Source organism: Salmo trutta, chromosome 34 (genome assembly GCF_901001165.1).
Source record: "Salmo trutta chromosome 34, fSalTru1.1, whole genome shotgun sequence".
Taxonomy (NCBI): Eukaryota; Metazoa; Chordata; class Actinopteri; order Salmoniformes; family Salmonidae; genus Salmo; species Salmo trutta.
This window is the reverse complement of record NC_042990.1, coordinates 76,276-148,364: the sequence shown is the minus strand read 5'-3', so window position 1 is coordinate 148,364 and position 72,089 is coordinate 76,276. Positions and strand designations below refer to the sequence as shown.

General features: G+C 43.2%; 2 protein-coding genes across 7 annotated transcripts; both read left to right on the top strand.

Annotated features, from left to right (window-relative positions):
- Window positions 1-33,853: 33,853 nt before the first annotated feature.
- Window positions 33,854-48,130, top strand: hcn3 (hyperpolarization activated cyclic nucleotide-gated potassium channel 3). 2 transcript variants are annotated; one of them, XM_029731183.1, is made up of 8 exons: window positions 33,854-35,016; window positions 41,874-42,078; window positions 43,404-43,604; window positions 44,213-44,374; window positions 44,614-44,832; window positions 45,183-45,329; window positions 47,034-47,274; window positions 47,634-48,130. In XM_029731183.1, the coding sequence occupies exons 1-8, from the start codon at window positions 34,490-34,492 to the stop codon at window positions 47,834-47,836; spliced, it is 1,905 nt and encodes a 634-aa protein (XP_029587043.1). In that variant the 5' UTR covers window positions 33,854-34,489; the 3' UTR covers window positions 47,837-48,130. The 2 variants fall into 2 exon arrangements, with proteins under 2 accessions (XP_029587043.1, XP_029587042.1); XM_029731182.1 differs by having other exon boundaries at window positions 33,855-35,016; window positions 43,380-43,604.
- A 9,097-nt stretch (window positions 48,131-57,227) lies between these two features.
- On the top strand, window positions 57,228-65,943 carry ndufv1 (NADH:ubiquinone oxidoreductase core subunit V1). Of its 5 annotated transcripts, none has more exons than XM_029731181.1 (11): window positions 57,228-57,326; window positions 57,995-58,147; window positions 58,260-58,342; window positions 58,554-58,724; window positions 58,966-59,149; window positions 59,595-59,784; window positions 61,608-61,820; window positions 62,148-62,314; window positions 62,578-62,659; window positions 62,822-62,967; window positions 65,650-65,943. In XM_029731181.1, the coding sequence occupies exons 2-11, from the start codon at window positions 58,037-58,039 to the stop codon at window positions 65,725-65,727; spliced, it is 1,425 nt and encodes a 474-aa protein (XP_029587041.1). In that variant the 5' UTR covers window positions 57,228-57,326; window positions 57,995-58,036; the 3' UTR covers window positions 65,728-65,943. The 5 variants fall into 5 exon arrangements, with proteins under 5 accessions (XP_029587041.1, XP_029587039.1, XP_029587038.1 ...); XM_029731179.1 differs by having other exon boundaries at window positions 57,236-57,326; window positions 58,029-58,147; window positions 65,650-65,904; XM_029731178.1 differs by lacking the exon at window positions 57,228-57,326 and adding an exon at window positions 57,339-57,356 and having other exon boundaries at window positions 65,650-65,904.
- The last annotated feature ends 6,146 nt before the right edge of the window (window positions 65,944-72,089 follow it).

Here is a 72,089-nt window from a genome sequence, read left to right as displayed (position 1 = left end):
CAGCATAGCAGCTGCGCTGGTCCCAGCTAGCAAAGCCGGTGCCACTGAAGTAGAAGTCTTTGTCGCAGGCACATCCTTCAGCACAGTTGATGGTGTCAGAGAGGCCGGGACATGGAGTTGCACAGATTTGGTAGTGGCTGTTGGCATGAAAGGAGAATGCTTGTTTAGTCCCTTCATATGAACATTATATTTAATTATGACTGAATATTAGGTTATCCGAATGTGAAAAAATAAAGTTATGTTGGATTGAGAGTCAACCTGGACTCTGGTGTAAAAGTAACATAGCAAATGAAAATCCGGGATACTCAAATTAGTATGATATGTTAATTTTGGTATGTTATGTATTCATTTGTGAAAAGGGCAAGACAAAGCCTATTCCCCCTCAGGAGACTGAAAAGATTTGGCATTGGTTCTCAGATCCTCAAAAGGTTCTACAGCTGCTCCATCGAGAGCATCCTGACTGGTTGCATCACTGCCTGGTATGGCAACTGCTCGGCCTCAGTCCGCAAGGCACTACAGAGGGTAGTGCGTACAGCCCAGTACATCACTGGGGCCAAGCTTCCTGACATCCAAGACCTCTATACCAGGTGGTGTCAGAGGAAGGCCCTAAAAATTGTCAAAGACTCCAACCATAGTCATAGAATGTTCTCTGTGCTACTGCACAGCAAGCGTACCGTAGCGCCAAATCTAGGTCCAAAAGGCTTCATGACAGCTTATACCCCCAAGCCATAAGATTCCTGAACAGCTAATCAAAGGGCTACCCAGACCCCTCTTTTACGCTGCTGCTAATCTCTGTTTATTATCTATGCATAGTCACTTTAACTCTACCTACATGTACATATTACCTCAATTACCTCAACTAACCGGTGCCCCCGCACATTGACTCTGTACTGGTACCCCCTGTGTATAGCCTAGCTATTATCATTTTACTGCTTCTGTTTAATTATTTGTTACTTTTATTTTCAATTTTTTACTTAACACTTTTTTTTCTTAACTTTTAAAGCATTGTTGGTTAAGGGCTTGTAAGTAAGCATTTCACTACAGCTATTGTATTCGGCGCATGTGACAAATACAAATTGGATTTGATCATCATCCATTTAGTATGATATGTTACAAATTACAATTCACATGACGTTACGAATTGCAATTCGTACTATATGTTACGAATTTGCAATATGTATGACATGTTCTGAATTCCAATTTGGGGGGCCAGCACAGGAAAAAAAAAAAAAAGTATGATATGTATGAAATTGTATGAAATGTATGCATTCACTACTGTAAGTCGCTCTGGATAAGAGCGTCTGCTAAATGTAAATGTAAAGTAAGATAGGTGGCTAAAGTTAGCTAGGTGGCTAATGTTAGCTAGGTCGCTAAAGTTAGCTAGGCTAGGGTTTAGGGGTTAAGGTTAGGGGATGGGTAAGCTAACATGCTAAGTAGTTTCAAAGTAGCTCAAAAGTAGTAAGTAGCCATACCAAACGTAACATATCATACTAATTTGAGCATCCCGGAATTTATTTTAGTAAGTTATGTCTATTCTATGAGACCAGCCTGAGAGAGTTTGGTCTAGCATCAGTACAAACCCTAAACTACTTATGGCAAAAGGTTGGTGATTTCCAGCTTTCGATCTTTACACCAAAGTCCTGACAGTCTAACATGTAAGGAGCAACACCGTGGTAAGGAGCGACATTGTGGCAAAGCATATTACCATCTCCCTCAGCCATTCAGATGTCACAGTGGAAGTCTCTGAAGTAAGAGGGGGGGTCTATCTTATGGTGCAGGCGGCAAAGGGTCCTTTAGGATCCGTGACGATACCACAGTCAGCACCAAACACTCCTTTCTTCTTAGTGTTACACTTGGGGCAGAAGTCTCCGCTGCAGCAGTCTTCACAAACCACCCCAAGCACGCTGACCTTCCAGGCAGCCCCAAAAGAGTTTGTCTTTGGCCGTCTGTCCACCAGTAAGCAGGAACTCATCATTCTTGTTACCATTACAATTAAAGTTCTTGTCTCTGTAATTGCCAGGGATGGTGGTGGTGGCGTACACAAAGTCTGTCAATATGACATCATTCGTGCCGTCCAAATAGAACTGCACAATTGTATAGGCTCAGTGGGAGGTTAGTCAAGACGACGTTCACCTGGGGAAGACGTGTTTGATTAAAGAGAGATTATCGTTCAAAACAGATTTTCACCTCATTCTCGCTCACTTCTGGTCTGCATTTAAACTCACCAAAAAATGTGTATGGATGTGTCTTTCATCGATATGGATGTAGCATTCATGACAATTTATTTTGTATTTTTATTATCATTAAAGTGGAACTGACAGCTTTTTAGCAACATGAAATGTTATTGAAATCTGTTCCATATACACCCCCAGGAAGAATATGACAAGCAAGCACTTTAGATTATGGTTTTCACAAATTCATACAATGTTTGGGACTGACCTATAGTAAGGCAATTGTGAAAAGTCAATAGCAATATAGAGTGAGTGGGAAAGCAGCCGTGCATTTGGACAATTAATAGACACTGCAGTGAATAAAACCTATTAAAACATCTGTCTCGTCCAGGACCAGCATCTACACAGACCGGTGCGCCATAGCAAATCAGAGCTACTGTAGGCCTATATGCAAATAAGGCATTTGTGACTTGTTTCAGGAAAATAGGTATATGTCGCACGTCACTTCTTCACAGGAGGTCCATTTGAACGTAAAGTTTTTTTACATTTTATTTATACGTTTTTGGGCATAAATGCCTTCTGGAACATTTGACCTTTCATGATGTGCCTTAATAAAATAACTTGTATGCCATCTGTAAATATGACTAAAATGGTTAAATAAAGAACCTAGTTTGTTTAGCCACAGAAAAGGGAGCTACCAACCCGCTAGCCATGATTTGCTAAGATAATGTGTGGGCTGGACATGCCGAGAGATGATTTTGGATTGGTCTGCATTGTACCATGCTTCTGTCTATTTGAGCTGGTCAGTAAGTGTAGGTAACCCTGTCTAAAGTGGCTTTAAAAATATATATATATTTCGTAGTAGAACTGCATAAGTGTTTGATACAGTTAAAGGCGGAAGTTTACAAACACAGCCAAATACATTTAAACTCAGTTTTTCACAATACCTGACATTTAATCCTAGTAAAAATTCCCTATTTTAGGTCAGTTAGGATCACCAGTTTATTTTAAGAATGTGAAATGTCAGAATTATAGTAGAGAGAATGATTTATTTCAGCTTTTATTTCTTTCATCACATTCCCAGTGGGTCAGAAGTTTACATACACTCAAATAGTATTTGGTAGCATAGCCTTTACATTGTTTAACTTGGGTCAAATGTTTCGGGTAGCTATCTACAAACTTCACACAATAAGTTGGGTGAATTTTGGCCCATTCCTCCTGACATAGCTGGTGTAACTGAGTCAGCTTTGTAGGCCTCCTTGCTCGCACACACTTTTTCAGTTCTGCCCACAAATGTTCTATATGATTGAGGTCAGTGCTTTGTGATGGCCACTTCAATACCTCGACTTTGTTGTCCTTAAGCCATTTTGCCACAACTTTGGAAGTATGCTTGGGGTCATTGTCGATTTGGAAGACCTATTTGCGACCAAGCTTTAACTTCCTGACTGATGTCTTGAGATGTTGCTTCAATATATCCACATAATTTTCCTGCCTCATGATGCCATCTATTTTGTGAAGTGCACCAGTCCCTCCTGCAGCAAAGCATCCTGTCACGTCCTGACCAGTAAAGGGGCTGTTTGTTATTGTAGTTTGGTCAGGGTGTGGCAGGGGGTGTTTGTTTAGGGTGTTTTGGGGTTGTTTGGGTTATGTTCTATGTGAGTGTATTTCTATGTTATTTCTAGTTGGTCTATTTCTATGTGGTGTTTATTGGGTTACCTTCAATTGGAGGCAGCTGCTTCTCGTTGCCTCTGATTGAAGGTCCTATTTATAGGGGTGTTTGTTCTATGGGAGTTTGTGGGTAGTTATTTCCTGGTTTAGTGTTTGTTGCACCTGACGGGACTGTTTGGAGTCGTTTGTTTTGTATACGTGTTTATTTTGTTTTTCCTTCATCAAATAAAAAAAAGAAGATGAGTATACATTTTCCCGCTGCGTTTTGGTCCACTCCTTACGACAATCATGACAGAACTACCTACCACCAACGGACCAAGCAGCGGAGGAAGGAGCAGCAGCAGAGCTATAAGGAATCATGGACATGGGAGCAGATACTAGCGGGAGAAGGACTATGGAGGAAGGCTGGAGAGGACCGGGAACGTTATGTGGGTACACGACTGGCAAGGAAGTCTGAGAGGCAGCCCCAATAATTTTTTTTGGGGGTGGCACACGGGAAGATTGGCTAGGTCCGGCAATAGACCTGAGCCAACTTCCCATGCTTATTATGGGGAGCAACGGGTCATGAGAGCACCGGTGTATGCGGAAGTGCGCACAATCTCGCCCATGCACACGCACCGTCCGGTGCGAGCAATCCCAGCTCTTCGCAAGTGCCGTGCTGGAGTGGGCATCCAGACGGGTAGGAGTATGCCTGCACAGCACATCTGGCCACCAGTGCGCCTCCTAGGCCCAGGCTACCTTACGCCTGCTCTACGCACGGCAGCCATCAGGCCTCTGCACAGCCCAGTTCGCCCTGTGCCAGCACTCCGCTCGTGCAGGGTTACTGTTACCATCCAGCCAGGACGGGTTGTGCAGGCGATGCGCTCCAGACCGCCGGTGCCTACTCATGACCCAGTGTATCCAGTTCCCGCTCCTCGCACTAGCCTTGAGGTGCGTGTTTCCAGTCTGGCACCTCCAAAGCCAGCACCACACACCAGGCCTCCAGTGCGTCAGCCCAGTCCAGTACGTCCTGTTCCCGCTCCTCACACTAGCCTTGGGGTGCGTGTCTCCAGTCTGGTACCTCCAGTACCAGCCCCACGCACTAGGCCTCCAGTGCGTCAGCCCAGTACAGTTCGTCCTGCTCCTGCTCCTGCTCCTCGCACTAGCCCTGTGGTGCGTGTCCCTAGTCTGGCACCTCCAAAGCCAGCCCCACACATCAGGCCTTCAGTGCACAGTCTGCGTCCAGAGCTTCCGACGACAGTTCCCTGTCCAGAGCTTCCGGTGACAGTTCCCCGTCCAGAGCTTCCGGTGACAGTTCCCCGTCCACAGCTTCCGGTGACAGTTCCCCGTCCAGAGCTTCCGGCGACAGTTCCCCGTCCAGAGCTTCCGGCGACAGTGCCCCGTCCAGAGCTTCCGGCGACAGTGCCCCGTCTAGAGATGGCCCACAGTTCGGAGCCAGCAGAGACGGCCCACAGTCCGGAGCCAGCAGAGACGGCCCACAGTCCGGAGCCAGCAGAGACGGCCCACAGTCCGGAGCCAGCAGAGACGGCCCACAGTCCGGAGCCAGCAGAGACGGCCCACAGTCCGGAGCCAGCAGAGACGGCCCACAGTCCGGAGCCAGCAGAGACGGCCCACAGTCCGGAGCCAGCAGAGACGGCCCACAGTCCGGAGCTCCCAGAGTCGCCCTCCAGTCCGGAGCTCCCAGAGTCGCCCTCCAGTCCGGAGCTCCCAGAGTCGCCCTCCAGTCCGGAGCTCCCAGAGTCGCCCTCCAGTCCGGAGCTCCCAGAGTCGCCCTCCAGTCCGGAGCTCCCAGAGTCGCCCTCCAGTCCGGAGCTCCCAGAGTCTCCCTCCAGTCCGGAGCTCCCAGAGTCTCCCTCCAGTCCGGAGCTCCCAGAGTCTCCCTCCAGTCCGGAGCTCCCAGAGTCTCCCTCCAGTCCGGAGCTCCCAGAGTCTCCCTCCAGTCCGGAGCTCCCAGAGTCTCCCTCCAGTCCGGAGCTCCCAGAGTCTCCCTCCAGTCCGGAGCTCCCAGAGTCGCCCTCCAGTCCGGAGCTCTCCAGCGACGCGCCTCAGCCCGAGGTCTCCAGCGACGCGCCTCAGCCCGAGGTCTCCAGCGACGCGCCTCAGCCCGAGGTCTCCAGCGACGCGCCTCAGCCCGAGGTCTCCAGCGACGCGCCTCAGCCCGAGGTCTCCAGCGACGCGCCTCAGCCCGAGGTCTCCAGCGACGCGCCTCAGCCCGAGGTCTCCAGCGACGCGCCTCAGCCCGAGGTCTCCAGCGACGCGCCTCAGCCCGAGGTCTCCAGCGACGCGCCTCAGCCCGAGGTCTCCAGCGACGCGCCTCAGCCCGAGGTCTCCAGCGACGCGCCTCAGCCCGAGGTCTCCAGCGACGCGTCTCAGCCCGAGGTCTTCAGCGATGCGCCTTATTCCGGAGACTTTGGGAGGGGTAAATTATAATAAGCAGTTAGCGGAGGTGGACAGGTTAGGTTGGGGAGTAAGGCCGGAGCCTGAGCCACCTCCGTAGTAGGAGGTTGGGGAGGGGGGGGGTGTAGCACAAGAACCGTCGGTGACGGTGGCCACCCTCCCTTCCCTCCCTTTAGTTAGGGGATTATTTTTGTGTTGGGGTTTATTTATTTTTTATTTTTTTGTTGTTTAAGGTGCATCCGGGGTCTGCAACTTTGGGGGGGGGTACTGTCACGTCCTGACCAGTAAAGGGGCTGTTTGTTATAGTAGTTTGGTCAGGGCGTTGCAGGGGGTGTTTGTTTAGGGTGTTTTGGGGTTGTTTGGGTTATGTTCTATGTGAGTGTATTTCTATGTTATTTCTAGTTGGTCTATTTCTATGTGGTGTTTATTGGGTTACCTTCAATTGGAGGCAGCTGCTTCTCGTTGCCTCTGATTGAAGGTCCTATTTCTAGGGGTGTTTGTTCTATGGGGGTTTGTGGGTAGTTATTTCCTGGTTTAGTGTTTGTTGCACCTGACGGGACTGTTTGGAGTCGTTTGTTTTGTATACGTGTTTATTTTGTTTTTCCTTCTTCAAATAAAAAAAAGAAGATGAGTATACATTTTCCCGCTGCGTTTTGGTCCACTCCTTACGACAATCATGACACATCCCCACAACATGATGCTGCCACCCCCGTGCACCACGTTTGGGATGGTGTTCTTCGGCTTGCAAGCATCCCCCTTTTTCCACCAAACATAAAGATGGTCATTATGGCCAAACAGTTCTATTTTTGTTTCATCAGACCAGAGGACATTTCTCCAAAAAGTATGATCTTTGTCCTCATGTGCAGTTGCAAACCATAGTCTGGCTTTTTTGTGGCGGTTTTGGAGCAGTGGCTTCTTCCTTGCTGAGTGGCTTTTCAGGTTGTCGATATAGGACTTGTTTTACTGTGGATATAGATCATTTTATACCTGTTTCCTTTAGCATCTTCACAAGGTCCTTTGCTGTTGTTCTGGGATTGATTTGTACTTTTCGCACCAAAACACGTTCATCTCTAGGAGACAGAACGGGTCTCCTTCCTGAGCGGTATGACGGCAGCGTGGTCCCATGGTGTTTATATTTGCGTACTATTGTTTGCACAGATGAATGTGGTACCTTCAGGCATTTGGAAATTTCTCCCAAGGATGAACCAGACTTGTGGAGGTCTACAATTATTTTCCTGATGTCTTGGCTGATTTCTTTTGATTTTCCCATGATGTCAAGCAAAGAGGCACTGAGTTTGAAGGTAGGCCTTGAAATACATCAACAGGTACACCTCCAATTGACTCAAATTATGTCAATTAGCCTATCAGAAGCTTCTAAAGCCATGACATCATTTTTTTTAATATTCCAAGCTGTTTAAAGCCACAGTCAATTTAGTGTATGTAAACTTCTGACCCACTGGAATTGTACTACAGTGAATTATTATACAATAAATGATCATTATAAATAATCTGTCTGTAAACAATTGTTGGAAAAATGACTTGTTATGCACTAAGTAGATGTCCTAACCGACTTGCCAAAACTATAGTTTGTTAACAAGAAATTTGTGGAGTGGTTGAAAAACTAGTTTTAATGACTCCTAAGTGTACGTAAACTTCTGACTTCAACTGTAGTTAAGGAGATGCAGAAAACACCTGTCTCCGGATTACATCTTCAAACTACGGGCAACCATGGCATCCGTGACAGAGAGGGAGAAGCGTCCATCCATGTATATGGGTAAGATAGTCTACACTGCGTGCACAATTATTAGGCAAGTGAGTATTCTGATCTTATCATTGTTTCTATTCACATTTTCGAACTCCAAACCAAATAAACTTGAATGCTTATTGGATTTAATCATTTTCAGGTGATATGTATATGTGTAATGAGGGAGGGTGTGGCGAAAGTGAATAACACCTTATATCAAGGTGTGCATAATTATTAGGCGGCCTCATTACCTCAGGTAAAATGGGCCAAAAAAGAAATTTAACTGACACTGAAAAGCCAAAAATGTAAAAGGCCTTTCAGATGGATGCGACACTCTTTAAATAGCTAAACTATTGAGGTGTGACCACCGGACATTCAAACATTTTGTTGCGAATAGTCAACTGGGGCGCAAAAACGCATGGGGAAGAAAAGGCGCAAATTAACTGCAAAAGACTTGAGAACAATTAAACGTCAAACTACCAGGAACCCATTATCCTCCAGTGCCACCGTATTCCAGAACTGCAACCTACCTGGAGTGTTCAGAAGTACAAGATGTCAAGTGCTCAGAGACATGGCCAAGGTCAAGAAGACTGAAACAAGACCACCACTGAATAAGATTCACAAGTTGAAGCGTCAAGATTGGGCAAAGAAATACCTGAAGTCAGATTTTTCAAAGGTTTTATGGACAGATGAAATGAAAGTGACTCTTGATGGACCAAATGGATGGGCCTGTGGCTGGATCAGTAATGGACACAGGGCACCACTTTGAGTCAGGTGCCTGCAAGGTGAAGGAGGGGTACTGGTATGGGCTGCTATCATTGAGGATGAGGTAGTTGGACCTTTTCGGGTTGAAGATGGACTGAAACTCAACTCCCAAACCTACCGCCAGTTTTTGGAAGATTCTTTCGTCAAACAGTGGTACAAGAAGAAGTCCTCAGCATTCTAGAAGGCCATGATCTTTATGCAGGACAATGCGCCATCACATGCATCCAAGTACTCCACTGCTTGGCTAGCCAGCAAGGGCCTCAAAGATGCCTGAATAATGACCTGGCCCCCTTCCTCACCTGACTTAAATCCTATTGAGAACTTGTGGGCCCTTCTCAAACGTGAGATTTACAGTGGTGGAAGACAATAGACCTTTTTGAACAGCATTTGGTAGGCTGTGGTTGCTGCTTCAGCGAAAATTGATCGTGAAGAGATCAAGAAACTGACAGACTCCATGGATGGAAGGCCCTTGGCAGTTATTGAAAATAAGGGTGGATATATTGGTCACTGAATATTTTTGAAAGGCCAAAAATGTTATATAATTGTCATTTTGTGTTACTTATCTGTTACACTTACTCTAAAAATTGAGAATAAACAAGTGAGTTGAGAGAAATTATTTTTGTAATTTAGTTGCCTAATAATTGTGCACACTAATAGTTGCCTAATAATTGTGCACACTTATATATTTCCCTGAGAAAGACAAAACTCACTTTTCCTTTGTTAAACATTCAGGTTTGAGGCTCAATAACATTTTGGATTGACTGAGAGCATTGTGTTTGTTCAACAATAAAATGAATCCCGAGGAATACAATTTGCCTAATAATTGTGCACGCAGTGTAGGTAGCTACATTTTCAGATATTACACATTTCTCATTTTGTCAGAAAGTCGTTTTCATTTCAAATTAAAGTGTACTGTTAGCTAGCTAACATTACGTGTATCATCTGTGTAGTAGTAATACTATTAGTATCTCCGAGCCATTAGCTTGCTAGTTATAGCCTAATGTTAGCTAGCTAACATTGAACCTGGTTGGTCAGCTACTTGCAGATTCATGCAGGGTAGTAATGTCATGAGTTGGGATTATGGTTCATTGTAGCTACATGTCTTAACAAAAGACTCCACTATGCAGTAACCATTTCAATAGAATGTTAATGATGTCACTGCGACAACTGTTGAAAGATGTATATGGTAAATTTGCTCTGGCTATCTACTCCGATTTTAGAGCACTCTCGTCTGAGTGTGCCAGAGCGCAGAATAACTGACAAAATTACGAATGTTCAACACCTGTTGAATATGGCCTGTGTCAGTAAACGTTGATAAAAAAACATAAATTGTTGCCAGCAGCACAGTTGCAGTCACCAACGCTCTGGTTAACTTTAAAACAGCTTAACCAGCTTTGCTAGGGCGAGTAAAATGGTCAGAGTGAGCTGTTCTCTCATTTGGGTATGGAAGTAGCTAGCAAGTTAGCCAGTTAGCTTGGGTGCTTGACTGCTGTTGTTAGGACAGAACGCTCGGATCAACCCTTAAAGAGATGGGTGGGGCTAAAGCTTAAGAGGGTGTGAACAATGCTGAATGGGTGTAGACAAAGAAGAGCTCTCCAATTGGTGTACTAAAACATTCAAAGGCCATTTTCTCAAAAGTGAGGTTACAAGTTTTCAAAGTGAGGTTATCAACTTTCAAACCCACTGCTCCAGGTCATCTATAAGTCTTTGCTAGGTAAATCCCCACCTTATCTCAGCTTCCTGGTCACCATAGCAACACCCAGCCATAGCATGCGCTCCAGCAGGTATATTTCACTGGTCATCCCCAAAGCCAACACCTACTTTGGCCACCTTTCCTTCCAGTTCTCTGCTGCCATTGACTGGAACCAATTGCAAAAATCACTGAAGCTGGAGACTCATATCTCCCTCACTAACTTTAAGCAGCAGCTTACTGATCACTGTACCTCTACACAGCCCATCTGTAAATAGCACACCCAACTACCTCATCCCCATATTGTTATTTATTTTTTTGCTCTTTTGCACCCCAGTATCTCTACTTGAACATCAACATCTGCACATCTATCACTTCAGTGTTAATGCTAAATTGTAATTATTTCACCACTATGGCCTATTTATTGCCTTACCTGCCTAATCTTACTACATTTGCACACACTGTACATAGATTTTTCTATTGTGTTATAGACTGTACGCTTGCTTATCTTAAGTGTAACTCTGTGTTGTTGTTTTTGTTGCACTGCTTTGCTTTATCTTATCAAGGTCGTAGTTGTAAATGAGAACTTGTTCTCAACTGGCCTACCTAGTTAAATCAAGGTGAAATAAAAAATTTAAAAAGCTAGTTTTTAAGCTAGTTTGCTGTCAAAATTGCACTGAAATGATGGGAAATAGTAGCTTGCTTGTCGTTCTGCAGCTGGCCTGCCAATGCATGCTTGTCCTAAGCCACATTTTGACAACTGAATGGGAACTTGTCGTAATAATGTTGATTCTTATGTTTTTTTTGTTTTTTTTACTTTTTCCAGTAGCTACAGTGGGGGGAAAAAGTATTTGATCCCACTGACAAAGAAATTATCAGTCTATAATTTTAATGGTAGGTTTATATGAACAGTGAGAGACAGAATAACAACAAAAAATTCAAGAAAAACGCATGTCAAAAATGTTATAAAATGATTTGCATTTTAATGAGGGAAATAAATATTTGACCCCTCTGCAAAACATGACTTAGTACTTGGTGGCAAAACCCTTGTTGGCAATCACAGAGGTCAGACATTTCTTGTAGTTGGCCACCAGGTTTGCACACATCTCAGGAGGGATTTTGTCCCACTCCTCTTTGCAGATCTTCTCCAAGTCATTACGGTTTCGAGGCTGACGTTTGGCAACTCGAACCTTCAGCTCCCTCCACAGATTTTCTATGGGATTAAGGTCTGGAGACTGGCTAGGCCACTCCAGGACCTTAATGTGCTTCTTCTTGAGCCACTCCTTTGTTGCCTTGGCCGTGTGTTTTGGGTCATTGTCATGCTGGAATACCCATCCACGACCCATTTTCAATGCCCTGGCTGAGGGAAGGAGGTTCTCACCCAAGATTTGACAGTACATGGCCCCGTCAAATGATGTGGTGAAGATGTCCTGTCCCCTTAGCAGAAAAACACCCCCAAAGCATAATGTTTCCACCTCCATGTTTGACGGTGGAGATGGTGTTCTTGGGGTCATAGGCAGCATTCCTCCTCCTCCAAACACGGTGAGTTGAGTTGATGCCAAAGAGCTCCATTTTGGTCTCATCTGACCACAACACTTTCACCAGTTGTCCTCTAAATTATTCAGATGTTCATTGGCAAACTTCAGACGGGCATGTATATGTATTCTTGAGCAGGGGGACCTTGCAGGCGCTGCAGGATTTCAGTCCTTCACGGCGTAGTGTGTTACCAATTGTTTTCTTGGTGACTATGGTCCCAGCTGCCTTAAGATCATTGACAAGATCCTCCCGTGTAGTTCTGGGCTGATTCCTCACCGTTCTCATGATCATTGCAACTCCACGAGGTGAGATCTTGCATGGAGCCCCAGGCCGAGGGAGATTGACAGTTCTTTTGTGTTTCTTCCATTTGCGAATAATCGCACCAAATGTTGTCACCTTCTCACCAAGCTGCTTGGCGATGGTCTTGTAGCCCATTCCAGCCTTGTGTAGGTCTACAATCTTGTCCCTGACATCCTTGGAGAGATCTCCGGTCTTGGCCATGGTGGAGAGTTTGGAATCTGATTGATTGATTGCTTCTGTGGACAGGTGTCTTTTATACAGGTAACAAGCTGCGGTTAGTGTGCTCCTAATCTCAGCTTGTTACCTGTATAAAAGACACCTGGGAGCCAGAAATATTTCTGATTGAGAGGGGATCAAATACTTATTTCCCTCATTAAAATGCAAATCAATTTATAACATTTTTTACATGTGTTTTTCTCGATATTTTTGTTGTTATTCTGTCTCTCACTGTTCAAATAAACCTAACATTAAAATTATAGACTGATCATTTCTTTGTCAGTGGCCAAACACAAAATCAGCAGGGGATCAAATACTTTTTTCCCCCACTGTATCTGTGTTTTTTTCTTTAGTTTCCTATTGCCTGTTATAACCCAGATTCAAAACACCCCTCACTGTCCCTCTGGTTGTGACACAATACAGATAATTCATAGTAAACAAGGGCTCCTTTTTCAATCATCTGCTAGATAAAAAGCTACAGTTAGTTGGGGGAGCAATATTTTTTGTCTCCACACTTAAAGTGGAGTGAAGGCACACCTATTAATTGAAATGCATTCCGGGTGACTACCTCATGAAGTGTAGTGCAATGCGTACTAGCGGCAGAGAAGTCAGGCGCAGGAGACCGAAAAAAACTGATTTACAACGGTGTCGTTTAATATCCATAAACCACCGTTAACAGAACAATACAATAAATGGGTCAAACAAAACCCGGTAAATACCAGCATACCATGCATAATGTAATTGATGGAATTGGAACCAGGTGGGATGGAAGACAAGACAAAACCAATGGAAAATAAAAAGTGGATCAGCGATGGCTAGAAGGTCGGTGACTTCGACCGCCACCCAAACAAGGAGAGGGACCAACTTCGGCGGAAGTTGTGACAGTAACCCCATTGATGCGCGGCTCTAGCAGCGCATCGACACCGGCCTCGGGGACGACCCGGAGGTCGAGGCGCAGGGCGATCCGGGCGAAGACGGTGGAACTCCTGCTGCATTGAAGGGTCCAACACATCCTCGACCGGAACCCAGCACCTCTCCTCCGGACCGTACCCCTCCCACTCCACGAGATACTGAAGGCCCCTCTGTAGGAAAGGGTAAACACAAAACGGGTGAATGACATGGCCAACCTTGCCTGGCGAATGTTCAGTCTCCTCGCTGCCAGTAAGGTAATGGGAGCCGCTATCTGACCAAAACCCCGGATAAACCTCCGGTAGTAGTTGGCAAACCCTAAGAACCGCTGCACCTCCTTTACCGTGGTGGGAGTCGGCCAATTACGCATGGCTGAAATTCGGACTCTCCATCTCCATCCCTGAGGTGGAAATGCGATACCCTAGGAAGGAGATGGACTGTTGGAACAACAGGCATTTCTCAGCCTTGACGTACAGGTCATGCTCCAACAGGCGACCAAGCACCCTGTGCACCAGGGAGACATGCTCGGCGCGTGTAGCAGAGTATATCAAAATGTCATCAATATACACCACTACACCCTGCCCTGAGGTGGTACTGAAAGCTGTCTTCCACCCGTCACCTCCCGGATAAGCACCAGGTTGTAAGCAAATCAAATTTATTTATATAGCCCTTCGTATATCAGCTGAAATCTCAAAGTGCTGTACAGAAACCCAGCCTAAAACCCCAAACAGCAAGCAAAGCATGTGAAAGAAGCACGGTGGCTAGGAAAAACTCCCTAGGAAAAACTCCCTAGAAAGGCCAAAAACCTAGGAAGAAACCTAGAGAGGAACCAGGCTATGAGGGGTGGCCAGTCCTCTTCTGGCTGTGCCGGGTGGATATTATAACAGAACATGGTCAAGTTGTTAAAATGTTCATAAATTACCAGCATGGTCAAATAATAATAATCATAGTAGTTGTCGAGGGTGCAACAAGCACGTCCGGTGAACAGGTCAGGGTTCCGTAGCCGCAGGCAGAACAGTTGAAACTGGAGCAGCAGCATGGCCAGGTGGACTGGGGACAGCAAGGAGTCATCATGCCAGGTAGTCCCGAGGCATGGTCCTAGGGCTCAGGTCCTCCGAGAGAAAGAAAGAAAGAGAGAAAGAGAGAATTAGAGAGAGCATATTTAAATTCACACAGGACACCGGATAAGACAAGAGAAATACTCCAGATGTAACAGACTGACCCTAGCCCCCCGACACATAAACAGGGCCAAACAGGGCCAAACAGGCAGGATATAACCCCACCCACTTTGCCAAAGCACAGCCCCCACACCACTAAGCTCTCCTGAGATCTAGTTTGGTGAAGAAGCACACCCCGTGCATTGACTCAATCGCTGTGGCTATGAGCGGTAGCGGGTAACTATACCTCACAGTGATCTGATTCAGACCCTGATAGTCAATACACGGGCACAGACCTCCCTCCTTCTTCTTCACAAAAAAAGAAGCTCGAGGAGGTGGGTGAAGTGGAGAACCGAATGTACCCATGATGCAGGGATTCGGAGACATATGTTTCCATAGCCTCCGTCTCCACCTGTGAGAGGGGATACACGTGACTCCTGGGAAGTGCAGCGTCTACCAGGAGATTTATCTCACAATCGCCCCATCGATGGGGTGGTAATTAAGTCGCCTTCTTTTTGGAGAAGGCGAGAGCCAAATTGGCATGTTCAGGGGGAATGCGCACGGTGGAGACCTGGTCTGGACTCTCCACCGTAGTAGCACCAACGAAAACCCCTACACACCTACCTGAGCACTCTCGCGACCACCCAGTGAGAGCCCTCTGTGGCCAAGAAACAGTGGGGTTATGACAAGTTAACCAGGCCCAGCAACGTGGGAAATGCAGGAGAGTCAATAAGGAAGAGACTAATTCTCTCCTTGTGACCCCCTGCATCACCATGCCCAAAGGAGCGGTGACCTCCCTAATCAACCCTGACCCTAATGGTGGATTATCAAAGGTGTGAACGGGAAGGGCACAGCCACGGGAACAATGGGGATACCTAAACTATGGGCTAACGCTCTATCAATAAAATTCCCAGCTGCGCCTGAATCGACAAGCGCCTTATGCTGTGAATGCAGGGAAAACTCAGGGAAAGTGACACACACAAACATATGTGCAACAAAGGGCTCTGGTTGAGAATGGTGTCGGCTCACCTGCGGTGACGCCAGAGTGCCCTGCCTGCTGCCTCGACCCCCAGAGGAACCAACCCGACCGGCAGTGTGACCTCTGCGGCCACAGATGGTGCACGAGCTGGAACCCCCTTCGGTCTCCCTGCGCACCACCCCTCCCAGCTCCATGGGTATCGGAGAGGGGGTGCGGGAGGATGGAACCACCAGACCCCAATCTGAACGTCCGCGGGTAGCCAGCAGGTTGTCCATCCGGATGGACAGGTCCACCAGCTGGTCTAACGTGAGGGTGGTGTCTCTGCAGGCCAACTCCCGACGGACGTCCTCACGCAGACTGCAGCGGTAATGGTCGATCAGGGCCCTGTCGTTCCATCCCGCGCCGGCCACCAGGGTCCTAAACTCCAGGGCGAACTCCTGAGCGCTCCTCGTTTCCTGCCTCAGATGGAAGAGGCATTCACCCACCGCTCTACCCTTGGGTGGGCGGTCGAAGACTGCCCGGAAACGGCAGGTGAACTCCTCAAACTGGTCCAACGCCGCATCTCCCTCTCTCTACACTGCGTGTGCCCACTCCAGGGCTTTCCCAGTGAGGCACGAGATGAGGGCGGACACTCTCTCACGGCCCGACGGAGCCGGGTGGACGGTGGCCAGGTATAGGTCCAGTTGTAAAAGGAACCCCTGGCAGTTCGCAGCCTTTTCATCGTATTCCTGGGGCAGGGAGAGACGAATCCCACTGGGACCAGGAGGAAGAGGGGCGCTCAGGGGAGAACCTGGCTGTGCTGGTGGGGGCGCTGGAAGAACTCCCTGTCTCTCCCAGCGGTCCATTGTCTGGACAACACGGTCCATGGCGGTGCCAAGATGGTGGAGCATTGCTGCGTGCTCCCGGACGTGCTCCTCCACCCCTATACCCGGGGTACCCGCTGCTGCTGACTCCATAGTTTGGTCAGTAATTCTGTAGTGCAATGCGTACTAGCGGCAGAGAAGTCAGGAGCAGGAGAGTTAAAACTGATTTACAACGGTGTCGTTTAATATCCATAAACCACCGACTACAGAACAATACAATAAATGGGTCAAACAAAACCATGCCCAAGAGAGACATTTTCACTTCGGGGTGTACTCACTTTTGTTGCCAGCGGTTTAGACATTAATGGCTGTGTGTTGAGTTATTTTGAGGGGACAGCAAATTTACACTGTTATACAAGCTGTACACTCACTACTTTACATTGTAGCAAAGTGTCATTTCGTCAGTGTTGTCACATGAAAAGATATACTCAAATATTTACAAAAATGTGAGGGATGTACTCACTTTTGTGAGATACTGTAGGTGTTGTAAACGTTTAACCGGTAGTGTATATGGCTTTGGCTGCCAAGAAGGTGATCACTGAAATAGAGGGCATGCCAGGTGGGAGTTAAAAAAGCCCTCCCACTATGGTATGGACCAACTATTTAATTTTTTTATTTAACCTTTATTTAACTAGGCAAGTCAAATTCTTATTTATGACGACAGCCTACCAAAGGCAGAAGGCCTCCCGCAGGGATGGGGGCTGGGATTAAAAAATAATACAAAAAAATATATATAGTACAAAACACACATCACGACAAGAGAGACACCACAACACTACATAAAGACAGACCTAAGACAACAACATAGCGTGGTAGCAACACAACATGGCAGCAGCACAACATGGTAGCAGCACAAAACAAGGTACAAACATTATTGGGCACAGACAACAGCACAAAGGGCATCTACCATTAACTATCTACCATTTTAGAGGCCGGCCGTGGCATCAAATTCACAATAAGTAAGATGCAATGCTATCTATAATGTTTCAAGGCAGAATTTGTATGTCTTGGTCATTGAGATGAACAACATTGACATGTACAGTACAGGCAGTGGCTTGAACCATTACTTTAGACAATCAGGACAATCCCTTTGAACAGATAGCAACTGTGGCCACTGCTCTAAAAGTCAATGGTGGGCTTTGCTACGTATATATGGCCATCCACCACTTGTTGTTTTTTTCTGGGTCAATGAGTCTGCTGATAATGAAAAGATTTTTGGTTTTATAATATCTCTTTGCAGCTGGGGGTGGTGCTGGGCCTGGAGATCAAAAATCAAATCAAATCTAATTGTATTTGTCACATGCGCCGAATACAACAAGTGTAGACCTTACAGTGAAATGCTTACTTATAAGCCCTTAAACAACAACACAGTTTTAGCGAGGCTATATATAGGGGGTTCCGGTACAGAGGCAATGTGTGGGAGCACATGTTAGTCGAGGTAATTGAGGTAATACGTACATGTAGGTAGAGGTAAAGTGACTATGCATGGATAATACACAGAGAGTAGCAGCACCGTAAAAATGGGGGGCGGGGTGGGGGACAATGCTGTTCAAGAGTCTTATGGCTTGGGGGTAGAAGGTGTTAGAAGCCTTTTTGACCTAGACTTGGTACTCCTGTACCGCTTGCCATGCCGTAGCAGAGAGAACAGTCTATGACCAGGGTGGCTGGAGTCCTTGGAAATGTTTTGGGCCTTTCTCTGACACTGCCTGGTATAGAGGTCCTGGATGGCAGGAAGTTTGGCTTAGTGATGTGCTGGACCGTACGCACTACCCTCTGTAGTACCTTGCGGTCAGAGGCTGAGCAGTTGCCATACCAGGCGGTGATGCAACCAGTCAGGATGCTCTCGATGGTGCAGCTGTAGAAATTTTTGAGGATTTGAGGACCCATGCCAAATCTTTTCAGTCTCCTGAATAGGCGTTATCGTGCCCTCTTCACAACTGTCTTGGTGTGTTTGGACCATGATAATTTGTCTGTGATGTGAACACCAAGGAACTTGAAGCTCTCAACCTGCTCCACGACAGCCCGTCGATGAGAATGGGGTCATGCTCGGTCCTCCTTTTTCTGTAGTCCACAATCATCTCCTTTGTATTGATCACGTTGAGGGAGAGGTTGTATCCTGGCACCACACTGCCAGGTCTCATCGTTGTCAGTGATCAGGCATACCACTGTTGTGTCATTGGCAAACATAATCATGGTGTTGGAGTCGTGCTTGGCCATGCAGTCATGGGTGAACATGGAGTACAGGAGGGTAAAGAGCACGCACCCCTGAGGGGCCCCTGTGTTGAGGACTAGTTTGGCAGATGTGTTGTTACCTACCCTTACCACCTGGGGGCGGCCCGTAATGAAGTCCAGGTTCCAGTTGCAGAGGGAGGTGTTTAGTGCTAGGGTCCTTAGCTCAGTGATGAGCTTTGAGGGCACTATGGTGTTTAACGCTGAGCTGTAGTCGATGAAGAGCATTCTCACATAGGTGTTCCTTTTGTCCAGGTGTGAAAGTGCAGTGTGGAGTGCAATAGAGATTGCATCACCTGTGGATCTGTTAGGGTGGTATGGAAATTGGAGTGGGTCTAGGGTTACTGGGATAATGGTGTTTATGTGAGCCATGACCAGCCTTTCAAAGCACTTAATGGCTACAGACGTGTGTGCTACGGGTCGGTAGTCATTTAGGCAGGTTACCTTGGTGTTCTTGGGCACAGGGACTATGGTGGTCTGCTTGAAACATGTTGGTATTACAGACTCGGTCAGGGACAGGTTGAAAATATCAGTGAAGACACTTGCCAGTTGGTCAGCGCATGCTCGGAGTACACGTCCTGGTAATCCGTCTGGGCCTGCGGCCTTGTCAATGTTGACCTGTTTAAAAGTCTTACTCAGATCGGCTACGGAGAGCGTGATCACACAGTCGTCCGGAACAGCTCATGCTCTCATGCATGCTTTAGTGTTGCTTGCCTTGAAGCGAGCATAACAGTTACTTAGCTCTTCTGGTAGGCTTGTGTCACTGGGCAGCTTGTGGCTGTGCTTCTCTTTGTAGTCCATAATAGTTGGGATTGGTGCTGGGCCTGGAGCTGGGCCTGGAGCTGGAGGTTGGGCTGAGGCTTGAGGCTTGAGCTGGAGGTTGGGCTGAGGCTGGAGCTGGAGGTTGGGCTGAGACTGAGGCTGGAGGTTAGGCTGAGTCTGGAGATGAAGGTTGGGCTGAGGCTGGAGCTGGACCTGTGTCTAATTCCCTGGAGGTTGGTAATAATACTTGCATGTACACTAAGTATACAAAACATTAAGGACACCTGCTTTTCCATGACAGAGACTGACAAGGTGAATCCAGGTGAAAGCTATGATCCCTTATTGATGTCCCTTGTTAAATCCACTTCAATCAGTGCAGATGGGGAGGTGACAGGTTAAATATGGATTTTTAAGCCTTGAGACAATTAAGACATGGATTGTGTATGTGTACCATTAAGAGGGTGAATGGGCAAGACAAATGATTTATTAAGTGCCTTTGAACGGGGTATGGTAGTAGGTGCCAGGCGCACAGGTTTGTGTCAAGAACTGCAACACTGTTTGTGTTTTTCACGCTCAACAGTTTCCTGTGTGTTTCAAGAATGGTCCACCACTCAAAGGACATCCAGCCAACTTGACACAACTGTGGGTAGCATTGGAGTCAAAATGGGTAAGCATCCCTGTGGAACCCTTTCGACACCTTTCGACACCTTCAATACTCAATCTGTTCAATACTCAATTCCAGATAAACAACCGTGCATTGCACCTGAATTTGCACAGCAAATGTGTACTGCATGATGAAAGAGTAAAAGATTAAAGAGTAATTGTAGTCAATGACCAGAATCTTTGCTGGCATAAAAAGAGTCAGTTCAAAATTTTAAATTGGGTAAATATGTGTGTAAACTCATTTACCACCCTACGTAAGGGATGAGGTGTTTCAGTGCAGACACTATATTAAAAACAGTGTTTGACTTTATTTTTTCAAAGTGTACTGTGAATGTAGCCAACAAGTCAACCTGTATTTTGACTTTGACTATGAAGAACTCACTTTATTACCTTACAATTTATAACTTTGTAATCGTGTGTTTTTCTTCCAGTCATACACAGACATCCTTGTAGTTGCAATAAACTCCATTATTACTTATCCACAATGATTTTTATTTTATTTTATAAAAGCAATTATTTAACATTGTGTTGGGTGTAATTACATTGATAGATCTGGCGAACATTGGATAAGCCACTGAACTGCACTTGTTGGGTGTGCCTTACATCAAAATTGCCTGAAGCTGAATGGAATGTGCTATGCCCTGACAAGTTATTCAGAAGAAAATCCTCGTGTCTAGTTTACATAAGGTTGGTTAACTTACCGGTGTGGACCCAAAACAAACACATTCTACACATTTACAAACAACCTTTTCAAAGTCTTATTGCAACCATGGTGTTCTTTTTTACTGAAGCGTATACAGTATATCAAATAACGTGACAATGATCCACATAATATGGGTCAGACGGTCCTATACCCCTTTGCCCAACATCTTATACCCCAGAGGTTGTAAATAAAACATTTAAAGGTTGGTATGACTTGTATTTTTATGATAGGGTACTAATAGCTATTAGCCGAACGGCTGCTTGAAACCATGCTTGAAACGGAGCAAGCCATTCGGCTATATGGAGAAATCATGTGGCACACATTGGCATAATATCAATTGGCATACTTACATCTAACTATCTGCTTTTCACAATGCATTATCTACACAACTTTTGATATGATTTTCTTGTAATTTGTTGAAATAAAACATTTTTATAAAAATAAATATGGACAGTGAACTATTGAAAAATTGGACCCACACCTGGAAATATCAATATAAAATCAGTTTAATTGAAAATGGAAATTCTAATGGGTACTTTATAGAAGGCTGGTCTGTGACCTAACATCAAGTGGTTTTACACACTGAAAAAACAGGACAAGGTGGGCTGTCACATTTCTGCAAAACATATTATGTGTGATTTACTCAAACATGTTTTGTTTCTCCTCTCGCGATTTCATTGCTTGAATCATGTAGGGGTAGTGTGAACCAATAAAGTTAATTCATGACGAGTAATGATGAACAATTCAAACCGCGCGAGAGAAGAATATTCCAGAAAGAAGACTGGCCCGTTAGTGGAGAGGACAGTACCTAGAATCTTTTTCAAGGTAAGCATGGTGACTGATTCTATTCAACGTTTGTCTGTGTGGTTGTAGTCAGAACTGTAAGCAGTAACATTATTAGTGATTGCTCCATATCCTCATTTTGTGCTCGAGTCTGAAACATATTGGCATGGCAGCTAAAGGTAAAAGATGACGTTGCTAGCTAGCTTCTATGAACAGTAAAACAGGACTAGGTCAAGATCAATTTTGCAAGGAGGTAAAGTTAGTTGGCGAAACACCATGATATTTACCTATTGTTCAAGAACTTCGATTTTACCAAGCCAAGAACTAATTAAGGTTTGCTGAGGAGCGCACACTGCTTGAGCTAGCTAACATGCTAGCTAACTAATGCGTTGGTGCTTGTGCACGACATTGTCTGCAATTTTCATTTTCATAACATATTTGAGATCTAATGATTATACACCTAATCCTATGAGATTGGTGCATTCATGCAGTTTAAAACCTGTTGGGGATAGGGGGCAGTATTTGCACGGCCAGATAAAAAACGTACCCGATTTAATCTGGTTACTACTCCTGCCCAGTAACTAGAATATGCATATAATTATTTTATTTGGATAGAAAACACCCTAAAGTTTCTAAAACTGTTTGAATGGTGTCTGTGAGTATAACAGAACTCATATGGCAGGCCAAAACCTGAGAAGATTCCATACAGGAAGTGCCCTCTCTGACCATTTCTTGGCCTTCTATAGCCTCTTTATGGAAAAAAAGCCTTTTTGAAATCGGACAATGTGGTTAGATAAAGGAGAGTCTTGTCTTTAAAATGGTGTAAAATAGTCAAATGTTTGAAAAATTGAAGTTTTTGGATTTTTGATGAGTTTGTAATTCGCGCCACGCTCTATCATTGGATATTGACGAGGCGTTCCGCTAGCGGAACATCTAGATGTAAGAGGTTTTAAGATCTGGAATGCCTTAATTGTGCACCAAAGTAAAGTCCGCTCAACAGAGGTTACTAAAAATCTAACTGAGAAGTTTTCCTTCACTGTATGTGGAGGCTGGAAAACCAGTTTGAAATACAAACTGGCAAACTACCGCACTCGCCTGAGAAGACGGATGTCCAGAGGTGACTGAATGAAGCACAAACCTGCAGGGAAGTCAAGTGCAGCCTATGGTGTTAAAAAGCCAAAGAGAGCAGAAGTGAACTTTTGGCCCACATATCCCTCAGGAGAGGGAGCCCCGAGGACATGCATAGACTTAAAATGCAATGTTTAACAGTGAGAATGGCAGAATGGTGAACTTACTAAATGACTGAGTGGTTGACTGTGATATTAGGTTGCTTCTTGTGTAAATATTTTCCGTCTGGATTTTAATGATTTGTATGAGTCTTCCGTCTGGATATTTTCCGTCTGGATTTTAATGATTTGTATGTGTCTTCCGTCTGGATATTTTCCGTCTGGATTTTAATGATTTGTATGTGTCTTCCGTCTGGATATTTTCCGTCTGGATTTTAATGATTTGTTTAAAATGTGAAATGGATAAGTTATTTTTTTTCTTTTGTACAGTGATCATACTGTCCAATGTGAAGAAAAGGAACAACAGAGACTGAAGTTCAAAATGGAGAAGACGTTTGCATACAGGAGACATGAAGTTGTCTGTGACGCAACCATGGTAGAGTACTTCATGGCAAGATGGACTGTGCTCTTTGAAGACATTGAGGTAAATTAGCCATGCTTGTCTTATTGTTGATCTATTGGTTATGTTATCTGGGATTTGTTTGTGAAGGTAGATTATTTTCCCTCAGCTTGCCACAAGTGAGCCTTATTCAGAGTTATCACCATTTGTGCTGACTGCCTAGTTATTTCTCTCCCTATAGAGAACCCTCTAGTTTGCTGCTTGTGTGATCATCTCCAGTCAATTTTATTTTCTGCAGTTTTTAATCTAATTTGTTTAACTACTATTTTCAGGTCAATGCTGAGTTTAAGAGAATCACCACAACCCCACTCCAGTCCAAATGTCTTTCTCAACTTGGTATACACTCAGATGACCTGCTGAAGTTGTTCCAAAGAAGAGGAGGACAGCTGTGCAGAAGACTCATATCAATCATGGCACCTATGGCTGATGTAAGAATTCCTTATGCTTCAAAATACACATTCATATGTGGTTCTACACCAAAGGTTGACTTCAAAATAAGACATACATTTAAAAAAATCCTTCTCTTTTCTTAGAATAGCAACATAATGTCGGACGAGAGTGCATCATAAAGGGAGTGTGTGTATATGGGTGAAGACCCAGAAAACCTTGTTCAGGAATATGTGGTATGTTAATAGATTGAAGTGTTTTCTTCTTACTTTCTTCCTCTTCTGTTCCGTGCCACCATCATATTCTATCACTAGCTATTCTATTACTGTGTCATCTCCTCTGTCTTCCATCTTATTTCATTAGCTGCGGTTAGATGCACGATTTTATTTCTTCCAGAATTGTATCATTCAGATTAAAGACTCCATGTATTTTTTTTGATTGCATGAATGCTGAATACAGTGATCAAATTTGCTATGTCTCAAATGTAATCTGAATAGAATGGAAATCTTGGTTAGAACCACTTAATTTTAGCGGTGTTCAAATATTACCAGCAGTTCTTGATTTAGTTGAGTCTTGATTTATTTTTGTCTGTATCATGCTCTTGTGCTTCATGAGCTATACTTTTTGCAGTCTAGAGTCCCTAACTGTAAACACTTCATTGATGAATGATTCATTTTGTATGATTGACAAGTTTTGCCTTTGTCTTGTTCAGGACATGGATGAAGAGTCCACCAAGGCAGCCATTGAGGACACTACTGTTGGGATCTACATTATCAAAGACCAGAGGACAGTGGGATTGTCCTTGAAGGTGTCAGGGTGCTGCAGGATCTGGGCAACGTAGCATTTGCTGTTGCAATGCTGTTCAGCCTCATGTATGCCATGAACCTCAGTTACCCTACTGAGCTCTGCTACACCTTAAGTCTTTCAGAAGGTTTTTATGGAACTGAATGGGGAAAACTCTAACAAAGCTGTTGCATTTAAAAAACAGGCTGTTTCAGTGAGCTGCCCTTCATTTTCTTTGCTGCTTATGTAAAAAGTTCACTTTGTAGTGACTTTTTTTTGTCAATAGAATTAACATGCATCAATATGTATACATACCTACCTCATTCTTTGTCTGTTACTCCTTTTGAAAAATAACTACCTAATTTTGTAACAATGCATTAGTGTGCCCAATCATTGTTAGGACAAGTCTTTTTTTATACACATATATAGCCTATATTAATATTTGGACCTGTGCAATTCATTGAACACTGAATGTCAGTCTTTGTCATTCCAAAGAGCTGAACCATTACAAAAAAGTTTAAACAAATGCCTTTTGCCTTCTTTGTCACTGATGCAAATGGTCTTTTGCTCCTTGGTTACACATCTTTAGCCTGTACTTCTTATTTCCCTATTAATTTTGTAAATACAAACACTAAGGTTGTCACCCTGATCTGGATCACCTGTCATTGTGGTTGTCTCCACCCCCCTCCAGGTGTCGCCCATCTTTCCCATTATCCCCTGTGTACAGTATTTATACCTGTGTTCTCTGTTTGTCTGTTGCCAGTTTGTCTTGTTTGTTCGAGTCAACCAGCGTTTTGTCTCTTTTCTCACCCTCCTGGTTTTGACTCTTGCCTGTCCTGACTCCGAGTCCGCCTGCCTGACCACTCTGCCTGACCCTGAGCCTGCCGGCCGACCTGTACCTTTGCCCCCCCCGGATTACCGACCTCTGCCTTACCCTGAGCCTGCCTGCTGTCCGGTACCATTGCCCCACCTCTGGTTTGCTAACCCCTGCCTGCCTTTACCTGTCTATCGCCTGCCCCTGTTGAAATATTAAGCTATTGTTGATTCGACATGGTCTGCATCTGGGTCTTACCATCATACTTGATAAAGGTAGAAAATGGCAGCACTTCATCTTGTGCTTACATGAATAATTATATATAACCTTGTCCATAATATAAATTATGAACAAAGTTCTACATAATTATGAGTAATATCATCAATAAAATGATGTTAATTAAGTAGTGATCAGGTTTAGGGAACATGATCAAATCCTTTTGAAGCTACACTTTTAATTCAAATAAAATTTGCTTTACCAAATCATGTTAAATGGATTCTATTGCATTACAATGCATTTACTTGAACAAATTATGTTTGCTTGACAAAAAGAAAATAAGTAAACTGAATTTTTTTTTGTCTAACCTGTTTCATTCATGTCGAACCAATGTACACATTTGAATTACGTTTATTGAAAGCACCATTTTTTTTCAGTGCAGGTACAGTGCCTTCAAAGTTTTCATACCCCTTGACTTGTTTCACATTTTGTTGTGTTATAGCCTGAATTATAAATAGATTTTTTTCACACCCATCTACATACAATACCCCATAATGACAAAGTGAAAACATGTTTTTAGAAATCTTTGCAAATGTATTAAATGTTATACAGAAATATCTGATTTACATAAGTATTCAAGTCCCTGATAATACATGTTAGAATCACCTTTGGCAGTGATTACAGCTGTGAGTCTGTAAGTTTCTAAGAGTTTTGTACATGTGGATTGGACAATATTTACACGATATTCTTAAAAAAAAAATCAAGCTCTGTCAAGTTGGATGTTGATCATTTGATCATTGCTAGACAGCCATTTTCAAGTGTTGCCGTAGATTTTCAAGACGATTTAAGTCAAAACTGTAACTAGGTCACTCAGAAACATTCAATGTTGTCTTGGTAAGTAACTGCAGTAGATATGGCCTTGTGTTATAGGTTATTGTCCTGCTGAAAGGTGAATTCCTCTCCCAGTGTCTGGTGGCAAGTAGACTGAACCTGGTTTTCCTCTAGAATTTTGCCTGTGCTTAGCTCCATTCAGTTTCTTTTTTTATTCTGAAAAACTTCCCAGTCCTTAACGATTACAAGCATACACATAACATGATGCAGCCACCACTATGTTTGAAAATACGGAGACTTGCTCCAAACTTAACACTGTATTCAGGACAAAAAGTTAATTGCTTTGCCACATTCTTTGCAGTATTACTTTAGTGCCTTGTTGCAAACAGGATGCATGTTTTGGAATATTTCTTATTCTGTACAGGCTTCCTTCTTTTCAGTCTGTCAATTAGGCTAGCATTGTGGAGTAGCTACAACGTTGTTGATCCATCCTCAGTTTTCTCCTATCACAGCCATTAAACTCCGTAACTGTTTTAAAGTCACCATTGGCCTCATGGTGAAATCCCTAAGCGGTTTCCTTCCTCTCTGGCAACTGAGTTAGGAGGGAAGCTGTATCTTTGGAAAGACTGGGTATACACCATCCCAAATTGTTTTTTGCTTTGTTATTATGGGATATTGTTGAGAGATTCTTTTTCTGTAACGTAACAACGTGGAAAAAGTCAACGGGTCTGAATACTTTACGAATGCACTGTATGTAATGGGGAATTGATATACACTAACAATCAAATGCAAATTCACACAATGAAGTTATGAAACAATGAATGTGCACAAACTGGCAAGAGAGAGCACATTCTGGAGAGAGAATTGCATCGCTCATCTGGGCGCATGGTCAATCAGACGTTTGCACTGGCCATGCAGCGTTTACGGTGATTTGGCCTCAGCAGACGTCAGGGCAAGAATGGCCTCAACAGAAGTCAAGGCATTCATACTTCTTGCGTTTTGCGGAGCTGTGCAGAGCTGTTGTCAAGAAAGTGAGTTTGTGTTTATACAGGATGTACCGCCCCCACCTACCATCAACAAATCATGTCAATGCGACGCTATACAGAGCCCTCTGCATTGTTCCAGATATTGGGAGACGCATCGCGATGCGTTACAGAGCTCAATTTGGCCGCTCTGACTCCGCAATTGCGTCACACCCTCCATATGGAGCCTTCGACCACATTTTAGAATCAAGCACAACTTTGCTTTTAGTCTAGGCCTGCGAAATGGATTAGTTCACTGAGATGGTCGCAAATACAGCCAAAAGTTTGGACACACCTACTCATTCAAGGGCTTTTCTTTGTTTAATATTTTCTACATTGTAGAATACTAGTGAAGACATCAAAACTATGAAATAACACATATGGAATCATGTAGTAAACAAAAGTCTTTAACAAATCAAAATATAAATACCATGGGTGTTACAATCGTTGATGGAAGGATCGGACCAAGGTGCAGCATGGCAGGCGTACATTTTAATTTATTAAATGAACACCGAAACAAAACAAATACAAACGAAAACGTAACGTTCAGTAGGGCATACAGCACAGTACCAAAAACAAGATCCCACAAACTAAAGGTGGAAAAAGGCTGCCTAAGTATGATCCCCAATCAGAGACAACGATATACAGCTGCCTCTGACTGAGAACCATACCCGGCCAACAAAGAAATAGAAAACATAGAAAGCCTACCCACCCTAGTCACACACTGACCTAACCAAATAGAGAATAAAAGGGATCTCTAAGGTCAGGGCGTGACAATGGGACCACGCTGCCGTCATACCGCTCAGGAAGGAGACGCATTCTGTCTCCTAGAGATGAACGTACTTTGGTGCGAAAAGTGCATATCAATCCCAGAACAACAAAAAAGCACCTTGTGAAGATGCTGGAGGAAACAGGTACAAAAGTATCTATATCCACAGTAAAACGAGTCCTATATCGACATAACCATAAAGGCTGCTCAGCAAGGAAGAAGCCACTGCTCCAAAACCACCATAAAAAAGCCAGACTATGGTTTGCAACTGCACATGGGGACAAAGATCATACTTTTTGGAGAAATGTCCTCTGGTCTGATGAAACAAAAATATAACTGTTCGCACATAATGACCATCACTATGTTTGGAGGAAAAGGGGGGAGGCTTGCAAGCCGAAGAACACTATCCCAACCGTGAAGCACGGGGGTGGCAGCATCATGTTGTGGTGGTGCTTTGCTGCAGGAGGGACTGGTGCACTTCACAAAATAGATGGCATCATGAGGCAGGAAAATTATGTGGATATATTGAAGCAACATCTCAAGACATCAGTCAGGAAGTTAAAGCTTGGTCGCAAATGGGTCTTCCAAATCGACAATGACCCCAAGCATACTTCCAAAGTTGTGGCAAAACGGCTTAAGGACAACAAAGTCAAGGTATTGGAGTAGCCATCACAAAGCCCTGACCTCAATCCTATAGAAAATTTGTGGGCAGAACTGAAAAAGCGTGTGCGAGCAAGGAGGCCTACAAACCTGACTCAGTTACACCAGCTCTGTCAGGAGGAATGGGCCAAAATTCACCCAACTTATTGTGGGAAGCTTGTGGAAGGCTACCCGAAACATTTGACCCAAGTTAAACAATGTAAAGGCAATGCTACCAAATACTAATTGAGTGTATAAACTTCTGACCCACTGGGAATGTGATGAAAGAAATAAAAGCTAAAATAAATCATTCTCGCTACTATTATTCTGACTTTTCACATTCTTAAAATAAAGTGGTGATCCTAACTGACCTAAAACAGGGAATTTCTACTAGGATTTAATGTCAGGAATTGTGAAAAACTGAGTTTAAATGTATTTGGCTAAGGTGTATATAAACTTCCAACTTCAACTGTATTTATTTGTTTATAGATTATTCAATATTGTTTATGGATGACACCAATTCCCTTCAGTATCTAGGATTGTCAGATGGTATACTGTTCCATCAGTGTTACTTTCTTTTTCAATGTTGTTCACAGATGAGGTCTCAGTGAAAGTCTCTGACAAGACACTGATGATTGAGAGGATGTCAGGCCTTCAGGTGTCAAACAGCCTCTCTCAGGAGATCATAGTGACAGTGAGTGTCCACATGGCTGACAAGGTGTGTGGAGCTTGTGGAAGTCTGGATCCTTCAGGAGACATCCCGGGCCCTAGTCTCCACCTGTCTATGCAGGAATACATGAACGGCTGGAATGCACCAGAATTCCCAACCTGCAGGTGAGTAACTGTATACATTTGAAACTGATTCAAATCTGAAAAGTATTCAATAACATTCAAGTTGTGAAAATGTATACTTAATTAGGGTCAAAGCTTCCTCAGTTGTATGCTCTTTGACCCCTTACAGTGGCAGCCTTTTCACACCTTGGAATATTCTTTCATCCACAAGGCAATTCAACTACCCAGATTAATCACCTCTGATAGAGAGTCAGTCTTCAATAAATGTTTGTGATAACTTTAATTCTATTCTTACCGAACAATTACATTTTGTGAAATTATTCTGTAAAAACCAAACAATAAAATGTCTACAAGAAAAGCAATACTGATGTATTGTCTATATTGTACTTCTCCAGATAATAATTCATTCCATGTTCTGCATTGGGGATTACATTAGGGACAGGTTATAGAAAATAGTTGATTTTTTACACAGAAATATATGGCTTCCTTGTGATGTCATGGCAGGACATACAGTGCAGAGTGGAAGTCTATACACCCCTTGCACAATCTTCACATTTTGCTGTTTTAAAATTACATTTAAAAAGGAATTAAATTAGAATTGTTTTCCGCCTACAGATCTCCACAATCTACTCCACATTTTCAAAGTTAAAGAAAATTATAGAACATTTTCCAGTGAACAAATATGTTTTGATCGTGTACACTCTAACAGGCTAACCACACCGCTCGCGTCATGTGCACGTTGCAAAATAAATTTAGAAATCTATATTATTCAAATATTGCAGCCACACTGCCCGCGCGCGCCAACGAGCGTCTGCGTTGCCTAGGGCTAAAATAGAAATCAGTTCTATTTCTGACGTAGATCGCGCTGCAAGTCCTGCCTCTCCCATCTCCTCATTGGTTTATAGAAGCAGGTACCCACGTGCCATTTCCTCATTGGTTATACCCATTTCGGGGTTTGAAAGAAGAACGAGGTCAGTGGCGGTAATGCACCTAATTTATAAAAGTTGCCAATCGCAATATAAAATCAAGAGAAGAAAAAGCCTGGAAGGAAGAGAGATGACTAGAAACAATTTAATTGACTGTTTTATGTGTGGATTAATTGGCGGAGTAGAGGACCTTGTGCATTTCAGGTAAAATAACAACTCAATGTTTATATCCCAGGACAAATTAGCTAGCAACAGCAAGCTAGCTAAATAGGACAAATTAGCTAGCAAGTGCAAGCTAACTAGCGAAATTGCCATAAATGTTTAACGCTTTTCGACCTGTCCCGAAATTAATATAATTGGTTCAGAGTTTGGTTTGATATTTTAACCTGTGTGTCGTGATCGCGTTTGGTGTGGGGACAAAATAAATGTATGCACGATGGTGCACGCTCGCAGCCGGTTTGGGTTCCGTGTTAGAAAAAAGGCTCTAATAGGGTTCTTCGGCTGTCCCCATTGGAAAACCCTTTGTGTTCCCGAAAAGGTTCTACCTAGAAACAGGTAGATAGTATATTTTTTTCTAAGAGTATGTCTTCACACACCAGAGTTAATACTTGATGGAAGCACCTTTGGCAGCCATTACAGCTGTAAATCATTTTGAATAATATTCCGCCAGCAAGGCTGGCGGAATATGGCAACATTTATCCATTGTTTTTGTCAAAATTGCTCAAGCTCATTACATTTGGTTGGGAATCATTGATGGACAGCAGTATTCAAACTTTGTCTCTGATTTTCAAGCAAATTTAAAATCAGAACTGAGACTGGACCACTCAGGAACACTCAACACCTTTTGGAAAGCCGTTCTGGTGTGTCGTTGGCATTAAACCTTGTGAAATGGTCCCGCTGAAAAATAAAAATATCCAACTGTTAGGTTTTCAGAAGACTGAACCAGGTTTTCCTCTAACATTTTACCTGGGCTTTGCTCCTTTCATGTCTTTTGATCCTGAAAAACTTTTTAGATTTCATTTTAAGTCTGTGCAAGGCGTGTGTAGACTTTCACTGGTGACTGTAGTGTTTTCTGGGCATGGGGAATGTTTTACATGAACAAGGAACAAGCTTGTATTTGACTGGTCACCACAGCAGTATTTCCTTGATGTAATATACACGTTTATGAACCGAGATTTAATTGTATTTTTTATTACAAGAATGTGTATTCGGAAGGATACCTCCATCACAACACTAATTTATAATTCAGTATAATTTAAATATCAAATTACATGTAGAGATAATGAATCCAGCAAATCCAGCTTATTACTTTCTATTATATAGTAAATATTATTACTTTCTATTATATAGTAAATATTTTAAATCGACTTGATTACCATTGTAATGATTTGACCATTCCAAATCACTTTCTGGAATTGTTTAGAAAATCTGAGGTGAGGTTTTGGCAGAAAATGTAATTCCTTCTACAAATATTTGAATTACTGTTTGTACAATCATTGACAAATGGTCACAGTGATTTAGGCTATATGTATTCTTGGTGGGATTCTCCAATAGCAGATTGTTCTTCAGTTATAGCATAAGTCAGTTCTCTCATATCACTGTAAAAGAGAAGGGGAAAGTTGTGAGTGCATATAATTTCCTACTGGAAGCTGTCATGTAAGCATGAATGCTAACACCTTTTTCTCAAACGACAGTGTGTACTAACTTTCAAACCTTCATTATGGAAGTTAAAATCACAAGTTTCAAGTCCATAATCCCACAAACACCATTGTTTGACACTGTAAGGCTCTATATATTGATTCCTTAGACTGAATAACAGTCTCATGTATTGAAGGTTAGGTTCATAATCATATGACATTACAGTGAAGTGGCTCACCATTGGGGGAAGTCAGAGGCTACTTACTTAACCATGTATCCCTGCATTAAAGAAATGGGTGGGGCTGGCTTAAGAGAGTGTGAACAATGCTGAATTGGTGTAGACAAAGGAGAGCTCTCCAGCAGTAGTACCAAAACATTCAAAGGCCATTTTCTCAAAATTGAGGTTACAAGTTTATCAACTTTCAAAGCAGAATTACTTTCCCATTGTTCCTCAAAAATGCAGTGTATGATATACCATTTTGTAGCTCTATTTCTCTGCTGTCATTCAATGTAAAACAACACAATTTCAAATATTGCTACATAAGACCTATTCAAGGTGGTCGGTCACATATGGACTTGATATTTTACCAAATACATTTACATTTTACATTTAAGTCATTTAGCAGACGCTCTTATCCAGAGCGACTTACAAATTGGTGCATTCACCTTATGATATCCAGTGGAACAACCGCTTTACAATAGTACATCTATATATTTTAGGGGGGTTGGGGGTTAGAAGGATTACTATATCCTATCCCAGGTATTCCTTAAAGAGGTGGGGTTTCAGGTGTCTCCGGAAGGTGGTGATTGACTCCGCTGTCCTGGCGTCGTGAGGGAGCTTGTTCCACCAAATAGGGCTATCTTCTGTATACCACACGAACCTTGTCACAACACAACTGATTGGCTCAAACATATTAAGAAGGAAAGAAATTCCACAAATGAACTTTTAACAAGGTACAACTGTTGATTGAAATACATTCCAGGTGACTACCTCATGAAGCTGGTTGAGAGTGTGCAAAGCTGTCATCAAGGCAAAGGGTGGCTACTTTGAAGAATCTAAAATCTAAAATATATTTTGATGTTTTAACCTTTTTTTGGTTACTACATGATTCCATATGTGTTATTTCATAGTTTTGATGTCTTCACTATTATTCTACAAAATAGTAAAAATAAAGAAAAACCCTTGAATGAGTAGATGTGTCAACTTTTGACTGGTACTGTATATATTTACAAAAAACATATATGGTGGATTGGAAATGAAGCTACAATCTATCTGCAATATTAAAGCTGATCTACCCCCCTAAAATAATAATATATATATAAAAACATATATATATAAATATATATAGTTTTCTAAAGCATCTGTAATCTGATTACAATATTTTTGCTTGTAATGTAACTGATTACAGTTACAGTTTCTTTGTTTCTTTGTTACATGTAATCAGTCCTGCTTATATTATTGTTAATGTTCTATGGAGCTAATCATCACAAACAAAAGCATGCATGGCTACATACACACACTCAAGAGGGGGCCTATGGAATTCACCTTGAATAATCAGCAATTGGGGGTAGATGTTGCAATAAATATTCAGTTACTGTTAGTTTAGCCTACTCTTTGTTAGTAACTTCAGGCGGTACTTAATTTTTTTTTAAGGAGAAGATTACCCCTCTAAGATCTCCATCTCCTTGTGCTATGTTGGTGTTGTCCCCCTGTCATTTGTTGCTCCTGCAGCAACAGGTAAACTTTGCAAATCCGACACGTGCGCCTTCGAGACTCGCGAGTCTCCGTCGGGAGCGGGACATTCCGTAGTAGCAGGATGAGAGAGAGGTGACAGGAACTCCGCCGTCATGACAACAATCCGATTACATTGAGACACTTATCTGTGCAGGCTATTTATGTGCATACCAGCAGTGTTTAGGAGCAAGACCCACTTAGAAGAACCTTTGCAAGCACTAAACAAGGTGTATTTATTTGTATACTAGTTGTAATAGAAGAACTAAAGAGAAAGTACTTATTGAGCAACGTTGCAACTTTTCTTTGATGAACTAGCCTACCTATTTTATCAATGTCTGGATGTATGGAGGAATAATCTGTGGACATTTAGGCTATCAAGTGGAGGACACTACACGCAAGAAAAGGTTGCCATATTTTAAGGTTGTTAATCAAATGCGTATTGTTGATTCGAAGTTTTCTTTTGAACAGTAATCATGTCAAATGTATGCATCAGGCTATATTTATGTTGGTTTTAGCGTGCATTCGTGCGTTTCGACGGGCTGCAGAATAGGCTGACCAGAATAGCCGATTTTTACTGTCGTTGTTTTGTTCCTTGAAGCAAGTTCTGAAAAACATATATAGAAATCTAATTTCTGTTTTTTATATTGGAAGAAAAAGAGACTGTGCTCATCCTCTGTCATTCAGGGGCTGATGAAGGTAACCTACATGGTGTAAAGATGGATACTAGTCCTACAAGAAGTATTGATGGACAGACATGTGTGGGGGAGAGCCCTGCCCGCAATGGGGAGTCCAGGCACCGAGGCAGCACCAGGGGCAGCTTCCGCGCCTTTGCCACATGGAGCTCATCCTCCCAGTCCTCCCAAAAGGAAGATCTAGGGAGCAATGTTAGTAAGAGACTTAATTCCATTGTCAACTCCCAATACAATGACCATCACAGCACCACAGCAGATCCCAAGGGCCAACTGTGGGTGTCAGCAGAACCTGACACAACCACCACCAATACCGCCACTACCACATTCTCCAAAGGAGCAGAAGTCATCACTTCTACTCAGGCCTCAGAGACGGAGGAGAATGACCATGTGGACCAGTCCACCTACTTTCAGAGGCAGTTTGGGGCACTGCTCCAGCCAGGGGTCAACAAGTTCTCCCTGCGCATGTTTGGTAGTCACAAGGGCGTGGCAGCAGAGCAGGCCAGGGTCAAATCCTTTGGAGTGTGGATCATCCACCCCTACAGTGACTTCAGGTAACTCAGAGAAGTGGGAGTGGAACAGGGCTACATAGAGAGCACAGAGGATTGGAAAAATAAAAAGAAGCCTAGACTGAGTGGCAAGACCAATGGGGGAGGCCAATCAGATTTTTCAATGACTCAGATTAATAATCCAGTTCAGATTACAACCATCCATGATGCAATTTTGTTTCAGATTAGATAGAACCATCCATGATAACGTGCTATTTATTGTCCATAACTTCTAAACATATCATAGCAACTCAAAAATGCTTTATTACGTAGGCCTCACAAACTAGTTACATCAAGGGCAGTGTCCTGGACACAGATTACACCTGGTCCTGGAGTCAAAAGCAAGAAAATGCTTTTTAGTCTAGAAAAAGCAAGATCAATGGAGAATCTCCATTGAAAAAGCTTTTTAGTCCAGGAGTAGGCTTGACTTCTGTACTGGAAACCGTCCCCAAGTGTACAGTAAGTAGATGGATGTTAGAGGGTAAAAACCTGCTATGATTTATTTTTCAAGGGCAGCCTGCACTGTCGATAAGAAGATGAAGGGATTTGATTAGTGATACAGTATATTGAATGAGATCATCTGGATTAGAGCAGAACCCTGCGTTCCTTTGTGTCTCGCCCTGTCTGTAAACCTAACCCTAAAGGAAATGTTCAAATCCCATGCACGTACTAATCCAAACTCCCACAAAAGTTGCAATCAATTCAAGAATCTTATCATTTTCAATTGGAGTGTGTTCAGCTTTTAAGATTTTTATCCAAACACTTTTCATGGAACATATAGTAAAGCCAGTCAATGGATGTGGCAGTGGCTTTAATGTCTATATATAAACATCATACATTTTCCACGTGTACTCAACACTATATAGGTCAATGCCAGACAGTTAGGTTAAATCCATGCTAAGGGATTATTGCCAACAAGAAGAAACCCCATAATTCCAATCTTGCCCTGTATTATGTCATAAATACTGAGACAGATGAGAGGAAGATTACTGTAGGTCTGCCCTCTGCCCTCTTCAACCTTATGTTCAACCTTCACTTTAATGGGTGTGGGTTTTGAAAACATACATCTATACATCCAATTGATTGCTTTACCAATGTTATCAATCTAAAAAGGAAACTGTTCTGAAACTTGAATGCACACATGTGCTCACATACATTTATAGAGTAAGTAATAAGTAATAAGGGCAAGTGAGAATATACTCTCTTGTTGTGGATTTACAGTACAACTACAAACAGCTACTTTTAAACTGCCATTACTTGAGTGCAGGTAAAAAACTTAGAGGAAGGGAGGCCGGGGGAAAGTAAGCCGGTAAGGTCTGGTATGGTATGGGTACCCATACAGGGTAACGTACCGGTAAGACATGATCCTATTACAATAATTAAAACAAAGATGTCAAGAAAATAAAAAATGTTTGTACACACACAAGCGTGTGCACACACCAGTACCAGGAAGAAATTAAATCTACTTTCACCACTGCTTACATCCCAAATGGCACTCTATTCTGGCACTCTGTTACCTTTATAGTGCACTTCTTTTGACCCGAGCTCAAAGGGCCCTTGTCAGAAGTAGTGCACTATAGGGTGCCATTGGACGCAGGCATTCAGTGGCAAAGAGATCCACTGAGTGACTGAGACCACTTTGGACATAGCAATTACACCCAAACCAAGTAAACATTGCAAGATAATGAGAGCTTATGTGACAACATGCGGTCATCTCTGTATGTACTGTCGTGTCTTTGGCTATGCCGGATTAAGTGATATGACATGCTATCCTATAAAATCCTTTCTCTGTAATTAATATCACCTGATTAGCTAGTCATGTAAATGTAATTAACTAGAAAGTCGGGACACCCCGGAAGAGTGTTTATAGAGCCGTTATCTTCCGAATAAATTATTAAAAACGTAGTATTATTTTACATCGATAGCAGTCAATATTAATTGTCACCTTATTTTCAGTCTCATAATGAAAGTTGTAAATTCTTGGTTATCTTCACGAACCCTGGCTAACAAGTTGAATCAGCAATACAAAATTGGGTTTAATTATTTATTTACCAAATACCTAAACTAATCACACAGAATTACATATACACAGAATGCAAATTATGTCATACAGAAAACGAACCTGGTGGACGGAGCCGACATGGCGGTTACACAAAGAAAGGGGGTTGGGCTTGAATGAAAGAGCAGAAAGACTGAGGAACACATAAACAGCTTTGCTATGCCATCGTAAATACATTATCGTATGCATTCTAAATTACCGCCCATTTGGAAAAGGAAAATGCAATAAATATTTACTCTGAGCTGCGCTTCGGTAGGTTGGTTGTAGATGCTGGCCGTGTTGGCCAACAGAGATCTTCCTGTCCTCGGAAGAATGTCACTGGTGGTAAGTTGGATACGTTGTAGTGTCTTCGTCGTGTGTTAGACTAGATAGGCCGTCCGTCCTTTCCTAGCCCACGTCTACAGCGGCCGCTGCTAACGCAACGGCTAGGAAGTATCACTTCTGTAGTGAATAAGTTCAAAGTTCATACCATTCGCAACCAAAGCTCACGCCGAGGTTGGCTTAGTTCTGTACTTGACATGTGTGTCCTTTTAACGCAGAGGCTGCAGACCTCACGTAGTGGAACCCTGGTTACATTGTGTCATTGTCTTATATAGTGGCGAGGGGAGAAGGGTGTGTTTCATCGTTTATAACCCCTGTCTCTTCACAGGGGCGGGCCACTGATTAAGCAGGGCACTTTCCTTATGAAAACCCAATTCTCTCATTTGGAAGCTAAAATTACATTTAATCTTCTGACAAACAGTTTCAATATCAAACATTTAACTTGCACAACAATTCCATGTGAATTTGATAACTAGAATATGTAGACTTTCCCAGGTACAGTTTATGTCGTCCTGTCATCAGTCCTAATGTCTCAGATGACAACCGAACTGACATCCATACTCATTAAGTTCCAACGCATATTTCCAACTGGTTCTATTACCGAAATATGGTTCCTTTTCCCCATTTGTTTGATGTTCCCAGACTCTCTAGAGAGGGGAAGGGAGAAAGGTATTTATGGGGGGGGTCATAAACCTTACCCACAGGCCAACATCATGACAGTGCTGTAGAAGTCTTGGAGTGTTCCCAGCTTTAGTGTACTAACTAGTGCATTATTAAACCAATTTATATTGTACTGTAGCAGACCCTCCTCTGTTTCTCTTCATGGAAGTTTGCTGAGGATGCTGTAGGCCTACTTGGTGTGATGTACATTTTTAATGAATGGCTTTCCTTTTACAGCAGGGACTGTCTGTGTTAGGCTCAGTAGCACTCAGAAACGACTCATTGGACATCTATCACTGTTCTGAGTGGATGGGCTTGCTTGGCCTTTATCTTTGTGACACTATTATGTCAAGGGGTACTCCTGTCACTTGAGTTCAAATTTCACTCAACATACATTTCAATTTAGTGGCAACAAGTGTCTGACAGTTACGAGAGCATTTCGAACAGGGGAAATGCTGATGTCATACAATAGATATGGGTCTTTCTATAAATAATGGGGCCAATGTGTGACATTGGGATCAACATTTCAAAATGGTTAGAATTGTAAAAAATGTATGCAGTTCCACATGTGTATTTCGAGGAATCTATGGAAATCGGCCCATAACTCCACCTATACAACAACATAGGACTATACATCCTTCAAGCAGGGTTCATACAGACATTGGCAAGTCAAATTCAAGGACTTTCGGTGACTTTTTCAAACACTTAATTGTAATTTTCAAGGACCTCAATATTATACAATTGTAATTGTACATATAAGGCCTAATATAGAACCCCCCCCCAAAAAGCATGCACATTTTTTTACAAAAAGTAGGCCATCGCCACTTTAAGAATAATTACTTGCCAATGCATTGATATTCAAATTATTATTACATTCTAAAAGATGTGAGAATAATGTGGACTTGCCTGACTAAATAAATTGGATTCATTTTTCTGTAGCCTATGTATATATATATATATATATATTTTTTTTAATTTAACCTTGATTTAACTAGGCAAGTCAGTTAAGAACAAATTCTTATTTACAATGACAGTCTACTGGGGAACGGGCAGAACACCAGATTTTTACTTTGTCACCTCAGGGATTCGATTCAGCAACCTTTCGGTTACTGGCCCAATGCTCTAACCACAAGCTACCAAAAAAACAGGTTCCTTTTGTAATGGAAGGATTTTTATGGAAAGCCAAGTTGAAGCCAGCATTGGATGATGTTGTCCTTGTAATAACCGCACATGGTTTTACCGCAACAGAGTAGAACAAAACCTCTCAATTGAAGTGGCGGGAAAAAACGAAAATGGCCAGGCACATCTCTCACAAAAACTGATTCACGGAAACGTATAAGGGACCAGGAGAACTTATACATTGGCTACACTAATTACAAGGCCGTTTCAAATACCACATTGAGGAAATGTATGATTTTCAAGGTTGGCCTATGCTAGTACTTGAATTTCTGAGGTCAAAAAAATATAGTTTAAGTAACGTTAGACTACTTCAAGCCCCTTGTATTGTTTAAAATTGCAGGCTAACTTACTCTGTTGGGGTAAAACCATTTCATTACTAGATCATATTTTGAAGAAGCCCACTAGGCTTGGTAATTTGTTGTCAATATAATTCATAGGGATAGCGTAGGATTTTGCGCAATACACAATTGCGCACAGTATTACTCTGTGTCCAATCCGAGGCACAAAAACATTACCTTGATGCTTTTTTCTGTTATATCTAATGAGACCATGCTGTAAATCAAGCAGACAACAGATGATCAGCATCAATTCGCTAGGGATATTAGATCCAACGTGGATCCAGGCACAACTGTCTTCACCGGTGTAACGAATGAGACACCAAAATATTCTGGACATTCCTCCTGAACACCTTTTTTTCCTGCACGTGGGCTTTTGTTTCATCGCATGCGCTATGACTATGACAACAGCCAGGGCCGGCGTTATGGGCGGGCCTTACACGTGATCCCATATATCCAGTGGAAACGTAAAAAAAAAAAACAGCTTGGAGCTCACTGGCGCAGGAAACTTTGAGGTCACGGTGTAATAGGCTAGTTAATACAATGTTGCAAGTTCGTTAACCACAGCGTGAGCTCTTGATACAATTTTGAACTTCACTAGCAATAGCGCAAGTCAAGACAGAAAGGGAGGCTAACAGACGGAGAAGAGATTCATGTGATTGAAAGAACCAACATTTTCATCAGGATATTTTCTACTGTTTTTTTTGGTAATCTTGGTTTGAATGTTAAATGACGAGACAGAGGCATTGATGCGAGTAACCAGTCTTGTTCAGTATATTGCAATACATCCGGGTATTTCAAGCACACCGGTAAAAACACTGGAGTTGCAGTAATTAACATTTACCAACAGATGGCATCACTGTGCCATCTTACACCCATAACAATCTTTAGTCCTATGTATTTTACTTAAATAATGATGGAAATTATAGGCCTACTGTTGTATTGGCTATACTCTATCTCTGAGTTATATGCTCTCATTTATTTAGCCGCCAGCAGACAAACCAGAACATGCAGAATTGAGACATGAACCAATTGAAAGTGATTCTTCTACCCCACCAAGCTCTCCAGCTCGTGGCCCTAATCCTACCCCTGTCAGAGCCAATACTTACTCACGGGTGGGTCGGCTGTGCAAGCCACCGGACAGGCTTACTCTGTAAGCAAGAGACTGTGTTAACTTGTCCTCTGTTTATAAAAAAAAAGGAAGATGACAATTGAAGTAAAAAGAAAATGTCATGCTTTTTCAATTGTTATGACTTGACTGTTAAGAACTTAATGTTATGCCGTTATGTTTGCACTTTCTATTGAAAAGGATGATGTTATGGAGTCCAGTTGATAGGTAATCGACTAGCAGATCACAGTGTATCAATTTGTCCATATGGCATAGGCTAGTGCTATACCCATAGTTGGAATTTTAACTTTTGGATTTTTATCATTTTACTTCAGATTTGTATGAGTGACCACGTGACAATGATTTGAGAAACGAAAACATTATTATTGAAATGCAACTGTTCCACCAAAATGTGCATATATAAATATTCATAACTGGCACGCAGAGCGGTAGAAATGGTAGGATAAATTGTAAGCTTCCCCAAACTTGAAACTCACAAGCTGCCTATCTATGGTCTTTACTATTACACCCATTTAAAAAATGCGTGCAAGCGCGCACATAGGAGGACCCGTGAAAAAATGGGCACGTCTATGGAAATGAAATAAATGCCTGTCCAACTGATTTTTGGGGGATTTGTGTGCCAATGAAAACTGTTTTACCCCATAACCGCCGTCATTGTAAGTAAGAATTTGTTCTTAACTGACTTGCCTAGTTAAGGTTAAAGGTTAAGTACATTTTTTTTTTTTTTTAAAACAACATATGGAGTTTTGAAATGTTATGTAGTTACACTGCATTTCGGAGACCTCTATGCAAAAAAACTGTCCAACAACTAGATCCAGGATTTTTACAGGGTTCAAGTTAGATGTGTGATTTCACTGATTAATGCTTAATATATGATATAACAACAATTTACATTGCCATAAATGCATTGACAGAATGTAATGTTTTATGACACAGCTGTAACAAGTTGCTCGGTGTAGTAAAGCCTCTCTGGTACCCACATTTATAGAAAGAGCGATAGTCAATTTCACTATTCTGGATCCTGAAGTTTGACAGTAACTTTACATACCGTGGAAACACAATACTTTCATTTGATGTGGAAATACAAGATTTCTGTAACAATGACCTACTCTCTCAGCCTGTTCCCAGATCTGTTTGTGCTCTTTCCAACTCCCTGACCTCAACCCCCCGTCCTATCCAGGTTCTATTGGGACATTGTGATGCTACTCCTGATGATGTGCAACCTGGTCATCCTCCCCTGGGGCATCACCTTCTTCGAAGACCAGAAAACTTTGCCCTGGATCTCCTTCAACGTCATCTCTGACACCTGCTTCCTGGTCGACCTGGTCCTCAACTTCCGCACGGGCGTCCTAGAGGGAGACGACCAGATCATCCTGGACCCCAAGGTTACATTTCACTCATTTTCAAGACAGCTGGAAACAAAGGGGGATATTGGCAAATGGGAGAACAGTAAGAAGGGTGGACACAGGTATTTCAAATCAAATTTTATTGGTCACATGCTGAGAATACAACAGGTGTAGATTTTACTTTGAAATGCTCACTTATGAGCCCATTCCCAACAATGCAGAGTTAAAAAGTAAGACAAATAATTGCTAAATAAAAAAATAAAAACAATAAAGAGACTATATACAAGGAGTACCAGTGCTGAGTCAATGTGCAGGGGTAAAAGGTAGTTGAGATAATACAGTATGTACATGTGGGTAAGGATAAAAGTGGCTAGGCAATCAGGATATATCATGTAAATGGTCCAGGTAGCCATGTTACTAACTGTTCATTAGTCTTAAGGCTTGAGGGTAGAAGCTGTTCAGGTGCCTTTTGGTCCCAGACTTGGTACCGCTTGCTGTGCGGTAGCAGAGAGAACAGTCTATGACTTGGGTGGCTGGAGTCTTTGACAATTTTTAGGGCCTTCCTCTGACACTGGCTGGTATATAGGTCCTGGATGGCAAGGAGTTCGGCCCCAGTGATGTACTGGGCCATATGCACTACCCTCTTTAGCTCCTTACAGTCAGATGCCGAGCAGTTGCCATACCAAGCGATGATGCAGCGTCAAGATGCTCTCAATGGTGCAGCTGAACCCCAGTCTCCGGTGGGGAGTATATGTGTTATTGCTAGTGACAGGCTTTGCTGCATTAGTCTCTCAAGTCCGCTGTTATTTTACTACTAATATCTATTTACACCTTGTCTAGAAGTGATTATATATGTTTTATTTTTTGTTATTGTCACGTTCTTGGAAATGAGCAGACCAAGGCGCAGTGTGAGTATAGTTCCACATATTTATTTAAGTGAAACTAACAAAACAAAATAACAAAACTTACAAAGACCGTGAGGACGTCGTGCCCAAACACACTAACAATCAATCAATATTCCACAAAACACAGGTGGGGAAATAGCTACCTAAATATGATTCCCAATCAGAGGCAACGATAAACAGCTGCCTCTAATTGGGAAACATATTTGCACCAACATAGAAATAGACATACAAGATCACCCTATAGTCGCGCCCTGACCTACTACACCATAGAGAACCAAGGGCTCTCTATGGTCAGGGACAAGTATTCATTCTGTAGCTAGGTGAAACCCTTTGCACTGATGCATTTTATTGTATGAAATGTGCTTAACAAATACAGTTTTAGTCAGTGATTTAATGAAGGTCAAATCAATCAGTCAATCAATAATTTAATCATAGGTGATCCGTATGCGTTACCTGAAGACTTGGTTCGTGGTGGACTTCATCTCCTCCATCCCAATGGACTACATCTTCCTGATAGTGGACCTGGAGGCCCAGATGGAGGCTTCGGATGTGTACCGCACGGCCCGTGCTCTCCGTATCGTCCGCTTCACCAAGATCCTCAGCCTGCTGCGCCTCCTGAGACTGTCCCGCTTCATCCGCTACATCCATCAGTGGGAGGAGGTGAGGGAGAGGGGGAAGGACAGAGTTTTATTGTGGACTGTGAGCATATTTCATGTAGGATTAGGCTATATACTTAAACGCTGTTTACTTACACACTCACATTGTAAAATCACTCAGTCAAAGATTCACTCATACTCATACTGTCTAGAAATTGATCCAATACCCATACCTCTCTATTAGCATGAATACAGTGAGCTCCAAAAGTATTGGGACATTGGCACATATTTGTTCATTACGCTCTGTACTCCAGCACCTGGAGTTCAAATTATTTAACTTAAGGATATTTTCATTCATATCAGGTGAAATTACAGCACTTGTTGTACATAGTCCCCCCATTTTAGGGGAGAAAAGGTATTGTATAAAATATACCAAAAAATGTCACTGTCCCAATACTTTTGGAGCTCACTGTATACCACATAATTATTGATATGTCCCAAATGGCACCCTGTACCTTTTAAATGCACTATTTTTGACCAGAGCCCTATGGGACCTGGTCAAAAGTATTGCAATATTAAGGGAGTAGGGTGCCATTTAGGAGACAACCATTGTAAGTCCTTGCCAGTGTTGACATTCCTCTCTATAACTCTATAACAAATTCTCCCTCTCAGATATTCCACATGACCTATGACCTGGCCAGTGCTGTTGTGCGTATAGTAAACCTGATTGGTATGATGCTACTGCTGTGCCATTGGGACGGCTGCATGCAATTCATGGTGCCCATGTTGCAGGATTTCCCACCAGATTGCTGGGTTACCAAGAACAACATGGTGGTGAGTGAGGACTGGAAGGTGGCGAATTCCCATTGTGGTTTATAACGATAAATAATACTAATACATTTTATTTTAAGCACTTTTCAAAACACCCAAAGTTACATTACATAGTCAGCAAGATAATCAGCCAGGTAAGAAAGCAATCAAATTATCCTGCACATTGAATACGTCCTATTCAATATGACACCCCTTTGCTACCTCAGTCTTGCCTCCTCACCCCTTGTTTCTCTCTTTCACAGAATTCCACATGGCATTTACAGTACTCATATGCCCTGTTCATGGCGATGAGTCACATGTTGTGTATAGGATATGGTGCCCAGGCTCCCGAGGGCATGACGGACGTATGGCTGACTATCATGAGTATGATTGTGGGCGCCACCTGCTATGCCATGTTTCTGGGCCATGCCGCCAACCTGGTTCAGTCTATAGACGCCTCCCGCCGACAGTATCAGGATAAGGTACCCAGCTCTTTGTCTCACATGAGCAGAGTACTTTTACAAATAGATGAGAAACATATACTCTAGTACATTGTTGTTCTTTCTTCAACACAGTACAGTGCCACATAAATCTATATTTTACATCAAATATGTACAGTCAGCTGCCCTCTTTTTTAATATATTTTTTTATTTAACCTTTATTTAACTGGGCAAGTATGTTAAGAACAAATTCTTATTTACAATGACGGCCTCTTAGCCAGGTCTCCCTTGTAAAAGAGGTCTTCTGACCTCAACAGGACTTACTGGATAAGGTTAAAACAAATTAAACAGACACACTCACAATGTTCTCTGTCTGTAACCCATGTTTTCAGTATAAGCAGGTGGAGCAGTACATGTCGTTCCATAAGCTGCCGGCGGACGTGAGGCAGAGGATCCATGAGTACTATGAGATTCGCTTCCAGGGCAAGATGTTTGACGAAGACAGTATTCTGGGAGAACTCAGCGACCCGCTCAAGGAGGTCTTTTCCATTACACCTCAAATCTCTTCTCTGTCTCTCTCTCTCTTTCACTCTCTCTCTATCTATACCCTTACATACTTGCCATTTCCCCTTTCAAAACAGTTGGAGCAAACATACACTAACGGACACAAGTTTTAAAACATCTACTCATTCAAGGGTTTTTCTTTATTTTTACTGTTTTCTACATTGTAGAAAAATAGTGAAGACATCAAAACTATTAAATAACACATATGGAATCATGTAATAACCAAAAAAGTGTTAAACAAATCAAAATATATTTTAGATTTTAGATTCTTCAAAATAGCCACCCTTTTCCTTGATGACAGCTTTGCACACTCTGGGCATTCTCTCAACCAGCTTCACCTGGAATGCTTTTACAACAGTCTTGAAGGAGTTCCCACATATGCTGAGCACTTGTTAGCTACTTTTCCTTCACTCTCCGGTCCAACTCATCCCAAACCATGTCAATTTGTTTGAGGTCGGGGGATTGTGGAGGCTAGGTCATCTGATGCAGCACTCCATCACTCTCCTTCTTGGTCAAATAGCCCTTACACAGCCTGGAGGTGTGTTGGATCATTGTCCTGTTGAATAACAAATGATAGTCCCACTAAGCCTCAACCAGATGGGATGGCATATCGCTGCAGAATGCTGTGGTAGCCATGCTGGTTAAGTGTGCCTTGAATTCTAAATAAATCACAGACAGTGTCACCAGCAAAGCACCCCCACACCGTAGCACCTCCTCCTCCATGCTTTTACGGTGGGAATTACACATGCCGAGATCATCCGTTCACCCACACCGCATCTCTTAAAAAAATGGCGCTTGGAACCAAAAATCTCCAATTTGGACTCCAGACCAAAGGACAGATTTCCACCGGTCTAATGTCCATTGCTCGTGTTTCTTGGCCCAAGCAAGTCTCTTCTTATTATTGGTGTCCTTTAGTGGTGGTTTCTCTGCAACAATTCGACCATGAAGGCCTGATTCACACAGTGTCCTCTGAACAGTTGATGTTGAGATGTGTCTGTGTCTTGGGCTGCAATTCCTGACATTGATAACTCTAATGAACTTATCCTCTGCAGCAGAGGTAACTCTGGGTCTTACATTCCTGTGGTGGTCCTCATGAGAGCCAGTTTCATCATAGCGCTTGATGGTTTTTGTGACAGCACTTGAAGAAACTTTCAAGTTCTTGACATTTTCCGTATTGACTGATGACTAATGTCTAAGTAATGATAGACTTTCGTTTCTTTTTGCATATTTGAGCTGTTCTTGCCAAGTTAACTTTTAAGAAGGCATACCTGTTATTTGAAATGCATTCCAGGGACTACCTTATGAATGTGGTTGAGAGAATGCAAAGAGTGTGCAAAGCTGTCATCAAGGCAAAGGGTGGCTATTTGAAATATAAAATATATTTTGATTTGTTTAACACTTTTTTGGTTACTACATGATTCCATTTGTGTTATTTCATAGTTTGATGTCTTCACTATTATTCTACAATGTAGAAAATAGTACAAATAAAGAAAAACCCTTGAATGAGTAGGTGTTCTAAAACTTTTGACAGGTAGTGTAGAAAGACAAAGAAAACTATTTATATTTGCCCAAGATGTGGTCTATCTCTGGTTCACTGTCACAGACTATCTACAGTACTCCTGTACTGTACAAACATTCTGTTCTTAATGATTCCTCTCTTCTCTTCTTTTTTCCATTAGGAAATTGTGAGCTTCAACTGCCGCGGGTTGGTAGCCAACATGCCGCTGTTTGCCAATACAGACCCTCATTTTGTAACAGTGATTCTGACCAAGCTGCGCTTTGAGGTCTTTCAGCCTAATGACTTCATCATACGGGAGGGGACACTGGGGCGGAAGATGTACTTTGTCCAACACGGCTGCGTTACCGTGCTCCCCCGTGGAAAAAAGGAGATACAGCTTAGCGATGGAGCCTACTTTGGGGGTGAGCTGTTTGCGAGTTTGGTTTAAAAGCGCTCTCCACCAATGTTTTACACCCTCTTTTCTCATTCACCCCTTTGATTTACTCTTCTCTCAACTTTCTTCCTTTGTCCTCAACTCATGTTTCTACTCTCCCTTTTCTCTAACTTCTATCCTTTCCTTTTTGATTTTCCTCTATATCGCTACTCTTCTTCCCTACTCTTTACTCAATTCTGTTTAATACCCTTGCATCCCAACACTGCGAAACAATCAATGTAACTGTTTTATACAGACAACTTTATTGGGAAATATTATTCACCGTTAACATCACATGTATGTTGAGTACATGGGATAAACTGAATAACATTTCCTCTCTTCCCTTAGAGATCTGCCTGCTGACCCGTGGACGTCGGACGGCAAGCGTGAGGGCTGATACGTACTGCCGCCTCTACTCCCTGAGCGTGGACAGCTTCAACGAGGTCCTGGAGGAGCACCCGCTGATGAGGAGGGCCTTTGAGAGCGTGGCTGTGGACCGCCTGGACCGGGTACAGGGGCGAGAACCCTTCATGAGCTTCTCCACAGACTGACTGACACTTATGGGCTCATAGAGGAGAGCTAACACAGGCAGCACAGTGGAAATCTATGTGACAAGATGGAGGGCATTCAACTGATAAAGATCAGACAGTAAATGGACATGTTGCTCTTGTTTTTAGTTTGGGAACCTACTTATAGAAAGTTATGCTTCAAATATGTTTATTAAGAAGCATATTACAATGGAAACAAGTGTATAAAAATATCAATGAGCTTCCCTTTTTAACAGATAAAATAACAGTAATATACATCAAAACAAAATGGACACATCAAAACCAACACACAAAAAATATTAAATAAAAATGTATAGTACCCCCCTCCCCTCTTCACACCCAGTCCCCCACATACAGTGCATTTGGAAAGTATTTAGACCCCTTGACTTTTTCCACATTTTGTTACGTTACAGCCTTATTCTACAATTGATTAAATAGGTTTTTTCCTCATCAATCTACACACAATACCCCATAATGACAAAGCAAAAACAGGGTATTCAGACCCTTTACTCAGTAATTTGTTGAAGCACCTTTGGCAGCGATTACAGCCTCAAGTCTTCTTGAGTATGACGCTACTAGCTTGGCACACTAGAATTTGGGGAATTTCTACCATTCTTCTCTGCAGATCCTCTCAAGCTCTGTCAGGTTGGATGGGGAGCATCTCTGCACAGCTATTTTCAGGTCTCTCCAAATATCTTCAATCGGATTCAAGTCCGGGCTCTGGCTGGGCCACTCAACAACATTCAGGACTTTTCCCAAAGCCACTCCTGCATTTTCTTGGCTGTGTGCTTAGGGTCGTTGTCCTGTTGGAAGGTGAAGCTTTGCCCCAGTCTGAAGTCCACAGCATTCTGGAGCAGGTTTTCACCAATGATCTCTCTGTACTTTGCTCCATTCATCTTCCCCTCGATCCTGACTAGTCTCCCAGTCCCTACCGCTGAAAAACATCCCCACAGCATGATGCTGCCACCACCATGCTTCACTTTAGGGATGGTGCCAGATTTCCTCCAGATGTGACGCTTGGCATTCAGGCCAAAGAGTTCAATCTTGGTTTCATTAGACCAGAGAATCTTGTTTCTCATTGTCTGAGAGGCTTTAGGTGCCTTTTGGCAAACTCCAAGCGGGCTGTCATGTGCCATTTACTGAGGAGTGACGTCTGTCTGGCCACTCTACCATAAAGGCCTGATTGGTGGAATGCTGCAGAGATGGTTGTCCTTCTGGAAGGTTCTCCCATCTCCACAGAAGAACTCTGGAGCTCTGTCAGAGTGACCATCAGGTTCTTGGTTACCTCCCTGACCAAGGCCCTTCTCCCCCTCTTCAAGCTCTGTCAAGCTGGTTGTTGCTAGACAAGACTTGCCATAGATTTTCAAGCCGATTTAAGTCAAAACTGTAACTAGGCCACTCAAGAACATTCAATGTCATCTTGGTAAGCAATTCCAGTGTATATTTGGCCTTGTGTTTTAGGTAATTGTCCTTGTGAAAGGTGAATTTGTCTCCCAGTGTCTCTTGAAAAGCAGACTGAACCAGGTGTTCCTCTAGGATTTTGCCTGTGCTTAGGTCTATTCCGTAAATGTTTATCCTAAAAAACTCCCTAGTCCTTGCCGATGACAAGCATACCCATAGCATGATTCAGCCACCACCATGCTTGAAAATATGAAGAGTGATACTCAGTGATATGTTGTGTTAGTTTTGCCCCAAACATAACACTTCGTTTTCAGGACATAAAGTTAATTTCTTTGTCACGTTTTTTTGCAGTTTTACTTTTATTGCCTTATTGCAACGGGATGCGTGTTTTGGAATATGTGTATTCTATACGGGCTTTTTTCTTTTCACTCTGTCATTTAGGTTAGTATTGTAGAGTAACTACAATGTTCTTGATCCATCCCCAGTTTTCACCCCAATCATAGCCATTAAACTCTGGAAGTGTTTTAAAGTCACCATTGGCCTCATGGTGAAATCCCTGAGCGGTTTCCTTCCTCTCCAGCAAATGAGTTAGGAAGGATGCCTGTATCTTTGTAGTGACTCTGTGTATTGATACACCATCTAAAGTGTAATTATTAAGTTCTGTCTGCCTTTTTATTTTTACCCATCTACCAATAGGTGCCCTTCTTTGTGAGGCATTGGAAAACCTCAATGGTCTTTCTGGTTGAATCTGTGTTTGTAATTCATTGCTTGCCTCAGGGACCTTACAGATAATTGTTTGTGTGGGGTACAGAGATGTGGTAGTCATTCAAAAGTCATGTTAAACACTGTTATTGCACACAGAGTGAGTCCATGCAACTTATTATTTGACTTGTTAAGCAAATTGTTACTACTGAACTTATTTAGGCTTGCCATAACAAAGGGGTTGAATACTTATTGACACAAGACATTTCAGATTTAATTTTTTTATGAATTTGGGAAAAAAATCATAAAACATAATTCAACTTTGACATTATGGGGTATCGTGTGTAGGCCAGTGACACAAAAATGCAATTGAATCCATTTTAAATTCAGTCTGTAACACAACAAAATGTGGAAAAAGTCAAGTAGTGTGAATACTTTCTGAAGATACAGTACATGTGATGTTACTTCATCTCACGATGCCAGAGATAGTTTGCATTGGCTTCACTGGCTAGTAGTTTTCTGCATTAGGTTAGTGAGGACATTTGCGATAATGCTGTTTAATATTTTACCTTTTGTAACCCTTTAAATTAGGCTTTACCAATGCTCAACATAAATATAAATGCAACATGTAAAGTGTTGGTCCCATGTTTCATGAGCTGAAATAAATTATCCCTGAAATGTTTATTTCTCAAAAATGTTGTGCACAAATTTGTTTATATCCCTGTTAGTGAGTATTCCTTCTTTGCCAAAATAATCCATCCACCTGACAGGTGTTGCATATCAAGATGCTGATTAAACAGCATGATCATTACACAGGTGCACATTGTGCTGTGGACAATAAAAGGACACTCTAAAATGTGCAGTTTTATAACACAACACAATGCCACAGATGTCTAAAGTTTTGAGTGTGTATTGGCATACTGACAGCAGGAATGTCCACCAAAGCTGTTGCCAGAGCATTTAATGTTCATTTCTCTACCATAAACTGCCTCCAATGTCATTTTAGTGAATTTGGCAGTACGTCCAACCGGCCTCACAACTACAGAACATGTGTATGGCGTCATATGGGCGAGCGGTTTTCTGATGTCAACGTTGTGAACAGAGTGCCCCATTGTGGTGGTGGGGTTATGGCACTGTATGTGCAGGCATAACAAACGGACAACGGACACAACTGCATTTTATCGATGGCAATTTGAGGTGTCTATGACCATCAGATGCATATCTATATTCCCAGTCATTTGAAATCCATAGATTAGGGCATAATTTATTTATTTCAATTGACTGATTTCCTCATATGAACTGTAACTCAGTAAAATCTTTGAAATTGTTGCATGTTGCGTTTATATTTTTGTTCAGTATACAGTGAGGGAAAAAAGTATTTGATCCCCTGCTGATTTTGTACGTTTGCCCACTGACAAAGAAATGATCAGTCTATAATTTTAATGGTAGGTTTATTTGAACAGTGGGAGACAGAAAAACAACAAAAAATCCAGAAAAACGCATGTCAAAAATGTTATTAATTGATTTGCATTTTAATGAGGTAAATAAGTATTTGACCCCTTTATTTCTGTTGCCCAAAATGTAACTTACCTATTTATCTATCCTCTATGTTACGTTTAGTTTCTATTGATATAGTCTGTTTTATCAATTTATTCCTCATTAGCTTAAAGAAATTATGCTTTATTTGATTGTATATTATGTGTATTATGGCACATGTAAATACAATTTATTTAGGTCTTACGGAACAAAAAAAATGCACTTATGAATTGAAAAAGAAGGACATTGCTAATGACCGATATGTTGACAGACAGACAGAGACAGATAGACACAAAATGAAGGTGCCTCGTTGAATAAAACATGAGGGGGTGGTATACACTCAGAGGCCAGTTTATTAAGTTTGCCATTCACGAAAATGGTTTGCTCCTACAGACTGTGAGTCACGTGGTCGTGGCTTGCTATATAAAGCAGGCAGACAGGCATTGAGGCATTCAGTTAGTGTTCGATTGAACAAAAATAGTGACCTAAGCAACTTTGAGCATGATTTGATCGTCGGTGCCAGGCACGCCAGTTTCAGTATCTCAGAAATGGGCTTTTCACGCACAACAGTGTCTAGGGTTTACCGAGAATGTTGCGACAAACAAAAAACATCCAGTCAGCAACAGTCCTGTGGGCGAAAACAGCTCTTTGATGAGAGAGGTCAAAGGAGAATGGCAAGAATCTTGCAAGCTAACAGGCGGTGTCACGTCCTGGCCAGTATAAGGGTTAATTAGTATTGTAGTTTGGTCAGGACGTGGCAGAGGGAATTTGTTTTATGTGGTTCAGGGTGGTGTGTTTGGTTAAAGGGTGTTTGATTTAGTATTTCCGGGTTTTTGGTTGATGGTCTATGTTTATGTATTTCTATGTGTAGTCTGGTGAGTGTGTTCTATGTTTGGTTAATTGGGGTTGGGACTCTCAGTTGAAGGCAGGTGTTGTCTATCTGCCTTTGATTGAGAGTCCCATATATTAGGGTGTGTTTGTTAGGTGTGGGTGATTGTTCCGTGTTTAGTGTGTGTAAACCTAACAGGACTGTCAGTGTAGCGTGCGTTGTTTTTTTTGTTATTTTGTATGTTCATTTTGGGAATTTATTAAAAGTTCAAAATGAACCATCTCAACTCCGCTGCATATTGGTCCTCATTTTCTGATGATGATTTCGCTATATCGTCAAGCGATGAGGAAATCCCTGACAGAATCACCCACCACTCAAGGACCAAGCAGCAGAGGAAGGAGCAGAAGGAATTCGAGTTGGACTGGCGGGAGAAGTGGACCTGGGAGGAAATTCTGGACGGGGCCGGACCTTGGCATCAGGCTGGGGATTATCAGCGCCCGCAGTGGGAAATTGAGGCAGCCAAGGCAGAGAGGCGGAGGTACGAGGCCATGGACGCGCTGAGGGAGAAGCACGAGAGGCACCCCCAATAATTTTTTTGGGGGGGGCACACGGGTAGTTTGGCTAGGCGTAGGAAGAGCCGGAAGCCAGCTACCCGTGGTTATATGGAGGAGCGTATGGGGTGGAGAGCGCTATGTTTCGCTGAGAAGCGCACTATCTCACCCATACGCACGCACAGTCCGGTGCGAGTTATTCCAGCCCCTCGCAGGTGCCGTGCTAGAGCGGGCATCCAGCCTGGTAGGAGGATGCCTGCGCAGCGCATCTGGTCGCCGGTACGCCTCCGAGGACCAGGCTACCCAACTCCCGCTCTACGCACGGCTACCATCAGGCCCCTGCACAGCCCAGTCTGCCCTGTACGAGCACCCCGCTCGTACAGGGCTACTAGTTCCATCCAGCCAAGGCGGGTTGTGCAGGAGGTAAGATCTAGACCGGCTGTGCGCCTCCATAGCCCTGGGTTTCCAGCTCCTGTCTCTCGTGCGGACCCGGAAGTGCGTCAACCCAGTCCGACTCGTCCTGTTCCCGCTCCCCGCACTAGCCTGCAAGTGCGTAAACCCAGCCTCGCCAGTCAACAGTCGACGGAGCTGCCCGCCAGTCAACAGTCGACGGAGCTGCCCGCCAGTCAACAGTCGTCGGAGCTGCCCGCCAGTCAACAGTCGTCGGAGCTGCCCGCCAGTCAACAGTCGACGGAGCTGCCCGCCAGTCAACAGTCGTCGGAGCTGCCCGCCAGTCAACAGTCGTCGGAGCTGCCCGCCAGTCAACAGTCGTCGGAGCTGCCCGCCAGTCAACAGTCGTCGGAGCTGCCCGCCAGTCAACAGTCGTCGGAGCTGCCCGCCAGTCAACAGTCGCCGGAGTGGCCAGACTGCGCTGAACTGCCGGAGTGGCCAGACTGCGCTGAACTGCCGGAGTGGCCAGACTGCGCTGAACTGCCGGAGTGGCCAGACTGCGCTGAACTGCCAGAGTGGCCAGACTGCGCTGAACTGCCGGAGTGGCCAGACTGCGCTGAACTGCCGGAGTGGCCAGACTGCCCTGAACTGCCGGAGTGGCCAGACTGCCCTGAACTGCCGGAGTGGCCAGACTGCCCTGAACTGCCGGAGTTGCCAGACTGCCCAGACTGTCCCGAGTTGCCAGACTGTCCCGAGTTGCCAGACTGCCCAGAGTGGCCAGACTGCCCAGAGTGGCCAGACTGCCCAGAGTGGCCAGACTGCCCAGAGTGGCCAGACTGCCCAGACTGTCCCGAGTGGCCAGACTGCCCAGAGTGGCCAGACTGCCCAGAGTGGCCAGACTGCCCAGACTGTCCCGAGTGGCCAGACTGCCCAGACTGTCCCGAGTTGCCAGACTGCCCAGACTGTCCCGAGTTGCCAGACTGCCCAGACTGTCCCGAGTTGCCAGACTGCCCAGACTGCCCCGAGTTGCCAGACTGCCCCGAGTTGCCAGACTGCCCCGAGTTGCCAGACTGGCCAGACTGCCCCGAACTGCCAGAGTGGCCGACTGCCGGGAAAGGCCAGAACCGGAGCCACCTCCTGATATAGGTGGGTTGGGGAGGGGGGGGGTGTAGCACAGTGCCGTCATTGACGGCAGCCACCCTCCCTTCCCTCCCTTTAGTAGAGGGGAATTTTTGTTTTGTTGTTTGGGGTTGTTGTTTTTGTTTTGTTTTTTGTTTTAAAGGTGCTTCCGGGGTTAGCACCTTTAAGGGGGGGGTACTGTCACGTCCTGGCCAGTATAAGGGTTAATTAGTATTGTAGTTTGGTCAGGACGTGGCAGAGGGTATTTGTTTTATGTGGTTCAGGGTGGTGTGTTTGGTTAAAGGGTGTTTGATTTAGTATTTCCGGGTTTTTGGTTGATGGTCTATGTTTATGTATTTCTATGTGTAGTCTGGTGAGTGTGTTCTATGTTTGGTTAATTGGGGTTGGGACTCTCAGTTGAAGGCAGGTGTTGTCTATCTGCCTTTGATTGAGAGTCCCATATATTAGGGTGTGTTTGTTAGGTGTGGGTGATTGTTTAGTGTGTGTAAACCTAACAGGACTGTCAGTGTAGCGTGCGTTCGTTTTTTTGTTATTTTGTATGTTCATTTTGGGAATTTATTAAAAGTTCAAAATGAACCATCTCAACTCCGCTGCATATTGGTCCTCATTTTCTGATGATGATTTCGCTATATCGTCAAGCGACGAGGAAATCCCTGACAGGCGGGGCATAAACAGGCAAATAATGGCGCAGTATAACAGTGGTGTGTGTTCAATCTTATACTTACAACTCGTACTAAGTTAAGATATTATACTGAATGAAATCAACCAGACTCAGAAGTAAACTTCAACATGTCTTTACTCCATCACTATCCGTGTAATCCCCACATTCCTTTACTGACGTCCTATCTCAGTACGTCACGTCAATACACAACATCTCCTTTACATGGATATGAACGTCAATGTCAACCTGACATACACAACAGCACTTATTCTTTATCTGTATAGCAACCTTTATCTTATCAATAAACAACTGAAATCTGTTCAATGGCTTATTATTTCTGTTCTCCTAATGGACTTCCCTTTTTTTTGCGACAAAACATTTTTCACTTTTTTTTCACAACATAACTCAAACATTCAGAGTCTTCGCATCAGGATAATTATTTAATGATAAAGTCTGTTAACTTCTGTGGCAGTTTAATTTGTCTGTGAGACCTGACTGGCATGGGTGTCTGTGGTCTATGTACTGTCTCAGATTAGTTGTCCTTTGATTGTGGATCCGGCTCCTCAATTATATACCTCTTCACAAATGTTGTATTCCTTAAATACCTGGCTCCAGTTGGAGATTGAACAACCACATTGGTTCCCTCTTTATTGATCACTGTGTGTGGTATCTTGTTGAAAGTTGTTATGAACTTGTCTGTTTTGTCCTGTTGTAGGAGAACCTGATCTCTGACGTCCACGTAAGAGTGTTTGGCTCTGCGACGGTTGTCTGCATAGATTTTGGATTTCCCTTTCTGCTCGGCATCATAGTCCCGTGTCTCCAGGTCACTCTGTGGTGTAGCTATATCTGGAAGCTTTCCCCTCATTTTCCTTTTGAAAAGTAGCTCAGCAAAGCTCCTGCCCGTGGTAGAGTGATCAATGGTTCTATATACTGTCACGTACTTGCGTAGCTCCCGCTTTCAGTCCAGCCCCTCAGCTTGTGCAATGCGAATCCATTTCATGAGGGAGGCATTTTGCCCCTCCACTTCATCATTGCCTGTGCCAATTTTGGCATTGTTTATACCTGCTGTATCCCATTTTCCTGGCAGAAGTTCTGGAACTGCGATTATATGTACTGTGACCATTTCCGAGGCGGACTGTTTCCGGGCGAGAGGCATTAGCTTCCGTTCATGAGGTGAAATGCTGCAATTGTGGTGGCGAGCATGCGCCAGAATTCATGAAGTGCTCTGTTAGGGTGATGGAGACCGAGGTGGCAAGAATAAGGGCTGTCCAGCATGTCGCCTATCTGGAGGTGGTGAGAAGAGTAACATTGAAGAAACCATGGTAGTTGGATTGTTAAGCTTATGGGCATGTGGCAGCAGTGTGTAGGAGGGAGGTTCCTAGATGTGAGAAGTGTGCAGAAGGGCATGAGATAAAGGAATGTGTAGCATTGGGGAAAGTAGTGGAATGTGTTAATTGTAGGGGTGCCCATGGGGCTGGGGATCAGAAATGTCCCGTGCGAGAGAGACAGGTTGAGGTTTCCAGGGTTAGAGTAGTGCAGAAGTTGTCATATGCTGAGGCAGTGAAGAAAGTAGAGGAAGATGGGTCAAGGGGGAGGGATCCTGAGAGGAGTGGTGTGAGTAGTAGATCTGTACCAGTACAGAGGGATAGGCCATCAAGTGATATGTGTTTCAGTAAGATTGGAGTTTTAGCATTTATAGTTATGGTTATCAATTGTATTACAGGAATGGAATGTAAGTCGCAGAAGATTTAAGTTGTGGTGGCAGTTGCAGAGGTATTTGGGTGTATGAGATTTGACATTAAGAGTTACAGGGTGTGTTAAGTGGTGATGTTCCATCCTTTCCTTGGGGCAGCAGGTAGCCTAGTGGTTAGAGTGTTGGATTGCTAATTCGAATCCCTGAGCTGACAAGGTAAAAATCTGTCGTTCTACCCATTGAACAAGGCAGTTAACCCAATGTTCCTAGGCTGTAATTGTAAATAAGAATTTGTTCTTACCTGGTTAAATTTAAAACAAATTAAATTCAAATTCAGGATGATGAGGTAGGAATAAATGCCTTTAATTAGTGGAGTAGGGTGGTGTTAATTTTTATATAATTTTGAAATTAGTGAGCGTAGTGTTAGAGGGTAGGGTATTTATTTGTTACATTTTATCTATCAAGTGAAGTGTAAGGGAGTTGTACTCCAGTGTAGTAGGTGGCGGTAATGCAACAAATTGGATGCCTCATAGAAACCTCATAGAAGAAGAACGTCATTTTGTAACACAGGTTCGGGACACAACACCAAGGTACGAAGACCACTTTTGCAACAAACATTGGTGATTTTGTTGTTTTCATAGCTACATGAATATATCATGCAAAACGTAATAAAAATAATAAGATTATTATGAGACTTGGAGCAGTTTTATGCATCAGAAGTTGATTGTCGTAGCCTGTTTAGCATGCTAGCTAGCTACTGTAACGTTAGCTATCACAAAGTGGAGGTCATGGTGGGACGTTAGCAGGTCCTGCTAGTGCTATGCCAGGGGAAATGTGTTTGGCTTTTAGCTAGATTTTTGACGATTTCTCCTTATACACCTTTGAACATTAGGCCCGTGAAATGTTACAATTTCAGTGCTATGCATCCTTATCTAACTAACACCTCTGATTAGCTAGCTAAGTTAGCTAATGTATTGAGTTGACAATGACAACAGTATTCTTTGTTCAGTGGCGGCGAAAAAAGTTGCCTGACACATAAGCAATAGGTACGCTTCCTTGGCATGGATTTTATGATGACATTCATGTAACGGCGCCTAATGTTTTTGTGTTGTATTTGGGCCGTGTCACGTTGCCATTGGGTTTTGTAATGTTGTTGCTTGAGCTTTTGTAATGGGGATGGAACTGAAGCCTGCCCTGGATGTTGACCAATGTATTTAATTGTATTGTGGCTACATTTTAAATTATTTGAACTATCTAGTTGTGCACTTGACTGCATCCTGTCCCGCAACCAGTTATCAGGATGCTGTCCTTGTCCCGGTTGGCTTTGGTCTGTGCTGCGGCTCGGGGCCCAGTTGCTGTCTGTCAAGGCAGAGTGACGTCCATTACACGATTCAACAGCACAACTGCTGAGGTATCCTTCCACAAGCTGTGTAAAGTGCAAACTTGACAGTTCCAGACTATTGGTACCAAATATTCTGTATTGTATTTAGACTATTAGGCCTAATGTTTTGCAATCTCTTTAGGCACCACCAAAGAAGACCACATTTGGACCCCTGGCTGACCAGGATAGAATTTTCACCAACCTGTATGGCCGACATGACTGGAGGTTATATTACAAACGGTTCTCTATACACAATAACACTCTACACAGTGTCAGAAATGCTGGCCTTTGGGGTATGAGAGCTTGGACCAGCATTCTTCATCTGTACAATTATAACATTCCATGCATATTACTTAATCATACAGTAATATGCTAATGTAATACTATTCTTAGGAATTAGGTGTCATATTTCTACTCTCTCCCTATGTCGTTCCAGGCTAAAGGGAGCACAAAGTCGTGGTGACTGGTATAAGACCAAGGAGATCCTGCTGAAGGGAGTGGACTGGATCCTCAACGAGATCAAAGTTTCAGGGCTGCGGGGGAGAGGTGGAGCAGGGTTCCCCACCGGCATGAAGTGGGGCTTCATGAACAAGCCCAGTGATGGCAGGTCAGTGGTACTGCCTATGTTGCTCACGTGATGCTCCGTTGTGACGTTTCCCCTAGGTACTGATCTAGGATCAGCTTTCCCTCCCCCAATACTAACCTTAACCATTAGTGGGGAGAATGCTAAGTTTACCCAAAATCAGAATCCAGGGGCAACTTTACCCTACACCCCCATTTGACGCTGTGCCAACTTTGACCTGAGAAAGGAATCTAAAACTCCTATCCCCCCTTCATCTGATCTTTAGACCAAAGTACCTGGTGGTGAATGCTGATGAAGGAGAGCCTGGCACCTGTAAGGACAGGGAGATCATGCGTAACGACCCCCACAAGCTGGTGGAGGGCTGCCTGGTGGCCGGGAGGGCCATGGGAGCCCGCGCTGCCTACATTTACATCAGGGGAGAGTTCTACAATGAGTCCTCCAACCTGCAGGTGAGAGCGTGGACTGCATGAAAAGGGAAAACAAGTTCATAACTACAATGGCTTAGAGGTTGATCTCTAGACGGTTATGCTTACTCTTCTTAGATGTGGCACACTTTTTCACCTTTTCCAATGTTCTTAGTACGTTCAACACATATAGTTTCTTTTTAAGGTAATTTATTTTGAATGACTTTCGTTGACGTCTTCTTTGATCTTGGCCATCTCCACCCGGCACAGCCAGAAGTGGACTGGCCACCCCTCAAAGCCTGGTTCCTCTCTAGGTTTCTTCTTAGGTTCTGGCCTTTCTAGGGAGTTTTTCCTAGCCACCGTGCTTCTACACCTGCATTGCTTGCTGTTTGGGGTTTTAGGCTGGGTTTCTGTACAGCACTTTAGGATATCAGCTGATGTAAGGAGGGCTTTATAAATAAATTTGATTTCATCCCGGTTTTGACCTCAGGTGGCTATCAACGAGGCCTATGCAGCTGGTCTGATTGGGAAGAACTCCTGCGGCTCTGGCTACGACTTTGACGTGTTTGTGATGCGTGGGGCTGGTGCCTACATCTGTGGAGAGGAGACAGCACTCATCGAGTCCCTTGAGGGCAAGCAGGGGAAGCCCCGCCTGAAGCCCCCATTCCCTGCTGACGTTGGTGAGTTTCTGAGGTGGAGAGGAAGATGGAGTCCTCGTCCCCCCCCCCCATGATGTACAGTGAGGGGAAAAAAGTATTTGATCCCCTGCTGTTTTTGTACGTTTGCCCGCTGACAAAGAAATGATCAGTCTATAATTTTAATGGTAGTTTTATTTGAACAGTGAGAGACAGAATAACAACAACAAAAATCCAGAAAAACACATGTCAAAAATGTTATAAATTGATTTGCATTTTAATGAGGTAAATAAGTATTTGACCCCCTCTCAATCAAAAAGATTTCTGGGTCCCAGGTGTCTTTTATACAGGTAACGAGCTGAGATTAGGAGCACACTCTTAAATGGAGTGCTCCTAATCTCAGTTTGTTACCTGTATAAAAGACACCTGTCCACAGAAGCAATCAATCAGATTCCAAACTCTCCACCATGGCCAAGACCAAAGAGCTCTCCAAGGATGTCAGGGACAAGATTGTAGACCTACACAAGGCTGGAATGGGCTACAAGACCATCGCCAAGCAGCTTGGTGAGAAGGTGACAACAGTTGGTGCAATTATTCGCAAATGGAAGAAACACAAAAGAACTGTCAATCTCCCTCGGCCTGGGGCTCCATGCAAGATCTCACCTCGTGGAGTTGCAATGATCATGACAACGGTGAGGAATCAGCCCAGAACTACACGGGAGGATCTTGTCAATGATCTCAAGGCAGCTGGGACCATAGTCACCAAGAAAACAATTGGTAACGCACTACGCTGTGAAGGACTGAAATCCTGCAGCGCCCGCAAGGTCCCCCTGCTCAAGAAAGCACATATACATGCCCATCTGAAGTTTGCCAATGAACATCTGAATGATTCAGAGGACAACTGGGTGAAAGTGTTGTGGTCAGATGAGACCAAAATGGAGCTCTTTGGCATCAACTCAACTCTCTGTGTTTGGAGGAGGAGGAATGCTGCCTATGACCCCAAGAACACCATCCCCACCGTCAAACATGGAGGTGGAAACATTATGCTTTGGGGGTGTTTTTCTGCTAAGGGGACAGGACAACTTCACCGCATCAAAGGGACGATGGACGGGGCCATGTACCGTCAAATCTTGGGTGAGAACCTTCTTCCCTCAGCCAGGGCATTGAAAATGTGTCGTGGATGGGTATTCCAGCATGACAATGACCCAAAACACACGGCCAAGGCAACAAAGGAGTGGCTCAAGAAGAAGCACATTAAGGTCCTGGAGTGGCCTAGCCAGTCTCCAGACCTTAATCCCATAGAAAATCTGTGGAGGGAGCTGAAGGTTCGAGTTGGTAAACGTCAGCCTCAACCTTAATGACTTGGAGAAGATCTGCAAAGAGGAGTGGGACAAAATCCCTCCTGAGATGTGTGCAAACCTGGTGGCCAACTACAAGAAATGTCTGACCTCTGTGATTGCCAACAAGGGTTTTGCCACCAAGTACTAAGTAATGTTTTGCAGAGTGGTCAAATACTTATTTCCCTCATTAAAATGCAAATCATTTTATAAATGCGTTTTTCACGATTTTTTTGTTGTTATTCTGTCTCACTGTTCAAATAAACCTACCATTTACAATTATAGACTGATCATTTCTTTGTCTGTGGGCAAATGTACAAAATTAGCAGGGGATCAAATACTTTTTCCCCTCACTGTAGTAATACCAGAATATGGAACTAATCATGGCATGGCAATGATATGTTTTTGATGATAATAGGTCAATTTAGAGGTTAAACAGAACACCTTCTACACCAATAACATCCAAATATCCTTTAACTTTTCTTCTAAAGGTTTAGTTCTAAACTGGTCGACCATTTTGTTCCCTCCAAGGTGTGTTTGGTTGCCCAACAACTGTCGCCAACGTGGAAACGGTAGCCGTGGCGCCCACTATTTGTCGCCGTGGTGGCACATGGTTCCTAGGCTTTGGCAGAGAGAGGAATTCGGGCACAAAGCTCTTCAACATCTCAGGTCATGTCAACACCCCCTGCACAGTGGAGGAGGAGATGTCTATTCCTCTCAAGGACCTCATCGAGAGACACGCAGGTATGTCCTTACCATACACCACGTGAGCATTTAAAACTGAGCTGCATTTCTCTTCCCAATGTATAATAACCACCTCACCATTGTTGCTACAGTTAGCAAACATGTCAGTTCAGATATCCAATATATGTACTGTATGTTGTCTTAAAATCTTCTGGATTGCTTTATTACTAATTTAAGATTATCAGGTGGTTTTGTATCAAAGCCCTGAATCAGGTTTCCTAGTAAACACCACAACAGAACCTTTTCAGTATATATATCGTACTTGTTCATTAACACATGTGCAGCCTCAATTCAACTGACCAAAGTGAATGTCTCTCTCTCTCCCAGGTGGTGTGCGCGGTGGATGGGACAATCTGTTGTGTGTGATCCCTGGAGGCTCTTCCACACCCCTCATCCCCCGTTCAGTGTGTGACACCGTGCTGATGGACTTTGACGGCCTAGTCCAGGCTCAGACTGGCCTCGGCACTGCCGCTCTCATCGTCATGGACAAATCGGTAAACTCTCATCCACACTGTATGGGCTGGTTTCTCAGACAGTGATCAAGCCTAGTCCTGGAATAAGAAACACTTTCAATGGACAATCTCCATTGAAAAGGATATTTTGGACAGGTCTAGGGTTAATCTGTGTCTTGGAAACCGGCCCTGTATGTATAAGTAACAGTATAACACTGATGAGAAAGTGATTCTTACATCTAGGTTCATTGATATTATATCTGACACATTGAGATATGTTGTTGAGAGATGTACTTTCATTGCAGACTGACGTCATCAGAGCCATCGCTCGCTTGATTGAGTTCTATAAACACGAGAGCTGTGGCCAGTGCACCCCCTGCAGGGAGGGTAAGGAAGGCTACTTAACTATTTTGATCCTAATGTTGTGCCTTTTAAAGACTGCTACAAGTCTTTTTCTCTCTCTTTCTACCCTATTCCCATATTTATCTTACTTATTCTCTCCATCTTACTTATTCTCTCCATCTCTCTTTCAATCTGTCCTCTGTGAAGGAGTGGACTGGATGAACAAGATGATGTGGCGCTTTGTGAAGGGTGATGCACGGGCGGCTGAGATCGACATGATCTGGGAAATCAGCAAGCAGATTGAGGGGCACACCATCTGTGCTCTGGGTGATGGAGCCGCGTGGCCCGTACAGGTAAATACAGGATATGCTGTATACAAAGTGCATTCTGAAAAAATTCAGACCCCTTTTTCCACATTTTGTCACGTTACAGCCTTATTCTAAAATGAATTAACTAGTCCTCCCCCCTCAATCTACACACGATACCCCATAATGAAAGCAATAACAGGTTTTGAAATTTTTGCAAATGTATAATAAAAAAAGAAAAAATGAAATCACATTTACTTAAGTATTCAGACCCTTTACTCAGTACTTTGTTGAAGCACCTTTGGCAGCGATTACAGACTCAAGTCTTCTTGGGTATGACACTACAAGCTTGACACACCTGTATTTGGGGAGTTTCTCCTATTCTCTGCAGATCCTCTCAAGCTCTGTAAGGTTGGATGGGGAGCATTGCTGCACAGCTATTTTCAGGTCTCTCCAGAGATGTTCGCTCGGGTTCAAGTCCTGGCTGTGGCTGGGCCACTCAAGGACATTCAGAGACTTGGCCCGAAGCCACTCCGGCTATGTGCTTAGGGTCGTTGTTCTGTTGGAAGGTGAACCTTTGCCCCAGTCTGAGGTCCTGAGCGCTCTGGAGCAGGTTTTCATCAAGTATGTCTCTGTACTTTACTCCGTTCATCTTTCCGTCCAACCTGACTAGTCTCCCAGTCCCTGCCGTTGCTTCACCGTAGGGATGGTGCCAGGTTTCCTCCAGACGTGACGCTTGGTATTCAGACCAAAGAGCTCAATCTTGGTTTCATCAGACCATAGAATCTTGTTTCTCATGGTCAGAGAGGCCTTTAGGTGCCTTTTGGTAAACTCCAAGCGGGATGTCATGTGCCTTTTACTGACGAGTGGCTTCCGTCTGGCCACTGTACCATTAGGCCTGATTAGTGGAGTGCTGCAGAGATGGTTGTCCTTCTGGAAGTTTCTCCCATCGCCAGAGGAACACTGGAGCTGTCAGAGTGACCATCGGTTTCTTGGTCACCACCCTGACCAAGGCCCTTCTCCACCTATTGCTCTGTTTGGCCCGAAGAGTTTGGTTGTTCCAAACATCTTCCATTTAACCCTTTCACACGTACCATTACACGGGGTGTGATCGTTCTACAGTGGTCCCTGAAGCGTACGATCACACCCCGTGTGATTAGAACACTCATTTAGAACGCTCATTTAGAATGGCCAGTTTCGAATGACGCAACAATCAACATTTGAGCTGGCCACACTTTTTTCAGAAACTATTTACACAAACACAGTCCTTACAAAGTTATGTCCAGAATGTGAGCAGTTTATTTTTGGATGCAATGTTCAGATATTCACAGAAGTATCTATAGCATAACACAATCATCCTAACCGGAAAAATGTAGGCTACATTTGTCCTAGCGCTGAGGAAAGATTAACGCAACACAAGCGGTCATATTTTCTATTTCTCGGCTGACATAAACTACAATATGAATTAGCTAATAGCAATTACTATGTACAATTAATCACATCACGGGTGAGCTCACCGTTGATCAAAATAATTGAGTAAAACACTCTAGAAATCGAAAGTAATCCGACGATTAGTTTCAGCGCGCAGCCATGCTTTTTTACCTCACAGAAACCGAAGATAATAAGAGAAGACAAGATGAGTTGTTGAAGGGGTGTGGTCTATCATCATTCACGTCCCACATTCACTTCCTGAAGTTCTCAAAAAATGAGTGAACCCTTACTCACCTCATTTTGTTATAGCATCTTTGGTCCGACAGACGATCAAGTGAAACCCAGAATGCATTGTATGTCAACAAACATGGCTCCAAACACAAAGCTGGAATTAGCTTAGCTCATCATAATCAGTACAACCTTCAAAACATTATTTTACACACATACTATGCGCCCTTTACAATTTATGCAAAAATTGGAATGCATGATTTATCACGGGTAATTGAAAAACGTAAATAAAATAGTAAATATATCAATAATACCACACAAAACATTTTCTGATAGTGATTTATTGATACAAATTGCGCGTTTAGGCAGTCAATCACGGTAACCTCTCACTCCCACTCTGAGCCATTCAGTGGTGTTGTTTATGTAACAATCACATCCTGGAATGGAGAGAACATTCGAACATCACGTGCATAAAAAAAACTCATGCTGGGGCGACCGTTAAAGATATTTGGAACTCACGCGTGAAAGGGTTAAGAATGATGGAGATCACTCAGCTTTTGGGGACCTTCAATGCTGCAGAAATGTTTTGGTACCCATCCCCAGATATGTGCCTCGACACAATCGTGTCTCGGAGCTCTACGGACAATTTCTTCGACCTCATGGCTTGGTTTTTTAATTTAAGCATTTTTAGAATAAGGCTGTAACGTAACAATGTCTAAAAAGTCAAGGGGTCTGAATCATTTCCGAATGCACTGTACATACACTCACTGAGGCTCAACTTGTTATGCCTGATTCACATTATAGTGCCAAGCTAAGCTATCATGGGCTGGCCTGGTTACACAATAATCCCTCATTGTGAAAATATCCAAGCCAATCCAATGGTTCAAGTCAGTCCTATAGAGTGAGCCATTAGTGTCTATTGGTGGTAAGTAATACAGGTTTCTATGAACTCTGCCTGCATCTCTCCATAGAGACTGCTATTTAAACAGACTGTATTTGATTTGGTAATAGTGTAGTCGGCTGACTTGCCCTTTTCTTAACTCACTCTCCTACTCTTCTTTCTCTCTATAGGGATTGATCAGACATTTCAGGCCTATTATGGAGACCCGAATTGCAGAGTTCCAGCAGAAGGACCAAGCCAGAGCTTAAATCACTCCTTCGTCCCTTTCCTCTACCCTTCATTCACAATTATTTAAATAAGAATGCGTTGCCTCATTCATTGTGAATAATTGCTTTCCGTTTTTGCCTTTGTCTGAAGTCGCCAATAAAGCTGTATGTAACTAAAATTGTTAAGCAATTTAACAGTTGTGCTGTATACAGTATATGTATTGTTCATTTAAGACTTAAAAAAATTCAATCTTGGAATTGCTATTTGTTTCTTCATTTTGATGAATCGGTATTTGTCTCTCCTGTCGTTTAACAGAAGGAACATTGTTTTGGAGCATGGTACACAATTGCAGCTCTTGATGATACAAATGAACTACTGTATGAATATCAGTATCCTGCAATTGCCTTGTGAGGTCATTTAAATTTCTCACAGCAGAAATAGATGAATCCAGAGTGAAACAGACCAAGAACAGTCTGGCATGTGATCTTACTGAATTAGGACCCCCCCCCCAAAAAAACAAAAAAAACATTTTATTTATATAATTTTTGATTGGGCTCTTCAGATAGTATATGAACATTTCATAAGCCTATATATATTTTATTTTTGAATTACAGAAAATTTGCTTTAAAAATACATGTTCTCTCAGCCTCATGGCAAATGTGTAAAATAGCATGAGTTTAGCTATTAATCTGCAAATGTTTCTCTGCCCCGTTAACTTTGCGGGCCCCGCGAAATGGAGCTACGCCACTGTTAGGACCGCATGGTCTATTAAGGACATACAATGCCACAGTATGATTCATAACACCCATAAAACCTAGCGGTCAAACAGGAAAATGGTTCCAATAGTTTTTATCCACCATTACATTTTAGAAACACCACCGCTAACTAACTAGCCATTTCACATTGGTTACACTCAACCCCCTTTTGACCTCCTTTTCCACAGCAACCAGTGTCTGGGTCACAGCACCAATGTAACAGTTTAGCTTCTGTCCCTCTCCTCGCCCCAACCTAGGCTTGAACCAGGGACCCTCTGCACACATCAACAACTGACACCCCACGAAATATCGTTACCCATCGTGCCACAAGAGCCGTGGTCCTTGCAGAGCAAGGGGAACAACTACTTCAGGTCTCAGAGCGAGTGACGTCACCCGATTGAAATTTCACATCGGTTACACATGGTCACGCAGTCGTGGGAGTACAGGAGGGGGCTGAGAATGCACCCTTGTGTTGAGGATCAGCGTAGTGGAGATGTTGTTTCCTACATTCACCACCTGGGGGCAGCCCATCAGGAAGTCCAGGACCCAGTTGCACAGCAGGGTTGAGACCCACGGCCTCGAGCTTAATGATGAGCTTGGAGGGTACTATGGTGTTGAATGCTGAGCTATAGTCCATGAACAACATTCTAATGTAGGTATTCCTCTTGTCCAGATGGAATAGGGCAGTGTGCAGTGTGATGGCAATTATTGGGGTGGTAAGCAAATTGAAGTGGGCCTAGGGTGACAGGTAAGGTGTAGGTGATATGATCCTTGATTAGTCTCTCAGAGCACTTCATGATGACAGAAGTGAGTGCTACGGGGCGATAGTAATTTAGTTCAGTTACCTTAGCTTTCTTGGGAACAGGAACAATGGTGGCCAGCTTGAAGCATGTGGGGACAGCAGACTTGGATACTGATTGTTTCAATATGTCCGTAAACACACCAGCCGGCTGGTCTGCACATGCTCTGAGGACGCGGCTAGGGATGCCGTCTGGGCCAGCAGCCTTACGAGGGTTAACACGTTTAAATGTTTTACTCACGTCGGCCAAGGAGGAGAGCCCACAGTCTTTGGTACAGGGCCGTGTCGGTGGCACTGTATTGTCCTCAAAGCGCGCAAAGAAGTTGTTGAATTTTTCTGGGAGCAAGACGTCAATGATCGTGATGGGGCTGATTTTCGTTTCGTAATCCGTGATTGTAGATCCTGCCACACACTTCTCAGAAGTCACTTGTTGACATGTTCTGTTGCAGATTCAAATCCAGACGAACTCATTGCAGAATGTATCCATCATCATGCATATTAATTTGACAAGAATGCACTTAGTCACCCATAAAACACCTGAACTCCAACATGTAAATGTTTTTAAATCAATTAAAATAGTAAAATAATGCATACATATGCCCTATATACATAATATACAGTGCTATTGGAAAGTATTCAGACTCCTTGCCTTTTCCACATTTTCTTATGTTACAGCCTTATTCTAAAATTGATTAAACTGTATTTTTTATTCATCAATCTACACACATTACCCCATAATGACAAAGCAAAAACATTTTTTTTGAAATATTTGGAATTGTATTAAAAATAAAAACACATTTACATAAGTATTCAGACCCTTTACTCAGTACTTTGTTGAAGGACCTTTGGCAGCGATTATAGCCTCGATTCTTCTTGGGTATGACGCTACAAGCTTGGCACACCTGTATTTGGGGAGTTTCTCCCATTCTTCTCTGCAGATCCTCTCAAGCTCTGTCAGGTTGGATGGGGAATGTCACTGCACAGCTATTTTCCGGTCTCTCCAGAGATGTTCGATCGGGTTTAAGTCTGGGCTCTGGCTGGGCCACTCAAGGTCATTCAGAGACTTGTCCCAAAGCCACTCCTGAGTTGCCTTGGCTGTGTGCTTAGGGTTGTTGTCCTGTTGGAAGGTGAATCTTTGCCCCAGTCGAGGTCCTGAGGGCTCTGGAGCAGGTTTTCATCAAGGATCTCTCTGTACTTTTCTCAGTTCATCTTTCCCTCCAACCTGACTAGTCTCTCAGTCCCTGCCGTTGAAAAACATCCCCACAGCATGATGCTGCCACCACCATGCTTCACCGTAGGGATGGTGCCAGGTTTCCTCCAGACGTGACGCTTAGCATTCAGACCAAAGAGTTCAATCTTGGTTTCATCAGACAAGAGAATCTTGTTTCTCATGTTCTGAGAGTCTTTAGGTGCCTTTTGGCAAACCCCAGGCGGGCTGTCGTGTGCCTTTTACTGAAGAGTGGCTTCTGTCTGGCCACTCTACCATGAAAGCCTGATTGGAGTGTTGTAGAGATGGTTGTCCTTCTGGAAGGTTCTCCCATCTTCACAGAGGAACTCTGGAGCTCTGTCAGAGTGACCATCAGGTTCTTGGTCACCTCCATGATCAAGGCCTTTCTCCCCCAATTGCTCAGTTTGTAGCCGGTCGGGCGCAACCCAGGCGACATGGAGATGCGAAGCAGAATTCACCAAGCGTTGGATTGTTCACCCACTAATAGGGAACGTGAGCTGGGTTTAGACCGTCATGAGACAGGATAGTTTTACCATACTGATGATGTGTTGTTGCCATTGTAATCCTGCTCAGTACGAAAGGAACCGCAGGTTCAGACATTTGGTGTATGATGTAGGCCACTGTGTTCTTGGGGACTTTCAATGCTGCAGAAATGTTTTGCTACCCTTCCTTCCCCAGATCTGTGCCATGACACAATCCTGTCTCAGAGCTCTACCGACAATTCCTTCAATGTCATGGCTTGGTTTTTTCTCTGACATGCACTGTCAACTGTGGGACCTTATTCCACAGGTGGACTCCAAGTTGTAAAAACATCTTAAGGATGATCAATGGAAACAGGATGCACCTGAGCTCAATTTCGAGTCTTATAGCAAAGGGTCTGAATACTTATGTAAATGTGATATTTCCGTTTTTTCTTTTGAATACATTTGCACAAAAAAACGAACTGTTTTCGCTTTGTCATTATGGGGTATTGTGTTTAGATTGATGAGGGAAAAATGTATTTAATACATTTTAGAATAAGGCTGTAACGTTACAAAATGTTGAAAAAGTCAAGGTGTCTGAATATTTTCCGAATGCACTGTATAACTCCAGAATTGAAGTATACATTAAATTACTTATTCATGAATGCCACAAACCTGGGAACAAACCTGAACTATTATTACTATCCGAGAGCGCCAGATTCTTCATATTTTCCATTTTACGAATAAAACCAGCACAAATAACACAACGTAAATGATTGAAGAGATTGAGATAAAACTGTCCAGTTTGAGTGTTTGTTGCAGCTCGTTCCAGTCGCTAGCTGCAGCGAACTGAAAACAGGAGTGACCCATGGATGTGTGTGCTTTGGGGACATTTAACAGAATGTGACCGGCAGAACGGGTGTTGCATGTGGAGGATAAGGGTTGCAGTAGATATCTCAGATATGTGGGAGTGAGGCCTAAGAGGGTTTTATAAATAAACATCAACCAGTGGGTCTTGTGACGGGTATACAGAGATGACCAGTTTACAGAGGAGTATCGAGTGCAGTGATGTGTCCTATAATGAGCATTGGTGGCAAATCTGATGGCCAAATGGTAAAGAACATCTAGCCGCTCGAGAGCACCCTTTACGAGCCGATCTAAAAATGATGTCTCCGTAATCTAGCATGGGTAGGATGGTCATCTGAATCAGGGTTAGTTTGGCAGCTGGGGTGAAAGAGGAGCGATTACGATAGAGGAAACCAAGTTTAGATTTAACTTTAGCCTGCAGCTTTGATGTGTGCTGAGAGAAGGACAGTGTGCCGTCTAGCCATACTCCCAAGTACTTGTATGAGGTGACTACCTCAAGCTCTAAACCCTCAGATGTAGTAATCACACCTGTGGGGAGAGGGGTATTCTTCGTACCAAACCACATGACCTTTGTTTTGGAGGTGTTCAGAACAAGGTTAAGGCTAGAGAAAGCTTTTTTGACACTAAGTAAGCTTTGTTGTAGAGCATTTAACTGGATGAGACTATCATCTGCATTTAACTGGATGAGAGAGCTTCCTACTGCCTGAGCTATGTTGTTGATGTAAATTGAGAAGAGTGTGGGGCCTAGGATCGAGCCTTGGGGTACTCCCTTGGTAACAGGCAGTGGCTGAGACAGCAGATGTTCTGACTTTATATATCTGCACTCTTTGAGAGAGGTAGTTAGCAAACCAGGCCAAAGACCCCTCAGAGACAGCAATACTCCTTAGCCGGCCCACAAGAATGGAATGGTCTACCGTGTCAAAAGCTTTGGCCAAGTCAATAAAAATAGCAGCACAACATTGCTTAGAATCAAGGGCAATGGTAACATCATTGAGGACCTTTAACCTGTTATGGATAGGGGGCAGTATTTTCACGGCCGGATAAAAACGTACCCGATTTAATCTGATTATTACTCCTGCCCAGAAACTAGAATATGCATATAATTATTAGCTTTGGATAGAAAACACTCCAAAGTTTCTAAAACTGTTTGAATGGTGTCTGTGAGTATAACAGAACTCATTTGGCAGGCCAAAACCTGAGAAGATTCCAAACAGGAAGCACCCTCTCTGACCATTTCTTGGCCTTCTTGATCATCTCTAACCAAAACAGGGGATCTCTGTTGTAACGTGACACTTCCTACGGCTCCCATGGGCTCTCAGAAGGCGGCAAAAAGCTGAATGGTGGCTTTGCAGGCCCTGGCTGAAAAACATTAGCGCATTTTGATAGTGGTCGATCAGAGAACAGAGACTGGAGGCGCATGCACGAGGCAACCCCATGTTTTTATTCTTTCGTCTTTGAACGTAAACAACGACTCCCGGTCGGAATATTATCGCTTTTTTACGAGAAAAATTGCATAAAAATTGATTTTAAACAGCGGTTGACATGCTTCGAAGTACGGTAATGGAATATTTAGAATTTTTTTGTCACGAAACGCATCGGGCGCGTAACCCTTCGTCACCCTTGGATAGTGTCTTGAACGCACAAACAAAACGCCGCTATTTGGATATAACTATGGATTATTTTGAACCAAACCAACATTTGTTATTGAAGTAGCAGTCCTGGGAGTGCATTCTGACGAAGAACAGCAAAGGTAATCAAACTTTTCTAATAGTAAATCGGAGTTTGGTGAGGGTCAAACTTGGTGGGTGTCAAAATAGCTAGCCGTGATGGCTGGGCTATCTACTCAGAATATTGCAAAATGTGCTTTCACCGAAAAGCTATTTTAAAATCGGACATAGCGAGTGCATAAAGGAGTTCTGTATTTCTAATTCTTAAAATAATTGTTATGTTTTTTGTGAACGTTTATCGTGAGTAATTTAGTACATTCACAGGAAGTGTTCGGTGGGAATGCTAGTTCTGAACGTCATATTCTAGTTTCTGGGCAGGAGTAGTAACCAGATCAAATCGGGTACGTTTTTTAATCCGGCCGTGAAAATACTGCCCCCTATCCCAAAGAAGTTAATAATACCACTAAAAATATTAAAAAAGAAGGTCCAAGCATCTTCGACAGAGAGGATCAAGCTGATTCTATACCATTTTACAGAGGCCAGTTCATGAAGGAAGGCTTGCTCATTAAAGTTTTTTAGCAAGTGTCCATGACAAATCAGGACAGGTCGTTTCACTGAGCAGCCAT

What these genes read in the sequence shown, in the direction of transcription:
- ndufv1 (XM_029731181.1), top strand. Translation starts at nt 58,037, where the DNA reads ATGCTGTCCTTGTCCCGGTTGGCTTTGGTCTGTGCTGCGGCTCGGGGC. An exon ending in ATGAGTCCTCCAACCTGCAG is followed by an intron (nt 59,150 to 59,594) that starts GTGAGAGCGTGG and finishes TTTTGACCTCAG; the next exon opens with GTGGCTATCAACGAGGCCTA. An exon ending in GAGCCGCGTGGCCCGTACAG is followed by an intron (nt 62,968 to 65,649) that starts GTAAATACAGGA and finishes TTCTCTCTATAG; the next exon opens with GGATTGATCAGACATTTCAG.
- hcn3 (XM_029731182.1), top strand. Translation starts at nt 34,490, where the DNA reads ATGGATACTAGTCCTACAAGAAGTATTGATGGACAGACATGTGTGGGG. An exon ending in CACCCCTACAGTGACTTCAG is followed by an intron (nt 35,017 to 41,873) that starts GTAACTCAGAGA and finishes CGTCCTATCCAG; the next exon opens with GTTCTATTGGGACATTGTGA. An exon ending in GCCGACAGTATCAGGATAAG is followed by an intron (nt 44,833 to 45,182) that starts GTACCCAGCTCT and finishes CCATGTTTTCAG; the next exon opens with TATAAGCAGGTGGAGCAGTA.